Genomic DNA, 72,089 nt, shown 5'->3' with positions numbered 1-72,089 from the left:
ATACATAGCTGCGCATATGTGCCGAGTTGTACCACCCGGAGACGCGACAATATGAGCTGCCGAGCCACTTCAACAGTGACAACTGTGATCCAGATAACATATTACGGGCTGTTAATTTATGTCTGATTATCGCTTTTTTCAACTCCATCATACTCAGGAGTTTGCGCGTACGAGGAAACGTTTTTGAGAAAACTGTGTTCGCATAAATTAAGTGCTCTTTTACAGACCGTGTCGTTCTCTCGCGTAAAGTTGGACGCCATCGCTGACACAGGTAGTACAACTGAGAGAGGCAGTTGTTTCTTCTGGTGTAAACCAAATGCACCGGCTCTTGTTTCTCGCTTGACGCAGAGGCAAACAATGCATCTCTGGAATTGACTAATGTGTCGGCTTAGCTGCAAATATTGCCCCAACGATCTACGTAGCGAATGCGAACGGACACATATGGCAACGGTGGCGTACAGATTTTGGCACAACGCTGTGTCACCGCTTGCCGCTTATAGTGTATACGCGCCTTGGAAGTGGAGTGTAGTCATTTCTAATCGCGAACGACCGCACTGAGCTATAAAAGCTCTTTCATTCGTTCTAACTGCTTCCCTTTCAGCTCAAGTCCACTAAAAGTGTGTGCACGAGCACGACGGCTATAGGCTTAACATTCGTTGAACAGCATCAGCATTGACTCAAACTTCATGTGCACGGATGGCGTGGGAGGGTTGAATCTAGTGCATTTCAACTTTTAGGCATGTTTTGCCACACTTTGACGGCGATTAATTAGATACACAAGCGAAGGCGCTGTAGCCATTTCGCGTCGTCAGTTTGATAGCCGATCGCTTAGGCTTCGTTGGCCGGCGCAGTGATTTTCGCCGTGCTGTTGGCAAGAAAGCCCGTCGCCGAGCGGCAACTCGCGCTCGTCGGCTGCGTCGTGTTCGGCCTGATATGATAGTGTGCTTTCAGTGACGCATTGTACTGAACAGTTGGTCACTCGTTGACGTGAGCGTCTTGTCGGTTTCGTATCGACCCATTCTTACCGCGCCTTGAATGAGTACGTGAAGCCACGCGCGCGCTGCCACCACCAGCATGTGAGGGCCGACCTTGCAACAAGACTTCGTCCTCAACGTGATATGTTAAAGCGTTGCCCACGTGTAACACAAGGGATTTTGCTTAATGAATTGGTCAGCCATCAATGAAGGGCGGCAACAACGTAGCCTCACGGCGCAGTCCATACGACAACCTAGTCGCTTTCTGTTTAAAAGTTGACTTGCAGTCTTAAGCTACACATGTTTTCGGCACCGCGCTGACGCTGACGAGCTACCAGTGGAGTTTCAAGGCAATACCTGACACGAGCGTTTGTAGCGGCGTGCGTTCGAGCGCTTACTTTTTTTCTTTTCTTTTACAGGGGACTTCCCGGCACGCGGGTTTGCGCACGACCCTTCCAAGATGTTTCGCGACTAACCCGCTAGGCCTGGGCGCATGCGCCGTCGCACCATGAAAAGGGCAGATTTGCCTCAGGCGAGAAGGGAACAAAAGGATTCCGGAGTAGGTAAGGGGGAGAAAGCGTTCCCGCACACAAAACACGATGTTAACATTCGAAATGTCACCGAAGTCGTGGCGCAGTGGTTAGGGCGCCGGCCTCGGCTTCGGGAGGTGGCGGGTTCGAATCCCACCGCCGGCGGAGACCCACCGCATAAAGGGTACAAGTGTCTCCCCTGCCCGGAGCATGGCTCCAATTCGTGGGATGTGCACTTGGGGGGCGCTGCTAACTCCGCTGCGTCATTCTTCAAACCAGCTTAAAGTGGCTAGAAGCATGACGCTCTGTGGTTGCTGACATAACCCATTCGGTCGTAGACCTGAGTGGTATGTCTGGAAATTCACGCCTAAATTAACTCCACCAAAAAATACCGGCGTTGCCGTAACAGTAGCGGAGGTTGCGGCAAAAAATCGCCACCGGTGCGTCTTCTTTTTTTCTTTTTACCCCCAAAACATGTCCTTCTTTTAACCGTGAAGCTACGCTTGATGTTCACGATAAGGAGAACAAGGAACGATAATTTATATAGCTTAAAGGTCTATATATTGCGGACAAATATCGGTGTATATAAACATGGGGACTATGGGGGCCGTGAAGAAAACCTTTCGTTGAAATGTTTGTGTACTTCAGACGCTTAGAAAAAAAAAGTCGACTGCTAGCCGGTGTAGGAACATTGTAAGTTGATTAATGCCACCCTATGTATCAGTGAAAAAAAATTCTATACAAAATGACTATACAGTTATGCGGCCCATACCGCAATCCATTCACTGTTTTCTTTTTCGCCTGATGTCAGTTTTGACTGGCTAAGGCCAAAGTCAAACTCTGAAACGATAGCTCGGTGTACATTCGGTGATGAAATGTAGCCTTTATTTACCAATTTCGCCTAGTTTCAATGATCGTCAGCCTACCCATCACAATTTCAAACTGGAGGCGATTCAACTTTGACCATTGGGTATCTGCTGGTTGTGGTATCGACGAGAATAGCGCAAGAGACTCTTGGTATGTGCCAAAATTGTCAATTTTCTGCCTGTGTCAATATGGACACGAAGACGACTTGAGGAACTGGGAACGTGTTCGAACTACAACATACTCGTTCAGTATGCGATATAGGAATAGTCCAATTCATGACCAGTCGTCGATAAATAATGTGCCACGTTTACGCCAGGTATACGTACTCCTAACAAGCTGCTGGAGCCAACTTTAACGCGATAGCGTTAAGGGCCCGGTGTCCCCCAAAATATGGTGTCTGAAGCCGGCGTCGGACGTCGTTGTCGACAAAATGATTTTCAAACCAGCCTTACCAAGGTCCTCCATTTGGCGCAAGAAGGCGACTTAATTGAATGCCTCAATCTGAAATACGCCGAAAAATCGTAACGTATGACATACACACAAACCGACAGACATGATAGTGGCGGATTGCAATTTTACAATACGAGATAATATGACTATGTTACGCGAAAACTCAAAGAAACGCCTTTCCCAGCGCTTCACCATTGATGGACCGCCAACGGAGTCCGCCATTTGCAGGCGCCGTCTCGTGAGTATCTCGGGGGCGACGGAGTGGTGCGCCCAGTTCCTTGCAAAGCCTCCAGATGGCGCTCGCCTACGCCGCATCGGGCCGCACGCTGGAAGCACCATTTCTTCCAGAAAGCCCCCCTTCGTGGCTAGTGTTCGCAGCCGACGTTTCCCGGTAAACATCACAGGTACAAATGCTGCAGTTGCCGGGAAGTGTGAGAAGCAGTCAGGGATCTTTGAATGCTGTCACGTGCCACTCTTAAACGCGAAGCATAAGCGTGCTCCATTTTTTAACAGATGTATTTGATATATTGCTGAATAAAATGCAGAGGTAGAATAAACAACACAGGTCATAAGGGGAGAAGGAGGAAAGCGAGCTGCCTGATCAGATGATGCATGAACGCAGGATGACGTCATGCTTTAGTGGAGGAGGGCTGAAAGTGCACGAGAGCCAGTTATCGGGGACCGATCCACCAAGTACATCTTCAGGTCGAGCACGGGCGCATGATGGATAGCATTGCCGCAAAACGCAGCCAGCATTGTTTAGACACTGCTATTTCAATAAGTATTTCAACAGTGGTTCTATGAATAAACACAATATACTCTCACGTGTTTTAATGTAGAAGTGTTCTTGGCCCTTATATCGCGTCTACTTGTATCCGCTGATATACGCATGAATTTTCGAGGGCATGGGCACATGAGCAAAGGTAGGCTGCACTAGACAGCTAGGATTATGTTAAATGCTTTCTTGCAACCTTGTTGAGTGTTTGCCTTGTTTCTTGCGCTGATGAAATAATGTTGCGCAAGACTAGTGCATAAAGACGCCTTCAACAAAGCCGCATAAAAGAGACGTAGCGGTTAAGAGATATACATAAATAAGCATTTGTAGTGCTCGTCGTCTTATATTCGGTATGCGGATAGTGTGTCACGAAGTAAATTGAAGAAAGTTTCGTAATTACTAGCAAGTTACGTGCTTTTGCCTGTGCGTTGCTTTTATGTGATCGATTGTGCCCAGAAATGGTCAACTACGCAGTAATTTGCGGAGCAATTCTTACCGCCTTGTAGATCAACAGTCCAAACATGTATTAAGAGTATGTACATCACCGCGATATTAAAAAATGCACACATCGATCCACTTTAATATGATTGGGAAGCTTTCCAAGCATATTAGTGCCTATGCAAATAACGTAACGACAACAGTTGCAATGTTCCAATACAGATTTTCATCAAGCAAACAAAAGAATAGAAAAAAAAGAAAAGGTCGCAGGTGGCGTCCATTTATTTCTTCTACATTTGCGCTTATATTCGTTTTGGCGTGCTTCGATTTGTACTCCTGTGGTTGACGAGCATGTATTCACAGTTGTGAAAGGCCGTCGGTACGCCTGCGAAAGTGTTCCTTCAGAACTACCGGGCCAGAAGCGTTTAGAAATCGTTGTATATTAATCACCCATTGCAATTCATTTTCCTGTGCTGCCCTCTGCCGCAAACAGCTGGAAACATTTTCGAAGGGCGTCGGGGCTTTCGCCGGTTCATTTGTGTACCTGCGCCCACGGTGAGTGCGCTTCATGTGTGCGTTTCGCGGATCGATAATCATTAATAATGTTTTCTCCGGGCAGAATGTCGTTCGTGGAAGCCACGAAGCCGTCAATGACTACTGGGTGAGGGGGCCTGTGTGCGCTGTTGTGCAAACGGTGCGACCGATAAAGGCACGTGAAGTTCCGTTTGCCGACAAGGCTCCCCTGGAGTTTGAGGTCGCTCATTTTAGACTTGAATCTCGCATTTGGTATTTTAGTTAAACATTATTATCACATTTCGCATATTCAAAAGGTATTCGAGCACAGCCTTCTACGCCGGATTTATCGAAGCGGTAAACTTGTTTGCATAGACATCTGCAGGCGCAGATCGTTGAGCGTCAGATATTCTGTAAAAGGTGCATCGCTGATATGAAATAATCTCTGAACGTAGCAAAACATACATAGCTGCGCATATGTGCCGAGTTGTACCACCCGGAGACGCGACAATATGAGCTGCCGAGCCACTTCAACAGTGACAACTGTGATCCAGATAACATATTACGGGCTGTTAATTTATGTCTGATTATCGCTTTTTTCAACTCCATCATACTCAGGAGTTTGCGCGTACGAGGAAACGTTTTTGAGAAAACTGTGTTCGCATAAATTAAGTGCTCTTTTACAGACCGTGTCGTTCTCTCGCGTAAAGTTGGACGCCATCGCTGACACAGGTAGTACAACTGAGAGAGGCAGTTGTTTCTTCTGGTGTAAACCAAATGCACCGGCTCTTGTTTCTCGCTTGACGCAGAGGCAAACAATGCATCTCTGGAATTGACTAATGTGTCGGCTTAGCTGCAAATATTGCCCCAACGATCTACGTAGCGAATGCGAACGGACACATATGGCAACGGTGGCGTACAGATTTTGGCACAACGCTGTGTCACCGCTTGCCGCTTATAGTGTATACGCGCCTTGGAAGTGGAGTGTAGTCATTTCTAATCGCGAACGACCGCACTGAGCTATAAAAGCTCTTTCATTCGTTCTAACTGCTTCCCTTTCAGCTCAAGTCCACTAAAAGTGTGTGCACGAGCACGACGGCTATAGGCTTAACATTCGTTGAACAGCATCAGCATTGACTCAAACTTCATGTGCACGGATGGCGTGGGAGGGTTGAATCTAGTGCATTTCAACTTTTAGGCATGTTTTGCCACACTTTGACGGCGATTAATTAGATACACAAGCGAAGGCGCTGTAGCCATTTCGCGTCGTCAGTTTGATAGCCGATCGCTTAGGCTTCGTTGGCCGGCGCAGTGATTTTCGCCGTGCTGTTGGCAAGAAAGCCCGTCGCCGAGCGGCAACTCGCGCTCGTCGGCTGCGTCGTGTTCGGCCTGATATGATAGTGTGCTTTCAGTGACGCATTGTACTGAACAGTTGGTCACTCGTTGACGTGAGCGTCTTGTCGGTTTCGTATCGACCCATTCTTACCGCGCCTTGAATGAGTACGTGAAGCCACGCGCGCGCTGCCACCACCAGCATGTGAGGGCCGACCTTGCAACAAGACTTCGTCCTCAACGTGATATGTTAAAGCGTTGCCCACGTGTAACACAAGGGATTTTGCTTAATGAATTGGTCAGCCATCAATGAAGGGCGGCAACAACGTAGCCTCACGGCGCAGTCCATACGACAACCTAGTCGCTTTCTGTTTAAAAGTTGACTTGCAGTCTTAAGCTACACATGTTTTCGGCACCGCGCTGACGCTGACGAGCTACCAGTGGAGTTTCAAGGCAATACCTGACACGAGCGTTTGTAGCGGCGTGCGTTCGAGCGCTTACTTTTTTTCTTTTCTTTTACAGGGGACTTCCCGGCACGCGGGTTTGCGCACGACCCTTCCAAGATGTTTCGCGACTAACCCGCTAGGCCTGGGCGCATGCGCCGTCGCACCATGAAAAGGGCAGATTTGCCTCAGGCGAGAAGGGAACAAAAGGATTCCGGAGTAGGTAAGGGGGAGAAAGCGTTCCCGCACACAAAACACGATGTTAACATTCGAAATGTCACCGAAGTCGTGGCGCAGTGGTTAGGGCGCCGGCCTCGGCTTCGGGAGGTGGCGGGTTCGAATCCCACCGCCGGCGGAGACCCACCGCATAAAGGGTACAAGTGTCTCCCCTGCCCGGAGCATGGCTCCAATTCGTGGGATGTGCACTTGGGGGGCGCTGCTAACTCCGCTGCGTCATTCTTCAAACCAGCTTAAAGTGGCTAGAAGCATGACGCTCTGTGGTTGCTGACATAACCCATTCGGTCGTAGACCTGAGTGGTATGTCTGGAAATTCACGCCTAAATTAACTCCACCAAAAAATACCGGCGTTGCCGTAACAGTAGCGGAGGTTGCGGCAAAAAATCGCCACCGGTGCGTCTTCTTTTTTTCTTTTTACCCCCAAAACATGTCCTTCTTTTAACCGTGAAGCTACGCTTGATGTTCACGATAAGGAGAACAAGGAACGATATTTTATATAGCTTAAAGGTCTATATATTGCGGACAAATATCGGTGTATATAAACATGGGGACTATGGGGGCCGTGAAGAAAACCTTTCGTTGAAATGTTTGTGTACTTCAGACGCTTAGAAAAAAAAAGTCGACTGCTAGCCGGTGTAGGAACATTGTAAGTTGATTAATGCCACCCTATGTATCAGTGAAAAAAAATTCTATACAAAATGACTATACAGTTATGCGGCCCATACCGCAATCCATTCACTGTTTTCTTTTTCGCCTGATGTCAGTTTTGACTGGCTAAGGCCAAAGTCAAACTCTGAAACGATAGCTCGGTGTACATTCGGTGATGAAATGTAGTCTTTATTTACCAATTTCGCCTAGTTTCAATGATCGTCAGCCTACCCATCACAATTTCAAACTGGAGGCGATTCAACTTTGACCATTGGGTATCTGCTGGTTGTGGTATCGACGAGAATAGCGCAAGAGACTCTTGGTATGTGCCAAAATTGTCAATTTTCTGCCTGTGTCAATATGGACACGAAGACGACTTGAGGAACTGGGAACGTGTTCGAACTACAACATACTCGTTCAGTATGCGATATAGGAATAGTCCAATTCATGACCAGTCGTCGATAAATAATGTGCCACGTTTACGCCAGGTATACGTACTCCTAACAAGCTGCTGGAGCCAACTTTAACGCGATAGCGTTAAGGGCCCGGTGTCCCCCAAAATCTGGTGTCTGAAGCCGGCGTCGGACGTCGTTGTCGACAAAATGATTTTCAAACCAGCCTTACCAAGGTCCTCCATTTGGCGCAAGAAGGCGACTTAATTGAATGCCTCAATCTGAAATACGCCGAAAAATCGTAACGTATGACATACACACAAACCGACAGACATGATAGTGGCGGATTGTAATTTTACAATACGAGATAATATGACTATGTTACGCGAAAACTCAAAGAAACGCCTTTCCCAGCGCTTCACCATTGATGGACCGCCAACGGAGTCCGCCATTTGCAGGCGCCGTCTCGTGAGTATCTCGGGGGCGACGGAGTGGTGCGCCCAGTTCCTTGCAAAGCCTCCAGATGGCGCTCGCCTACGCCGCATCGGGCCGCACGCTGGAAGCACCATTTCTTCCAGAAAGCCCCCCTTCGTGGCTAGTGTTCGCAGCCGACGTTTCCCGGTAAACATCACAGGTACAAATGCTGCAGTTGCCGGGAAGTGTGAGAAGCAGTCAGGGATCTTTGAATGCTGTCACGTGCCACTCTTAAACGCGAAGCATAAGCGTGCTCCATTTTTTAACAGATGTATTTGATATATTGCTGAATAAAATGCAGAGGTAGAATAAACAACACAGGTCATAAGGGGAGAAGGAGGAAAGCGAGCTGCCTGATCAGATGATGCATGAACGCAGGATGACGTCATGCTTTAGTGGAGGAGGGCTGAAAGTGCACGAGAGCCAGTTATCGGGGACCGATCCACCAAGTACATCTTCAGGTCGAGCACGGGCGCATGATGGATAGCATTGCCGCAAAACGCAGCCAGCATTGTTTAGACACTGCTATTTCAATAAGTATTTCAACAGTGGTTCTATGAATAAACACAATATACTCTCACGTGTTTTAATGTAGAAGTGTTCTTGGCCCTTATATCGCGTCTACTTGTATCCGCTGATATACGCATGAATTTTCGAGGGCATGGGCACATGAGCAAAGGTAGGCTGCACTAGACAGCTAGGATTATGTTAAATGCTTTCTTGCAACCTTGTTGAGTGTTTGCCTTGTTTCTTGCGCTGATGAAATAATGTTGCGCAAGACTAGTGCATAAAGACGCCTTCAACAAAGCCGCATAAAAGAGACGTAGCGGTTAAGAGATATACATAAATAAGCATTTGTAGTGCTCGTCGTCTTATATTCGGTATGCGGATAGTGTGTCACGAAGTAAATTGAAGAAAGTTTCGTAATTACTAGCAAGTTACGTGCTTTTGCCTGTGCGTTGCTTTTATGTGATCGATTGTGCCCAGAAATGGTCAACTACGCAGTAATTTGCGGAGCAATTCTTACCGCCTTGTAGATCAACAGTCCAAACATGTATTAAGAGTATGTACATCACCGCGATATTAAAAAATGCACACATCGATCCACTTTAATATGATTGGGAAGCTTTCCAAGCATATTAGTGCCTATGCAAATAACGTAACGACAACAGTTGCAATGTTCCAATACAGATTTTCATCAAGCAAACAAAAGAATAGAAAAAAAAGAAAAGGTCGCAGGTGGCGTCCATTTATTTCTTCTACATTTGCGCTTATATTCGTTTTGGCGTGCTTCGATTTGTACTCCTGTGGTTGACGAGCATGTATTCACAGTTGTGAAAGGCCGTCGGTACGCCTGCGAAAGTGTTCCTTCAGAACTACCGGGCCAGAAGCGTTTAGAAATCGTTGTATATTAATCACCCATTGCAATTCATTTTCCTGTGCTGCCCTCTGCCGCAAACAGCTGGAAACATTTTCGAAGGGCGTCGGGGCTTTCGCCGGTTCATTTGTGTACCTGCGCCCACGGTGAGTGCGCTTCATGTGTGCGTTTCGCGGATCGATAATCATTAATAATGTTTTCTCCGGGCAGAATGTCGTTCGTGGAAGCCACGAAGCCGTCAATGACTACTGGGTGAGGGGGCCTGTGTGCGCTGTTGTGCAAACGGTGCGACCGATAAAGGCACGTGAAGTTCCGTTTGCCGACAAGGCTCCCCTGGAGTTTGAGGTCGCTCATTTTAGACTTGAATCTCGCATTTGGTATTTTAGTTAAACATTATTATCACATTTCGCATATTCAAAAGGTATTCGAGCACAGCCTTCTACGCCGGATTTATCGAAGCGGTAAACTTGTTTGCATAGACATCTGCAGGCGCAGATCGTTGAGCGTCAGATATTCTGTAAAAGGTGCATCGCTGATATGAAATAATCTCTGAACGTAGCAAAACATACATAGCTGCGCATATGTGCCGAGTTGTACCACCCGGAGACGCGACAATATGAGCTGCCGAGCCACTTCAACAGTGACAACTGTGATCCAGATAACATATTACGGGCTGTTAATTTATGTCTGATTATCGCTTTTTTCAACTCCATCATACTCAGGAGTTTGCGCGTACGAGGAAACGTTTTTGAGAAAACTGTGTTCGCATAAATTAAGTGCTCTTTTACAGACCGTGTCGTTCTCTCGCGTAAAGTTGGACGCCATCGCTGACACAGGTAGTACAACTGAGAGAGGCAGTTGTTTCTTCTGGTGTAAACCAAATGCACCGGCTCTTGTTTCTCGCTTGACGCAGAGGCAAACAATGCATCTCTGGAATTGACTAATGTGTCGGCTTAGCTGCAAATATTGCCCCAACGATCTACGTAGCGAATGCGAACGGACACATATGGCAACGGTGGCGTACAGATTTTGGCACAACGCTGTGTCACCGCTTGCCGCTTATAGTGTATACGCGCCTTGGAAGTGGAGTGTAGTCATTTCTAATCGCGAACGACCGCACTGAGCTATAAAAGCTCTTTCATTCGTTCTAACTGCTTCCCTTTCAGCTCAAGTCCACTAAAAGTGTGTGCACGAGCACGACGGCTATAGGCTTAACATTCGTTGAACAGCATCAGCATTGACTCAAACTTCATGTGCACGGATGGCGTGGGAGGGTTGAATCTAGTGCATTTCAACTTTTAGGCATGTTTTGCCACACTTTGACGGCGATTAATTAGATACACAAGCGAAGGCGCTGTAGCCATTTCGCGTCGTCAGTTTGATAGCCGATCGCTTAGGCTTCGTTGGCCGGCGCAGTGATTTTCGCCGTGCTGTTGGCAAGAAAGCCCGTCGCCGAGCGGCAACTCGCGCTCGTCGGCTGCGTCGTGTTCGGCCTGATATGATAGTGTGCTTTCAGTGACGCATTGTACTGAACAGTTGGTCACTCGTTGACGTGAGCGTCTTGTCGGTTTCGTATCGACCCATTCTTACCGCGCCTTGAATGAGTACGTGAAGCCACGCGCGCGCTGCCACCACCAGCATGTGAGGGCCGACCTTGCAACAAGACTTCGTCCTCAACGTGATATGTTAAAGCGTTGCCCACGTGTAACACAAGGGATTTTGCTTAATGAATTGGTCAGCCATCAATGAAGGGCGGCAACAACGTAGCCTCACGGCGCAGTCCATACGACAACCTAGTCGCTTTCTGTTTAAAAGTTGACTTGCAGTCTTAAGCTACACATGTTTTCGGCACCGCGCTGACGCTGACGAGCTACCAGTGGAGTTTCAAGGCAATACCTGACACGAGCGTTTGTAGCGGCGTGCGTTCGAGCGCTTACTTTTTTTCTTTTCTTTTACAGGGGACTTCCCGGCACGCGGGTTTGCGCACGACCCTTCCAAGATGTTTCGCGACTAACCCGCTAGGCCTGGGCGCATGCGCCGTCGCACCATGAAAAGGGCAGATTTGCCTCAGGCGAGAAGGGAACAAAAGGATTTCGGAGTAGGTAAGGGGGAGAAAGCGCTCCCGCACACAAAACACGATGTTAACATTCGAAATGTCACCGAAGTCGTGGCGCAGTGGTTAGGGCGCCGGCCTCGGCTTCGGGAGGTGGCGGGTTCGAATCCCACCGCCGGCGGAGACCCACCGCATAAAGGGTACAAGTGTCTCCCCTGCCCGGAGCATGGCTCCAATTCGTGGGATGTGCACTTGGGGGCGCTGCTAACTCCGCTGCGTCATTCTTCAAACCAGCTTAAAGTGGCTAGAAGCATGACGCTCTGTGGTTGCTGACATAACCCATTCGGTCGTAGACCTGAGTGGTATGTCTGGAAATTCACGCCTAAATTAACTCCACCAAAAAATACCGGCGTTGCCGTAACAGTAGCGGAGGTTGCGGCAAAAAATCGCCACCGGTGCGTCTTCTTTTTTTCTTTTTACCCCCAAAACATGTCCTTCTTTTAACCGTGAAGCTACGCTTGATGTTCACGATAAGGAGAACAAGGAACGATATTTTATATAGCTTAAAGGTCTATATATTGCGGACAAATATCGGTGTATATAAACATGGGGACTATGGGGGCCGTGAAGAAAACCTTTCGTTGAAATGTTTGTGTACTTCAGACGCTTAGAAAAAAAAAGTCGACTGCTAGCCGGTGTAGGAACATTGTAAGTTGATTAATGCCACCCTATGTATCAGTGAAAAAAAATTCTATACAAAATGACTATACAGTTATGCGGCCCATACCGCAATCCATTCACTGTTTTCTTTTTCGCCTGATGTCAGTTTTGACTGGCTAAGGCCAAAGTCAAACTCTGAAACGATAGCTCGGTGTACATTCGGTGATGAAATGTAGCCTTTATTTACCAATTTCGCCTAGTTTCAATGATCGTCAGCCTACCCATCACAATTTCAAACTGGAGGCGATTCAACTTTGACCATTGGGTATCTGCTGGTTGTGGTATCGACGAGAATAGCGCAAGAGACTCTTGGTATGTGCCAAAATTGTCAATTTTCTGCCTGTGTCAATATGGACACGAAGACGACTTGAGGAACTGGGAACGTGTTCGAACTACAACATACTCGTTCAGTATGCGATATAGGAATAGTCCAATTCATGACCAGTCGTCGATAAATAATGTGCCACGTTTACGCCAGGTATACGTACTCCTAACAAGCTGCTGGAGCCAACTTTAACGCGATAGCGTTAAGGGCCCGGTGTCCCCCAAAATCTGGTGTCTGAAGCCGGCGTCGGACGTCGTTGTCGACAAAATGATTTTCAAACCAGCCTTACCAAGGTCCTCCATTTGGCGCAAGAAGGCGACTTAATTGAATGCCTCAATCTGAAATACGCCGAAAAATCGTAACGTATGACATACACACAAACCGACAGACATGATAGTGGCGGATTGTAATTTTACAATACGAGATAATATGACTATGTTACGCGAAAACTCAAAGAAACGCCTTTCCCAGCGCTTCACCATTGATGGACCGCCAACGGAGTCCGCCATTTGCAGGCGCCGTCTCGTGAGTATCTCGGGGGCGACGGAGTGGTGCGCCCAGTTCCTTGCAAAGCCTCCAGATGGCGCTCGCCTACGCCGCATCGGGCCGCACGCTGGAAGCACCATTTCTTCCAGAAAGCCCCCCTTCGTGGCTAGTGTTCGCAGCCGACGTTTCCCGGTAAACATCACAGGTACAAATGCTGCAGTTGCCGGGAAGTGTGAGAAGCAGTCAGGGATCTTTGAATGCTGTCACGTGCCACTCTTAAACGCGAAGCATAAGCGTGCTCCATTTTTTAACAGATGTATTTGATATATTGCTGAATAAAATGCAGAGGTAGAATAAACAACACAGGTCATAAGGGGAGAAGGAGGAAAGCGAGCTGCCTGATCAGATGATGCATGAACGCAGGATGACGTCATGCTTTAGTGGAGGAGGGCTGAAAGTGCACGAGAGCCAGTTATCGGGGACCGATCCACCAAGTACATCTTCAGGTCGAGCACGGGCGCATGATGGATAGCATTGCCGCAAAACGCAGCCAGCATTGTTTAGACACTGCTATTTCAATAAGTATTTCAACAGTGGTTCTATGAATAAACACAATATACTCTCACGTGTTTTAATGTAGAAGTGTTCTTGGCCCTTATATCGCGTCTACTTGTATCCGCTGATATACGCATGAATTTTCGAGGGCATGGGCACATGAGCAAAGGTAGGCTGCACTAGACAGCTAGGATTATGTTAAATGCTTTCTTGCAACCTTGTTGAGTGTTTGCCTTGTTTCTTGCGCTGATGAAATAATGTTGCGCAAGACTAGTGCATAAAGACGCCTTCAACAAAGCCGCATAAAAGAGACGTAGCGGTTAAGAGATATACATAAATAAGCATTTGTAGTGCTCGTCGTCTTATATTCGGTATGCGGATAGTGTGTCACGAAGTAAATTGAAGAAAGTTTCGTAATTACTAGCAAGTTACGTGCTTTTGCCTGTGCGTTGCTTTTATGTGATCGATTGTGCCCAGAAATGGTCAACTACGCAGTAATTTGCGGAGCAATTCTTACCGCCTTGTAGATCAACAGTCCAAACATGTATTAAGAGTATGTACATCACCGCGATATTTATAAATGCACACATCGATCCACTTTAATATGATTGGGAAGCTTTCCAAGCATATTAGTGCCTATGCAAATAACGTAACGACAACAGTTGCAATGTTCCAATACAGATTTTCATCAAGCAAACAAAAGAATAGAAAAAAAAGAAAAGGTCGCAGGTGGCGTCCATTTATTTCTTCTACATTTGCGCTTATATTCGTTTTGGCGTGCTTCGATTTGTACTCCTGTGGTTGACGAGCATGTATTCACAGTTGTGAAAGGCCGTCGGTACGCCTGCGAAAGTGTTCCTTCAGAACTACCGGGCCAGAAGCGTTTAGAAATCGTTGTATATTAATCACCCATTGCAATTCATTTTCCTGTGCTGCCCTCTGCCGCAAACAGCTGGAAACATTTTCGAAGGGCGTCGGGGCTTTCGCCGGTTCATTTGTGTACCTGCGCCCACGGTGAGTGCGCTTCATGTGTGCGTTTCGCGGATCGATAATCATTAATAATGTTTTCTCCGGGCAGAATGTCGTTCGTGGAAGCCACGAAGCCGTCAATGACTACTGGGTGAGGGGGCCTGTGTGCGCTGTTGTGCAAACGGTGCGACCGATAAAGGCACGTGAAGTTCCGTTTGCCGACAAGGCTCCCCTGGAGTTTGAGGTCGCTCATTTTAGACTTGAATCTCGCATTTGGTATTTTAGTTAAACATTATTATCACATTTCGCATATTCAAAAGGTATTCGAGCGCAGCCTTCTACGCCGGATTTATCGAAGCGGTAAACTTGTTTGCATAGACATCTGCAGGCGCAGATCGTTGAGCGTCAGATATTCTGTAAAAGGTGCATCGCTGATATGAAATAATCTCTGAACGTAGCAAAACATACATAGCTGCGCATATGTGCCGAGTTGTACCACCCGGAGACGCGACAATATGAGCTGCCGAGCCACTTCAACAGTGACAACTGTGATCCAGATAACATATTACGGGCTGTTAATTTATGTCTGATTATCGCTTTTTTCAACTCCATCATACTCAGGAGTTTGCGCGTACGAGGAAACGTTTTTGAGAAAACTGTGTTCGCATAAATTAAGTGCTCTTTTACAGACCGTGTCGTTCTCTCGCGTAAAGTTGGACGCCATCGCTGACACAGGTAGTACAACTGAGAGAGGCAGTTGTTTCTTCTGGTGTAAACCAAATGCACCGGCTCTTGTTTCTCGCTTGACGCAGAGGCAAACAATGCATCTCTGGAATTGACTAATGTGTCGGCTTAGCTGCAAATATTGCCCCAACGATCTACGTAGCGAATGCGAACGGACACATATGGCAACGGTGGCGTACAGATTTTGGCACAACGCTGTGTCACCGCTTGCCGCTTATAGTGTATACGCGCCTTGGAAGTGGAGTGTAGTCATTTCTAATCGCGAACGACCGCACTGAGCTATAAAAGCTCTTTCATTCGTTCTAACTGCTTCCCTTTCAGCTCAAGTCCACTAAAAGTGTGTGCACGAGCACGACGGCTATAGGCTTAACATTCGTTGAACAGCATCAGCATTGACTCAAACTTCATGTGCACGGATGGCGTGGGAGGGTTGAATCTAGTGCATTTCAACTTTTAGGCATGTTTTGCCACACTTTGACGGCGATTAATTAGATACACAAGCGAAGGCGCTGTAGCCATTTCGCGTCGTCAGTTTGATAGCCGATCGCTTAGGCTTCGTTGGCCGGCGCAGTGATTTTCGCCGTGCTGTTGGCAAGAAAGCCCGTCGCCGAGCGGCAACTCGCGCTCGTCGGCTGCGTCGTGTTCGGCCTGATATGATAGTGTGCTTTCAGTGACGCATTGTACTGAACAGTTGGTCACTCGTTGACGTGAGCGTCTTGTCGGTTTCGTATCTACCCATTCTTACCGCGCCTTGAATGAGTACGTGAAGCCACGCGCGCGCTGCCACCACCAGCATGTGAGGGCCGACCTTGCAACAAGACTTCGTCCTCAACGTGATATGTTAAAGCGTTGCCCACGTGTAACACAAGGGATTTTGCTTAATGAATTGGCCAGCCATCAATGAAGGGCGGCAACAACGTAGCCTCACGGCGCAGTCCATACGACAACCTAGTCGCTTTCTGTTTAAAAGTTGACTTGCAGTCTTAAGCTACACATGTTTTCGGCACCGCGCTGACGCTGACGAGCTACCAGTGGAGTTTCAAGGCAATACCTGACACGAGCGTTTGTAGCGGCGTGCGTTCGAGCGCTTACTTTTTTTCTTTTCTTTTACAGGGGACTTCCCGGCACGCGGGTTTGCGCACGACCCTTCCAAGATGTTTCGCGACTAACCCGCTAGGCCTGGGCGCATGCGCCGTCGCACCATGAAAAGGGCAGATTTGCCTCAGGCGAGAAGGGAACAAAAGGATTCCGGAGTAGGTAAGGGGGAGAAAGCGTTCCCGCACACAAAACACGATGTTAACATTCGAAATGTCACCGAAGTCGTGGCGCAGTGGTTAGGGCGCCGGCCTCGGCTTCGGGAGGTGGCGGGTTCGAATCCCACCGCCGGCGGAGACCCACCGCATAAAGGGTACAAGTGTCTCCCCTGCCCGGAGCATGGCTCCAATTCGTGGGATGTGCACTTGGGGGGCGCTGCTAACTCCGCTGCGTCATTCTTCAAACCAGCTTAAAGTGGCTAGAAGCATGACGCTCTGTGGTTGCTGACATAACCCATTCGGTCGTAGACCTGAGTGGTATGTCTGGAAATTCACGCCTAAATTAACTCCACCAAAAAATACCGGCGTTGCCGTAACAGTAGCGGAGGTTGCGGCAAAAAATCGCCACCGGTGCGTCTTCTTTTTTTCTTTTTACCCCCAAAACATGTCCTTCTTTTAACCGTGAAGCTACGCTTGATGTTCACGATAAGGAGAACAAGGAACGATATTTTATATAGCTTAAAGGTCTATATATTGCGGACAAATATCGGTGTATATAAACATGGGGACTATGGGGGCCGTGAAGAAAACCTTTCGTTGAAATGTTTGTGTACTTCAGACGCTTAGAAAAAAAAAGTCGACTGCTAGCCGGTGTAGGAACATTGTAAGTTGATTAATGCCACCCTATGTATCAGTGAAAAAAAATTCTATACAAAATGACTATACAGTTATGCGGCCCATACCGCAATCCATTCACTGTTTTCTTTTTCGCCTGATGTCAGTTTTGACTGGCTAAGGCCAAAGTCAAACTCTGAAACGATAGCTCGGTGTACATTCGGTGATGAAATGTAGCCTTTATTTACCAATTTCGCCTAGTTTCAATGATCGTCAGCCTACCCATCACAATTTCAAACTGGAGGCGATTCAACTTTGACCATTGGGTATCTGCTGGTTGTGGTATCGACGAGAATAGCGCAAGAGACTCTTGGTATGTGCCAAAATTGTCAATTTTCTGCCTGTGTCAATATGGACACGAAGACGACTTGAGGAACTGGGAACGTGTTCGAACTACAACATACTCGTTCAGTATGCGATATAGGAATAGTCCAATTCATGACCAGTCGTCGATAAATAATGTGCCACGTTTACGCCAGGTATACGTACTCCTAACAAGCTGCTGGAGCCAAATTTAACGCGATAGCGTTACGGGCCCGGTGTCCCCCAAAATCTGGTGTCTGAAGCCGGCGTCGGACGTCGTTGTCGACAAAATGATTTTCAAACCAGCCTTACCAAGGTCCTCCATTTGGCGCAAGAAGGCGACTTAATTGAATGCCTCAATCTGAAATACGCCGAAAAATCGTAACGTATGACATACACACAAACCGACAGACATGATAGTGGCGGATTGTAATTTTACAATACGAGATAATATGACTATGTTACGCGAAAACTCAAAGAAACGCCTTTCCCAGCGCTTCACCATTGATGGACCGCCAACGGAGTCCGCCATTTGCAGGCGCCGTCTCGTGAGTATCTCGGGGGCGACGGAGTGGTGCGCCCAGTTCCTTGCAATGCCTCCAGATGGCGCTCGCCTACGCCGCATCGGGCCTCACGCTGGAAGCACCATTTCTTCCAGAAAGCCCCCCTTCGTGGCTAGCGTTCGCAGCCGACGTTTCCCGGTAAACATCACAGGTACAAATGCTGCAGTTGCCGGGAAGTGTGAGAAGCAGTCAGGGATCTTTGAATGCTGTCACGTGCCACTCTTAAACGCGAAGCATAAGCGTGCTCCATTTTTTAACAGATGTATTTGATATATTGCTGAATAAAATGCAGAGGTAGAATAAACAACACAGGTCATAAGGGGAGATGGAGGAAAGCGAGCTGCCTGATCAGATGATGCATGAACGCAGGATGACGTCATGCTTTAGTGGAGGAGGGCTGAAAGTGCACGAGAGCCAGTTATCGGGGACCGATCCACCAAGTACATCTTCAGGTCGAGCACGGGCGCATGATGGATAGCATTGCCGCAAAACGCAGCCAGCATTGTTTAGATACTGCTATTTCATTAAGTATTTCAACAGTGGTTCTATGAATAAACACAATATACTTTCACGTGTTTTAATGTAGAAGTGTTCTTGGCCCTTATATCGCGTCTACTTGTATCCGCTGATATACGCATGAATTTTCGATTGCATGGGCATATGAGCAAAGGTAGGCTGCACAAGACAGCTAGGATTATGTTAAATGCTTTCTTCCAACCTTGTTGAGTGTTTGCCTATTGCACTTGTTTCTTGCGCTGATGAAATAATGTTGCGCAAGACTAGTGCATAAAGACGCCTTCAGCAAAGCCGCATAAAAGAGACGTAGCGGTTAAGAGATATACATAAATAAGCATTAGTAGTGCTCGTCGTCTTATATTCGGTATGCGGATAGTGTGTCACGAAGTAAATTGAAGAAAGTTTCGTAATTACTAGCAAGTCACGTGCTTTTGCCTGTGCGTTGCTTTTATGTGATCGATTGTGCCCAGAAATGGTCAACTACGCAGTAATTTGAGGAGAAATTCTTACCGCCTTGTAGATGAACAGTCCAAACATGTATTAAGAGTATGTACATCACCGCGATATTAAAAAATGCACACATCGATCCACTTTAATATGATTGGGAAGCTTTCCAAGCATATTAGTGCCTATGCAAATAACGTAACGACAACAGTTGCAATGTTCCAATACACATTTTCATCAAGCAAACAAAATAATAGAAAAAAAAAAGGTCGCAGGTGGCGTCCATATATTTCTTCTACATTTGCGCTTATATTCGTTTTGGCGTGCTTCTATTTGTACTCCTGTGGTTGGCGAGCATGTATGCACAGTTGTGAAAGGCCGTCGGTACGCCTGCGAAAGTGTTCCTTCAGAACTACCGGGCCAGAAGCGTTTAGAAATCGTTGTATATTAATTACCCATTGCGTTTCATTTTCCTGTGCTGCCCTCTGCCGCAAACAGCTGGAAACATTTTCGAAGGGCGTCGGGGCTTTCGCCGGTTCATTTGTGTACCTGCGCCCACGGTGAGTGCGCTTCATGTGTGCGTTTCGCGGATCAATAATCGTTAATAATGTTTTCTCCGGGCAGAATGTCGTTCGTGGAAGCCACGAAGCCGTCAATGACTACTGGGTGAGGGGGCCTGTGTGCGCTGTTGTGCAAACGGTGCGACCGATAAAGGCACGTGAAGATCCCTTTGCCGACAAGGCTCCCTTGGAGTTTGAGGTCGCTCATTTTAGACTTGAATCTCGCATTTGGTATTTTTGTTAAACATTATTATCACATTTCGCATATTCAAAAGGTATTCGAGCGCAGCCTTCTACGCCGGATTTATCGAAGCGGCAAACATGTTTGCATAGACATCTGCAGGCGCAGATCGTTGAGCGTCAGATATTCTGTAAAAGGTGCATCGCTGATATGAAATAATCTCTGAACGTAGCAAAACATACATAGCTGCGCATATGTGCCGAGTTGTACCACCCGGAGACGCGACAATATGAGCTGCCGAGCCACTTCAACAATGACAACTGTGATCCAGATAACATATTACGGGCTGATAATTTATTTCTGATTATCGCTTTTTTGAACTCCATCATACTCAGGAGTTTGCGCGTACCAGGAAACGTTTTTGAGAAAACTGTGTTCGCATAAATTAAGTGCTCATTTACAGACCGTGTCGTTCTCTCGCGTAAAGTTGGACGCCATCGCTGACACAGGTAGTACAACTGAGAGAGGCAGTTGTTTCTTCTGGTGTAAACCAAATGCACCCGCTCTTGTTTCTCGCTTGACGCAGAGGCAAACAATGCATCTCTGGAATTGACTAATGTGTCGGCTTAGCTGCAAATATTGCCCCAACGATCTACGTAGCGAATGCGAACGGACACATATGGCAACGGTGGCGTACAGATTTTGGCACAACGCTGTGTCACCGCTTGCCGCTTATAGTGTATAGGCGCCTTGCGAAGTGGAGTGTAGTCATTTCTAATCGCGAACGACCGCACTGAGCTATAAAAGCTCTTTCATTCGTTCTAACTGCTTCCCTTTCAGCTCAAGTCCACCAAAAGTGTGTGCACGAGCACGACGGCATTAGGCTTAACATTCGTTGAACAGCATCAGCATTGACTCAAACTTCATGTGCACGGATGGCGTGGGAGGGTTGAATCTTGTGCATTTCAACTTTCAGGCATGTTTTTCCACACTTTGACGGCGATTAATTAGATACACAAGCGAAGGCGCTGTCGCCATTTCGCGTCGTCAGTTTGATAGCCGATCGCTCAGGCTTCGTTGGCCGGCGCAGTGATTTTCGCGGTGCTGTTGGCAAGAAAGCCCGTCGCCGTGCGGCAACTCGAGCTCGTCGGCTGCGTCGTGTTCGGCCTGATATGATAGTGTGCTTTCAGTGACGCATTGTACTGAACAGTTGGTCACTCGTTGACGTGAGCGTCTTGTCGGTTTCGTATCGACCCAGTCTTACCGCGCCTTGAATGAGTACGTGAAGCCACGCGCGCGCTGCCACCACCAGCATGTGAGGGCCGACCTTGCAACAAGACTTCGTCCTCAACGTGATATGTTAAAGCGTTGCCCAAGTGTAACACAAGGGCTTTTGCTTAATGAATTGGCCAGCCATCAATGAAGGGCGGCAACAACGTAGCGTCACGGCGCAGTCCATACGACAACCTAGTCGCTTTCTGTTTAAAAGTTGACTTGCAGTCTTAAGCTACACATGTTTTCGGCACCGCGCTGACGCTGACGAGCTACCAGTGGAGTTTCAAGGCAATACCTGACACGAGCGTTTGTAGCGGCGTGCGTTCGAGCGCTTACTTTTTTTCTTTTCTTTTACAGGGGACTTCCCGGCACGCGGGTTTGCGCACGACCCTTCCAAGATGTTTCGCGACTAACCCGCTACGCCTGGGCGCATGCGCCGTCGCACCATGAAAAGGGCAGATTTGCCTCAGGCGAGAAGGGAACAAAAGGATTCCGGAGTAGGTAAGGGGGAGAAAGCGTTCCCGCACACAAAACACGATGTTAACATTCGAAATGTCACCGAAGTCGTGGCGCAGTGGTTAGGGCGCCGGCCTCGGCTTCGGGAGGTGGCGGGTTCGAATCCCACCGCCGGCGGAGACCCACCGCATAAAGGTTACAAGTGTCTCCCCTGCCCGGAGCATGGCTCTAATTCGTGGCATGTGCACTTGGGGGGCGCTGCTAACTCCGCTGCGTCATTCTTCAAACCAGCTTAAAGTGGCTAGAAGCATGACGCTCTGTGGTTGCTGACATAACCCATTCGGTCGTAGACCTGAGTGGTATGTCTGGCAATTCACGCCTAAATTAATCCCCACCAAAAAATACCGGCGTTGCCGTAACAGTAGCGGAGGTTGCGGCAAAAAATCGCCACCGGTGCGTCTTCTTTTTTTCTTTTTACCCCCAAAACATGTCCTTCTTTTAACCGTGAAGCTACGCTTGATGTTCACGATAAGGAGAACAAGGAACGATATTTTATATAGCTTAAAGGTCTATATATTGCGGACAAATATCGGTGTATATAAACATGGGGACTATGGGGGCCGTGAAGAAAACCTTTCGTTGAAATGTTTGTGTACTTCAGACGCTTAGAAAAAAAAAGTCGACTGCTAGCCGGTGTAGGAACATTGTAAGTTGATTAATGCCACCCTATGTATCAGTGAAAAAAAATTCTATACAAAATGACTATACAGTTATGCGGCCCATACCGCAATCCATTCACTGTTTTCTTTTTCGCCTGATGTCAGTTTTGACTGGCTAAGACCAAAGTCAAACTCTGAAACGATAGCTCGGTGTACATTCGGTGATGAAATGTAGCCTTTATTTACCAATTTCGCCTAGTTTCAATGATCGTCAGCCTACCCATCACAATTTCAAACTGGAGGCGATTCAACTTTGACCATTGGGTATCTGCTGGTTGTGGTATCGACGAGAATAGCGCAAGAGACTCTTGGTATGTGCCAAAATTGTCAATTTTCTGCCTGTTGCAATATGGACACGTAGACGACTTGAGGAACTGGGAACGTGTTCGAACTACAACATACTCGTTCAGTATGCGATATAGGAATGGTCCAATTCATGACCAGTCGTCGATAAATAATGTGCCACGTTTACGCCAGGTATACGTACTCCTAACAAGCTGCTGGAGCCAACTTTAACGCGATAGCGTTAAGCGCCCGGTGTCCCCCAAAATATGGTGTCTGAAGCCGGCGTCGGACGTCGTTGTCGACAAAATGATTTTCAAACCAGCCATACTAAGGTCCTCCATTTGGCGCTAGAAGGCGACTTAATTGAATTCCTCAATCTGAAATACGCCGAAAAATCGTAACGTATGACATACACACAAACCGACAGACATGATAGTGGCGGATTGTAATTTTACAATACGAGATAATATGACTATGTTACGCGAAAACTCAAAGAAACGCCTTTCCCAGCGCTTCACCATTGATGGACCGCCAACGGAGTCCGCCATTTGCAGGCGCCGTCTCGTGAGTATCTCGGGGGCGACGGAGTGGTGCGCCCAGTTCCTTGCAATGCCTCCAGATGGCGCTCGCCTACGCCGCATCGGGCCGCACGCTGGAAGCACCATTTCTTCCAGAAAGCCCCCCTTCGTGGCTAGCGTTCGCAGCCGACGTTTCCCGGTAAACATCACAGGTACAAATGCTGCAGTTGCCGGGAAGTGTGAGAAGCAGTCAGGGATCTTTGAATGCTGTCACGTGCCACTCTTAAACGCGAAGCATAAGCGTGCTCCATTTTTTAACAGATGTATTTGATATATTGCTGAATAAAATGCAGAGGTAGAATAAACAACACAGGTCATAAGGGGAGAAGGAGGAAAGCGAGCTGCCTGATCAGATGATGCATGAACGCAGGATGACGTCATGCTTTAGTGGAGGAGGGCTGAAAGTGCACGAGAGCCAGTTATCGGGGGCCGATCCACCAAGTACATCTTCAGGTCGAGCGCGGGCGCATGATGGATAGCATTGCCGCAAAACGCAGCCAGCATTGTTTAGATACTGCTATTTCATTAAGTATTTCAACAGTGGTTCTATGAATAAACACAACATACTTTCACGTGTTTTAATGTAGAAGTGTTCTTGGCCCTTATATCGCGTCTACTTGTATCCGCTGATATACGCATGAATTTTCGAGGGCATGGGCATATGAGCAAAGGTAGGCTGCACAAGACAGCTAGGATTATGTTAAATGCTTTCTTCCAACCTTGTTGAGTGTTTGCCTATTGCACTTGTTTCTTGCGCTGATGAAATAATGTAGCGCAAGACTAGTGCATAAAGACGCCTTCAGCAAAGCCGCATAAAAGAGACGTAGCGGTTAAGAGATATACATAAATAAGCATTAGTAGTGCTCGTCGTCTTATATTCGGTATGCGGATAGTGTGTCACGAAGTAAATTGAAGAAAGTTTCGTAATTACTAGCAAGTCACGTGCTTTTGCCTGTGCGTTGCTTTTATGTGATCGATTGTGCCCAGAAATGGTCAACTACGCAGTAATTTGAGGAGAAATTCTTACCGCCTTGTAGATCAACAGTCCAAACATGTATTAAGAGTATGTACATCACCGCGATATTAAAAAATGCACACATCGATCCACTTTAATATGATTGGGAAGCTTTCCAAGCATATTAGTGCCTATGCAAATAACGTAACGACAACAGTTGCAATGTTCCAATACAGATTTTCATCAAGCAAACAAAAGAATAGGACAAAAAGAAAAGGTCGCAGGTGGCGTCTATTTATTTCTTCTACATTTGCGCTTATATTCGTTTTGGCGTGCTTCGATTTGTACTCCTGTGGTTGACGAGCATGTATTCACAGTTGTGAAAGGCCGTCGGTACGCCTGCGAAAGTGTTCCTTCAGAACTACCGGGCCAGAAGCGTTTAGAAATCGTTGTATATTAATTACCCATTGCGTTTCATTTTCCTGTGCTGCCCTCTGCCGCAAACAGCTGGAAACATTTTCGAAGGGCGTCGGGGCTTTCGCCGGTTCATTTGTGTACCTGAGCCCACGGTGAGTGCGCTTCATGTGTGCGTTTCGCGGATCGATAATCATTAATAATGTTTTCTCCGGGCAGAATGTCGTTCGTGGAAGCCACGAAGCCGTCAATGACTACTGGGTGAGGGGGCCTGTGTGCGCTGTTGTGCAAACGGTGCGACCGATAAAGGCACGTGAAGTTCCGTTTGCCGACAAGGCTCCCTTGGAGTTTGAGGTCGCTCATTTTAGACTTGAATCTCGCATTTGGTATTTTTGTTAAACATTATTATCACATTTCGCATATTCAAAAGGTATTCGAGCGCAGCCTTCTACGCTGGATTTATCGAAGCGGTAAACTTGTTTGCATAGACATCTGCAGGCGCAGATCGTTGAGCGTCAGATATTCTGTAAAAGGTGCATCGCTGATATGAAATAATCTCTGAACGTAGCAAAACATACATAGCTGCGCATATGTGCCGAGTTGTACCACCCGGAGACGCGACAATATGAGCTGCCGAGCCACTTCAACAATGACAACTGTGATCCAGATAACGTATTACGGGCTGATAATTTATTTCTGATTATCGCTTTTTTGAACTCCATCATACTCAGGAGTTTGCGCGTACCAGGAAACGTTTTTGAGAAAACTGTGTTCGCATAAATTAAGTGCTCATTTACAGACCGTGTCGTTCTCTCGCGTAAAGTTGGACGCCATCGCTGACACAGGTAGTACAACTGAGAGAGGCAGTTGTTTCTTCTGGTGTAAACCAAATGCACCGGCTCTTGTTTCTCGCTTGACGCAGAGGCAAACAATGGATCTCTGGAATTGACTAATGTGTCGGCTTAGCTGCAAATATTGCCCCAACGATCTACGTAGCGAATGCGAACGGACACATACGGCAACGGTGGCGTACAGATTTTGGCACAACGCTGTGTCACCGCTTGCCGCTTATAGTGTATACGCGCCTTGCGAAGTGGAGTGTAGTCATTTCTAATCGCGAACGACCGCACTGAGCTATAAAAGCTCTTTCATTCGTTCTAACTGCTTCCCTTTCAGCTCAAGTGCACCAAAAGTGTGTGCACGAGCACGACGGCATTAGGCTTAACATTCGTTGAACAGCATCAGCATTGACTCAAACTTCATGTGCACGGATGGCGTGGGAGGGTTGAATCTTGTGCATTTCAACTTTTAGGCATGTTTTTCCACACTTTGACGGCGATTAATTAGATACACAAGCGAAGGCGCTGTAGCCATTTCGCGTCGTCAGTTTGATAGCCGATCGCTTAGGCTTCGTTGGCCGGCGCAGTGATTTTCGCCGTGCTGTTAGCAAGAAAGCCCGTCGCCGAGCGGCAACTCGCGCTCGTCGGCTGCGTCGTGTTCGGCCTGATATGATAGTGTGCTTTCAGTGACGCATTGTACTGAACAGTGGGTCACTCGTTGACGTGAGCGTCTTGTCGGTTTCGTATCGACCCAGTCTTACCGCGCCTTGAATGAGTACGTGAAGCCACGCGCGCGCTGCCACCACCAGCATGTGAGCGCCGACCTTGCAACAAGACTTCGTCCTCAACGTGATATGTTAAAGCGTTGCCCAAGTGTAACACAAGGGCTTTTGCTTAATCAATTGGCCAGCCATCAATGAAGGGCGGCAACAACGTAGCCTCACGGCGCAGTTCATACGACAACCTAGTCGCTTTCTGTTTAAAAGTTGACTTGCAGTCTTAAGCTACACATGTTTTCGGCACCGCGCTCACGCTGACGAGCTACCAGTGGAGTTTCAAGGCAATACCTGACACGAGCGTTTGTAGCGGCGTGCGTTCGAGCGCTTAAATTTTTTCTTTTCTTTTACAGGGGACTTCCCGGCACGCGGGTTTGCGCACGACCCTTCCAAGATGTTTCGCGACTAACCCGCTAGGCCTGGGCGCATGCGCCGTCGCACCATGAAAAGGGCAGATTTGCCTCAGGCGAGAAGGGAACAAAAGGATTCCGGAGTAGGTAAGGGGGAGAAAGCGTTCCCGCACACAAAACACGATGTTAACATTCGAAATGTCACCGAAGTCGTGGCGCAGTGGTTAGGGCGCCGGCCTCGGCTTCGGGAGGTGGCGGGTTCGAATCCCACCGCCGGCGGAGACCCACCGCATAAAGGGTACAAGTGTCTCCCCTGCCCGGAGCATGGCTCCAATTCGTGGGATGTGCACTTGGGGGGCGCTGCTAACTCCGCTGCGTCATTCTTCAAACCAGCTTAAAGTGGCTAGAAGCATGACGCTCTGTGGTTGCTGACATAACCCATTCGGTCGTAGACCTGAGTGGTATGTCTGGCAATTCACGCCTAAATTAATCCCCACCAAAAGATACCGGTGTTGCCGTAACAGTAGCGGAGGTTGCGGCAAAAAATCGCCACCGGTTCCTCTTCTTTTTTTCTTTTTACCCTAAAAAAATGTCCTTCTTTTAACCGTGAAGCTACGCTTGATGTCCACGATAACGAGAACAAGGAACGATATTTTATATAGCTTGTAGGTCTATATATTGCGGACAAATATCGGTGTATATAAACATGGGGACTATGGGTGCCGTGAAGAAAACCTTTCGTTGAAATGTTTGTGTACTTCAGACGCTTAGAAAAAAAAAAGTCGACTGCTAGCCGGTGTAGGAACATTGTAAGTTGATTAATGCCACCCTATTATCAGTGAAAAAAAATTCTATACAAAATGACTATACAGTTTAGGCGGCCCATACCGCAATCCATTCACTGTTTTCTTTCGCGCCTGATGTCAGTTTTGACTGGCTAAGACCAAAGTCAAACTCTGAAACGATAGCTCGGAGTACATTCGGTGATGAAATGTGTCCTTTATTTACCAATTTCGCCTAGTTTCAATGATCGTCAGCCTACGGATCACAATTTCAAACTGGAGGCGATTCAACTTTGACCATTGGGTATCTGCTGGTTGTGGTATCGACGAGAATAGCGCAAGAGACTCTTGGTATGTGCCAAAATTGTCAATTTTCTGCCTGTTGCAATATGGACACGTAGACGACTTGAGGAACTGGGAACGTGTTCGAACTACAACATACTCGTTCAGTATGCGATATAGGAATGGTCCAATTCATGACCAGTCGTCGATAAATAATGTGCCACGTTTACGCCAGGTATACGTACTCCTAACAAGCTGCTGGAGCCAACTTTAACGCGATAGCGTTAAGGGCCCGGTGTCCCCCAAAATATGGTGTCTGAACCCGGCGTCGGACGTCGTTGTCGACAAAATGATTTTCAAACCAGCCATACCAAGGTCCTCCATTTGGCGCAAGAAGGCGACTTAATTGAATGCCTCAATCTGAAATACGCCGAAAAATCGTAACGTATGACATACACACAAACCGACAGACATGATAGTGACGGATTGTAATTTTACAATACGAGATAACATAACTATGTTACGCGAAAACTCAAAGAAACGCCTTTCCCAGCGCTTCACCATTGATGGACCGCCAACGGAGTCCGCCATTTGCAGGCGCCGTCTCGTGAGTATCTCGGGGGCGACGATGTGGTGCGCCCAGTTCCTTGCAATGCCTCCAGATGGCGCTCGCCTACGCCGCATCGGGGCGTAGGCTGGAAGCACCATTTCTTCCAGAAAGCCCCCCTTCGTGGCTAGCGTTCGCAGCCGACGTTTCCCGGTAAACATCACAGGTACAAATGCTGCAGTTGCCGGGAAGTGTGAGAAGCAGTCAGGGATCTTTGAATGCTGTCATGTGCCACTCTTAAACGCGAAGCATAAGCGTGCTCCATTTTTTAACAGATGTATTTGATATATTGCTGAATAAAATGCAGAGGTAGAATAAACAACACAGGTCATAAGGGGAGAAGGAGGAAAGCGAGCTGCCTGATCAGATGATGCATGAACGCAGGATGACGTCATGCTTTAGTGGAGGAGGGCTGAAAGTGCACGAGAGCCAGTTATCGGGGACCGATCCACCAAGTACATCTTCAGGTCGAGCACGGGCGCATGATGGATAGCATTGCCGCAAAACGCAGCCAGCATTGTTTAGATACTGCTATTTCAATAAGTATTTCAACAGTGGTTCTATGAATAAACACAATATACTTTCACGTGTTTTAATGTGGAAGTGTTCTTGGCCCTTATATCGCATCTACTTGTATCCGCTGATATACGCATGAATTTTCGAGGGCATGGGCATATGAGCAAAGGTAGGCTGCACAAGACAGCTAGGATTATGTTAAATGCTTTCTTCCAACCTTGTTGAGTGTTTGCCTATTGCACTTGTTTCCTGCGCTGATGAAATAATGTTGCGCAAGACTAGTGCATAAAGACGCCTTCAGCAAAGCCGCATAAAAGAGACGTAGCGGTTAAGAGATATACATAAATAAGCATTAGTAGTGCTCGTCGTCTTATATTCGGTATGCGGATAGTGTGTCACGAAGTAAATTGAAGAAAGTTTCGTAATTACTAGCAAGTCACGTGCTTTTGCCTGTGCGTTGCTTTTATGTGATCGATTGTGCCCAGAAATGGTCAACTACGCAGTAATTTGAGGAGAAATTCTTACCGCCTTGTAGATCAACAGTCCAAACATGTATTAAGAGTATGTACATCACCGCGATATTAAAAAATGCACACATCGATCCACTTTAATATGATTGGGAAGCTTTCCAAGCATATTAGTGCCTATGCAAATAACGTAACGACAACAGTTGCAATGTTCCAATACACATTTTCATCAAGCAAACAAAATAATAGAAAAAAGAAGGTCGCAGGTGGCGTCCATTTATTTCTTCTACATTTGCGCTTATATTCGTTTTGGCGTGCTTCGATTTGTACTCCTGTGGTTGACGAGCATGTATTCACAGTTGTGAAAGGCCGTCGGTACGCCTGCGAAAGTGTTCCTTCAGAACTACCGGGCCAGAAGCGTTTAGAAATCGTTGTATATTAATTACCCATTGCGTTTCATTTTCCTGTGCTGCCCTCTGCCGCAAACAGCTGGAAACATTTTCGAAGGGCGTCGGGGCTTTCGCCGGTTCATTTGTGTACCTGCGCCCACGGTGAGTGCGCTTCATGTGTGCGTTTCGCGGATCGATAATCATTAATAATGTTTTCTCCGGGCAGAATGTCGTTCGTGGAAGCCACGAAGCCGTCAATGACTACTGGGTGAGGGGGCCTGTGTGCGCTGTTGTGCAAACGGTGCGACCGATAAAGGCACGTGAAGTTCCGTTTGCCGACAAGGCTCCCTTGGAGTTTGAGGTCGCTCATTTTAGACTTGAATCTCGCATTTGGTATTTTTGTTAAACATTATTATCACATTTCGCATATTCAAAAGGTATTCGAGCGCAGCCTTCTACGCCGGATTTATCGAAGCGGTAAACTTGTTTGCATAGACATCTGCAGGCGCAGATCGTTGAGCGTCAGATATTCTGTAAAAAGTGCATCGCTGATATGAAATAATCTCTGAACGTAGCAAAACATACATAGCTGCGCATATGTGCCGAGTTGTACCACCCGGAGACGCGACAATATGAGCTGCCGAGCCACTTCAACAATGACAACTGTGATCCAGATAACATATTAGGGGCTATTAATTTATTTCTGATTATCGCTTTCTTGAACTCCATCATACTCAGGTGTTTGCGCGTACCAGGAAACGTTTTTGAGAAAACTGTGTTCGCATAAATTAAGTGCTCATTTACAGACCGTGTCGTTCTCTCGCGTAAAGTTGGACGCCATCGCTGACACAGGTAGTACAACTGAGAGAGGCAGTTGTTTCTTCTGGTGTAAACCAAATGCACCGGCTCTTGTTTCTCGCTTGACGCCGAGGCAAACAATGCATCTCTGGAATTGACTAATGTGTCGGCTTAGCTGCAAATATTGCCCCAACGATCTACGTAGCGAATGCGAACGGACACATACGGCAACGGTGGCGTACAGATATTGGCACAACGCTGTGTCACCGCTTGCCGCTTATAGTGTATACGCGCCTTGCGAAGTGGAGTGTAGTCATTTCTAATCGCGAACGACCGCACTGAGCTATAAAAGCTCTTTCATTCGTTCTAACTGCTTCCCTTTCAGCTCAAGTCCACCAAAAGTGTGTGCACGAGCACGACGGCATTAGGCTTAACATTCGTTGAACAGCATCAGCATTGACTCAAACTTCATGTGCACGGATGGCGTGGGAGGGTTGAATCTTGTGCATTTCAACTTTCAGGCATGTTTTTCCACACTTTGACGGCGATCAATTAGATACACAAGCGAAGGCGCTGTCGCCATTTCGCGTCGTCAGTTTGATAGCCGATCGCTTAGGCTCCGTTGGCCGGCGCAGTGATTTTCGCGGTGCTGTTGGCAAGAAAGCCCGTCGCCGTGCGGCAACTCGCGCTCGTCGGCTGCGTCGTGTTCGGCCTGATATGATAGTGTGCTTTCAGTGACGCATTGTACTGAACAGTTGGTCACTCGTTGACGTGAGCGTCTTGTCGGTTTCGTATCGACCCAGTCTTACCGCGCCTTGAATGAGTACGTGAAGCCACGCGCGCGCTGCCACCACCAGCATGTGAGGGCCGACCTTGCAACAAGACTTCGTCCTCAACGTGATATGTTAAAGCGTTGCCCAAGTGTAACACAAGGGCTTTTGCTTAATCAATTGGCCAGCCATCAATGAAGGGCGGCAACAACGTAGCCTCACGGCGCAGTCCATACGACAACCTAGTCGCTTTCTGTTTAAAAGTTGACTTGCAGTCTTAAGCTACACATGTTTTCGGCACCGCGCTGACGCTGACGAGCTACCAGTGGAGTTTCAAGGCAATACCTGACACGAGCGTTTGTAGCGGCGTGCGTTCGAGCGCTTACTTTTTTTTCTTTTCTTTTACAGGGGACTTCCCGGCACGCGGGTTTGCGCACGACCCTTCCAAGATGTTTCGCGACTAACCCGCTAGGCCTGGGCGCATGCGTCGTCGCACCATGAAAAGGGCAGATTTGCCTCAGGCGAGAAGGGAACAAAAGGATTCCGGAGTAGGTAAGGGGGAGAAAGCGTTTCCGCACACAAAACACGATGTTAACATTCGAAATGTCACCGAAGTCGTGGCGCAGTGGTTAGGGCGCCGGCCTCGGCTTCGGGAGGTGGCGGGTTCGAATCCCACCGCCGGCGGAGACCCACCGCATAAAGGGTACAAGTGTCTCCCTTGCCCGGAGCATGGCTCCAATTTGTGGGATGTGCACTTGGGGGGCGCTGCTAACTCCGCTGCGTCATTCTTCAAACCAGCTTAAAGTGGCTAGAAGCATGACGCTCTGTGGTTGCTGACATAACCCATTCGGTCGTAGACCTGAGTGGTATGTCTGGCAATTCACGCCTAAATTAATCCCCACCCAAAAATACCGGCGTTGCCGTAACAGTAGCGGAGGTTGCGGCAAAAAATCGCCACCGGTGCCTCTTCTTTCTTTCTTTTTACCCCCAAAACATGTCCTTCTTTTAACCGTGAAGCTACGCTTGATGCCCACGATAAGGAGAACAAGGAACGATATTTTGTATAGCTTAAAGGTCTATATATTGCGGACAAATATCGGTGTATATAAACATGGGGACTATGGGTGCCGTGAAGAAAACCATTCGTTGAAATGTTTGTGTACTTGAGACGCTTAGAAAAAAAAAAAGTCGACTGCTAGCCGGTGTAGGAACATTGTAAGTTGATTAATGCCACCCTATGTATCAGTGAAAAAAAATTCTATACAAAATGACTATACAGTTATGCGGCCCACACCGCAATCCATTCACTGTTTTCTTTTTCGCCTGATGTCAGTTTTTACTGGCTAAGACCAAAGTCAAACTCTGAAACGATAGCTCGGTGTACATTCGGTGATGAAATGTAGCCTTTATTTGCCAATTTCGCCTAGTTTCAATGATCGTCAGCCTACCGATCACAATTTCAAACTGGAGGCGATTCAACTTTGACCATTGGGTATCTGCTGGTTGTGGTATCGACGAGAATAGCGCAAGAGACTCTTGGTATGTGCCAAAATTGTCAATTTTCTGCCTGTTGCAATATGGACACGTAGACCACTTGAGGAACTGGGAACGTGTTCGAACTACAACATACTCGTTCAGTATGCGATATAGGAATGGTCCAATTCATGACCAGTCGTCGATAAATAATGTGCCACGTTTACGCCAGGTATACGTACTCCTAACAAGCTGCTGGAGCCAACTTTAACGCGATAGCTAGCGTTAAGGGCCCGGTGTCCCCCAAAATATGGTGTCTGAAGCCGGCGTCGGACGTCGTTGTCGACAAAATGATTTTCAAACCAGCCATACCAAGGTCCTCCATTTGGCGCAAGAAGGCGACTTAATTGAATGCCTCAATCTGAAATACGCCGAAAAATCGTAACGTATGACATACACACAAACCGACAGACATGATAGTGGCGGATTGTAATTTTACAATACGAGATAATATAACTATGTTACGCGAAAACTCAAAGAAACGCCTTTCCCAGCGCTTCACCATTGATGGACCGCCAACGGAGTCCGCCATTTGCAGGCGCCGTCTCGTGAGTATCTCGGGGGCGACGGAGTGGTGCGCCCAGTTCCTTGCAATGCCTCCAGATGGCGCTCGCCTACGCCGCATCGGGCCGCACGCTGGAAGCACCATTTCTTCCAGAAAGCCCCCCTTCGTGGCTAGCGTTCGCAGCCGACGTTTCCCGGTAAACATCACAGGTACAAATGCTGCAGTTGCCGGGAAGTGTGAGAAGCAGTCAGGGATCTTTGAATGCTGTCACGTGCCACTCTTAAACGCGAAGCATAAGCGTGCTCCATTTTTTAACAGATGTATTTGATATATTGCTGAATAAAATGCAGAGGTAGACTAAACAACACAGGTCATAAGGGGAGAAGGAGGAAAGGGAGCTGCCTGATCAGATGATGCATGAACGCAGGATGACGTCATGCTTTAGTGGAGGAGGGCTGAAAGTGCACGAGAGCCAGTTATCGGGGACCGATCCACCAAGTACATCTTCAGGTCGAGCACGGGCGCATGATGGATAGCATTGCCGCAAAACGCAGCCAGCATTGTTTAGATACTGCTATTTCAATAAGTATTTCAACAGTGGTTCTATGAATAAACAAAATATACTTTCACGTGTTTTAATGTAGAAGTGTTCTTGGCCCTTATATCGCATCTACTTGTATCCGCTGATATACGCATGAATTTTCGAGGGCATGGGCATATGAGCAAAGGTAGGCTGCACAAGACAGCTAGGATTATGTTAAATGCTTTCTTCCAACCTTGTTGAGTGTTTGCCTATTGCACTTGTTTCTTGCGCTGATGAAATAATGTAGCGCAAGACTAGTGCATAAAGACGCCTTCAGCAAAGCCGCATAAAAGAGACGTAGCGGTTAAGAGATATACATAAATAAGCATTAGTAGTGCTCGTCGTCTTATATTCGGTATGCGGATAGTGTGTCACGAAGTAAATTGAAGAAAGTTTCGTAATTACTAGCAAGTCACGTGCTTTTGCCTGTGCGTTGCTTTTATGTGATCGATTGTGCCCAGAAATGGTCAACTACGCAGTAATTTGAGGAGAAATTCTTACCGCCTTGTAGATCAACAGTCCAAACATGTATTAAGAGTATGTACATCACCGCGATATTAAAAAATGCACACATCGATCCACTTTAATATGATTGGGAAGCTTTCCAAGCATATTAGTGCCTATGCAAATAACGTAACGACAACAGTTGCAATGTTCCAATACACATTTTCATCAAGCAAACAAAATAATAGAAAAAAAAAGGTCGCAGGTGGCGTCCATTTATTTCTTCTACATTTGCGCTTATATTCGTTTTGGCGTGCTTCGATTTGTACTCCTGTGGTTGACGAGCATGTATTCACAGTTGTGAAAGGCCGTCGGTACGCCTGCGAAAGTGTTCCTTCAGAACTACCGGGCCAGAAGCGTTTAGAAATCGTTGTATATTAATTACCCATTGCGTTTCATTTTCCTGTGCTGCCCTCTGCCGCAAACAGCTGGAAACATTTTCGAAGGGCGTCGGGGCTTTCGCCGGTTCATTTGTGTACCTGCGCCCACGGTGAGTGCGCTTCATGTGTGCGTTTCGCGGATCGATAATCATTAATAATGTTTTCTCCGGGCAGAATGTCGTTCGTGGAAGCCACGAAGCCGTCAATGACTACTGGGTGAGGGGGCCTGTGTGCGCTGTTGTGCAAACGGTGCGACCGATAAAGGCACGTGAAGTTCCGTTTGCCGACAAGGCTCCCTTGGAGTTTGAGGTCGCTCATTTTAGACTTGAATCTCGCATTTGGTATTTTTGTTAAACATTATTATCACATTTCGCATATTCAAAAGGTATTCGAGCGCAGCCTTCTACGCCGGATTTATCGAAGCGGTAAACTTGTTTGCATAGACATCTGCAGGCGCAGATCGTTGAGCGTCAGATATTCTGTAAAAAGTGCATCGCTGATATGAAATAATCTCTGAACGTAGCAAAACATACATAGCTGCGCATATGTGCCGAGTTGTACCACCCGGAGACGCGACAATATGAGCTGCCGAGCCACTTCAACAATGACAACTGTGATCCAGATAACATATTAGGGGCTATTAATTTATTTCTGATTATCGCTTTCTTGAACTCCATCATACTCAGGTGTTTGCGCGTACCAGGAAACGTTTTTGAGAAAACTGTGTTCGCATAAATTAAGTGCTCATTTACAGACCGTGTCCTTCTCTCGCGTAAAGTTGGACGCCATCGCTGACACAGGTAGTACAACTGAGAGAGGCAGTTGTTTCTTCTGATGTAAACCAAATGCACCGGCTCTTGTTTCTCGCTTGACGCAGAGGCAAACAATGCATCTCTGGAATTGACTAATGTGTCGGCTTAGCTGCAAATATTGCCCCAACGATCTACGTAGCGAATGCGAACGGACACATACGGCAACGGTGGCGTACAGATATTGGCACAACGCTGTGTCACCGCTTGCCGCTTATAGTGTATACGCGCCTTGCGAAGTGGAGTGTAGTCATTTCTAATCGCGAACGACCGCACTGAGCTATAAAAGCTCTTTCATTCGTTCTAACTGCTTCCCTTTCAGCTCAAGTCCACCAAAAGTGTGTGCACGAGCACGACGGCATTAGGCTTAACATTCGTTGAACAGCATCAGCATTGACTCAAACTTCATGTGCACGGATGGCGTGGGAGGGTTGAATCTTGTGCATTTCAACTTTCAGGCATGTTTTTCCACACTTTGACGGCGATCAATTAGATACACAAGCGAAGGCGCTGTCGCCATTTCGCGTCGTCAGTTTGATAGCCGATCGCTTAGGCTCCGTTGGCCGGCGCAGTGATTTTCGCGGTGCTGTTGGCAAGAAAGCCCGTCGCCGTGCGGCAACTCGCGCTCGTCGGCTGCGTCGTGTTCGGCCTGATATGATAGTGTGCTTTCAGTGACGCATTGTACTGAACAGTTGGTCACTCGTTGACGTGAGCGTCTTGTCGGTTTCGTATCGACCCAGTCTTACCGCGCCTTGAATGAGTACGTGAAGCCACGCGCGCGCTGCCACCACCAGCATGTGAGGGCCGACCTTGCAACAAGACTTCGTCCTCAACGTGATATGTTAAAGCGTTGCCCAAGTGTAACACAAGGGCTTTTGCTTAATCAATTGGCCAGCCATCAATGAAGGGCGGCAACAACGTAGCCTCACGGCGCAGTCCATACGACAACCTAGTCGCTTTCTGTTTAAAAGTTGACTTGCAGTCTTAAGCTACACATGTTTTCGGCACCGCGCTGACGCTGACGAGCTACCAGTGGAGTTTCAAGGCAATACCTGACACGAGCGTTTGTAGCGGCGTGCGTTCGAGCGCTTACTTTTTTTTCTTTTCTTTTACAGGGGACTTCCCGGCACGCGGGTTTGCGCACGACCCTTCCAAGATGTTTCGCGACTAACCCGCTAGGCCTGGGCGCATGCGTCGTCGCACCATGAAAAGGGCAGATTTGCCTCAGGCGAGAAGGGAACAAAAGGATTCCGGAGTAGGTAAGGGGGAGAAAGCGTTTCCGCACACAAAACACGATGTTAACATTCGAAATGTCACCGAAGTCGTGGCGCAGTGGTTAGGGCGCCGGCCTCGGCTTCGGGAGGTGGCGGGTTCGAATCCCACCGCCGGCGGAGACCCACCGCATAAAGGGTACAAGTGTCTCCCTTGCCCGGAGCATGGCTCCAATTTGTGGGATGTGCACTTGGGGGGCGCTGCTAACTCCGCTGCGTCATTCTTCAAACCAGCTTAAAGTGGCTAGAAGCATGACGCTCTGTGGTTGCTGACATAACCCATTCGGTCGTAGACCTGAGTGGTATGTCTGGCAATTCACGCCTAAATTAATCCCCACCAAAAAATACCGGCGTTGCCGTAACAGTAGCGGAGGTTGCGGCAAAAAATCGCCACCGGTGCCTTTTCTTTCTTTCTTTTTACCCCCAAAACATGTCCTTCTTTTAACCGTGAAGCTACGCTTGATGCCCACGATAAGGAGAACAAGGAACGATATTTTGTATAGCTTAAAGGTCTATATATTGCGGACAAATATCGGTGTATATAAACATGGGGACTATGGGTGCCGTGAAGAAAACCATTCGTTGAAATGTTTGTGTACTTGAGACGCTTAGAAAAAAAAAAAGTCGACTGCTAGCCGGTGTAGGAACATTGTAAGTTGATTAATGCCACCCTATGTATCAGTGAAAAAAAATTCTATACAAAATGACTATACAGTTATGCGGCCCACACCGCAATCCATTCACTGTTTTCTTTTTCGCCTGATGTCAGTTTTTACTGGCTAAGACCAAAGTCAAACTCTGAAACGATAGCTCGGTGTACATTCGGTGATGAAATGTAGCCTTTATTTGCCAATTTCGCCTAGTTTCAATGATCGTCAGCCTACCGATCACAATTTCAAACTGGAGGCGATTCAACTTTGACCATTGGGTATCTGCTGGTTGTGGTATCGACGAGAATAGCGCAAGAGACTCTTGGTATGTGCCAAAATTGTCAATTTTCTGCCTGTTGCAATATGGACACGTAGACGACTTGAGGAACTGGGAACGTGTTCGAACTACAACATACTCGTTCAGTATGCGATATAGGAATGGTCCAATTCATGACCAGTCGTCGATAAATAATGTGCCACGTTTACGCCAGGTATACGTACTCCTAACAAGCTGCTGGAGCCAACTTTAAAGCGATAGCGTTAAGGGCCCGGTGTCCCCCAAAATATGGTGTCTGAAGCCGGCGTCGGACGTCGTTGTCGACAAAATGATTTTCAAACCAGCCTTACCAAGGTCCTCCATTTGGCGCAAGAAGGCGACTTAATTGAATGCCTCAATCTGAAATACGCCGAAAAATCGTAACGTATGACATACACACAAACCGACAGACATGATAGTGGCGGATTGTAATTTTACAATACGAGATAATATAACTATGTTACGCGAAAACTCAAAGAAACGCCTTTCCCAGCGCTTCACCATTGATGGACCGCCAACGGAGTCCGCCATTTGCAGGCGCCGTCTCGTGAGTATCTCGGGGGCGACGGAGTGGTGCGCCCAGTTCCTTGCAATGCCTCCAGATGGCGCTCGCCTACGCCGCATCGGGCCGCACGCTGGAAGCACCATTTCTTCCAGAAAGCCCCCCTTCGTGGCTAGCGTTCGCAGCCGACGTTTCCCGGTAAACATCACAGGTACAAATGCTGCAGTTGCCGGGAAGTGTGAGAAGCAGTCAGGGATCTTTGAATGCTGTCACGTGCCACTCTTAAACGCGAAGCATAAGCGTGCTCCATTTTTTAACAGATGTATTTGATATATTGCCGAATAAAATGCAGAGGTAGAATAAACAACACAGGTCATAAGGGGAGAAGGAGGAAAGCGAGCTGCCTGATCAGATGATGCATGAACGCAGGATGACGTCATGCTTTAGTGGAGGAGGGCTGAAAGTGCACGAGAGCCAGTTATCGGGGACCGATCCACCAAGTACATCTTCAGGTCGAGCACGGGCGCATGATGGATAGCATTGCCGCAAAACGCAGCCAGCATTGTTTAGATACTGCTATTTCAATAAGTATTTCAACAGTGGTTCTATGAATAAACACAATATACTTTCACGTGTTTTAATGTAGAAGTGTTCTTGGCCCTTATATCGCATCTACTTGTATCCGCTGATATACGCATGAATTTTCGAGGGCATGGGCATATGAGCAAAGGTAGGCTGCACAAGACAGCTAGGATTATGTTAAATGCTTTCTTCCAACCTTGTTGAGTGTTTGCCTATTGCACTTGTTTCTTGCGCTGATGAAATAATGTTGCGCAAGACTAGTGCATAAAGACGCCTTCAGCAAAGCCGCATAAAAGAGACGTAGCGGTTAAGAGATATACATAAATAAGCATTAGTAGTGCTCGTCGTCTTATATTCGGTATGCGGATAGTGTGTCACGAAGTAAATTGAAGAAAGTTTCGTAATTACTAGCAAGTCACGTGCTTTTGCCTGTGCGTTGCTTTTATGTGATCGATTGTGCCCAGAAATGGTCAACTACGCAGTAATTTGAGGAGAAATTCTTACCGCCTTGTAGATCAACAGTCCAAACATGTATTAAGAGTATGTACATCACCGCGATATTAAAAAATGCACACATCGATCCACTTTAATATGATTGGGAAGCTTTCCAAGCATATTAGTGCCTATGCAAATAACGTAACGACAACAGTTGCAATGTTCCAATACACATATTCATCAAGCAAACAAAATAATAGAAAAAAAAAGGTCGCAGGTGGCGTCTATTTATTTCTTCTACATTTGCGCTTATATTCGTTTTGGCGTGCTTCTATTTGTACTCCTGTGGTTGGCGAGCATGTATTCACAGTTGTGAAAGGCCGTCGGTACGCCTGCGAAAGTGTTCCTTCAGAACTACCGGGCCAGAAGCGTTTAGAAATCGTTGTATATTAATTACCCATTGCGTTTCATTTTCCTGTGCTGCCCTCTGCCGCAAACAGCTGGAAACATTTTCGAAGGGCGTCGGGGCTTTCGCCGGTTCATTTGTGTACCTGCGCCCACGGTGAGTGCGCTTCATGTGTGCGTTTCGCGGATCGATAATCGTTAATAATGTTTTCTCCGGGCAGAATGTCGTTCGTGGAAGCCACGAAGCCGTCAATGACTACTGGGTGAGGGGGCCTGTGTGCGCTGTTGTGCAAACGGTGCGACCGATAAAGGCACGTGAAGATCCCTTTGCCGACAAGGCTCCCTTGGAGTTTGAGGTCGCTCATTTTAGGCTTGAATCTCGCATTTGGTATTTTTGTTAAACATTATTATCACATTTCGCATATTCAAAAGGTATTCGAGCGCAGCCTTCTACGCCGGATTTATCGAAGCGGTAAACTTGTTTGCATAGACATCTGCAGGCGCAGATCGTTGAGCGTCAGATATTCTGTAAAAGGTGCATCGCTGATATGAAATAATCTCTGAACGTAGCAAAACATACATAGCTGCGCATATGTGCCGAGTTGTACCACCCGGAGACGCGACAATATGAGCTGCCGAGCCACTTCAACAATGACAACTGTGATCCAGATAACATATTACGGGCTGTTCATTTATTTCTGATTATCGCTTTTTTGAACTCCATCATACTGAGGAGTTTGCGCGTTCCAGGAAACGTTTTTGAGAAAACTGTGTTCGCATAAATTAAGTGCTCATTTACACACCGTGTCGTTCTCTCGCGTAAAGTTGGACGCCATCGCTGACACAGGTAGTACAACTGAGAGAGGCAGTTGTTTCTTCTGGTGTAAACCAAATGCACCGGCTCTTGTTTCTCGCTTGACGCAGAGGCAAACAATGCATCTCTGGAATTGACTAATGTGTCGGCTTAGCTGCAAATATTGCTCCAACGATCTACGTAGCGAATGCGAACGGACACATACGGCAACGGTGGCGTACAGATATTGGCTCAACGCTGTGTCACCGCTTGCCGCTTATAGTGTATACGCGCCTTGCGAAGTGGAGTGTAGTCATTTCTAATCGCGAACGACCGCACTGAGCTATAAAAGCTCTTTCATTCGTTCTAACTGCTTCCCTTTCAGCTCAAGTCCACCAAAAGTGTGTGCACGAGCACGACGGCATTAGGCTTAACATTCGTTGAACAGCATCAGCATTGACTCAAACTTCATGTGCACGGATGGCGTGGGAGGGTTGAATCTTGTGCATTTCAACTTTTAGGCTTGTTTTTCCACACTTTGACGGCGATTAATTAGATACACAAGCGAAGGCGCTGTCGCCATTTCGCGTCGTCAGTTTGATAGCCGATCGCTTAGGCTTCGTTGGCCGGCGCAGTGATTTTCGCCGTGCTGTTGGCAAGAAAGCCCGTCGCCGTGCGGCAACTCGCGCTCGTCGGCTGCGTCGTGTTCGGCCTGATATGATAGTGTGCTTTCAGTGACGCATTGTACTGAACAGTTGGTCACTCGTTGACGTGAGCGTCTTGTCGGTTTCGTATCGACCCAGTCTTACCGCGCCTTGAATGAGTACGTGAAGCCACGCGCGCGCTCCCACCACCAGCATGTGAGGGCCGACCTTGCAACAAGACTTCGTCCTCAACGTGATATGTTAAAGCGTTGCCCAAGTGTAACACAAGGGCTTTTGCTTAATGAATTGGCCAGCCATCAATGAAGGGCGGCAACAACGTAGCCTCACGGCGCAGTCCATACGACAACCTAGTCGCTTTCTGTTTAAAAGTTGACTTGCAGTCTTAAGCTACACATGTTTTCGGCACCGTGCTGACGCTGGCGAGCTACCAGTGGAGTTTCAAGGCAATACCTGACACGAGCGTTTGTAGCGGCGCGCGTTCGAGCGCTTACTTTTTTTCTTTTCTTTTACAGGGGACTTCCCGGCACGCGGGCTTGCGCACGACCCTTCCAAGATGTTTCGCGAGTAACCCGCTAGGCCTGGGCGCATGCGCCGTCGCACCATGAAAAGGGCAGATTTGCCTCAGGCGAGAAGGGAACAAAAGGATTCCGGAGTAGGTAAGGGGGAGAAAGCGTTCCCGCACACAAAACACCATGTTAACATTCGAAATGTCACCGAAGTCGTGGCGCAGTGGTTGGGGCGCCGGCCTCGGCTTCGGGAGGTGGCGGGTTCGAATCCCACCGCCGGCGGAGACCCACCGCATAATGGGTACGAGTGTCTCCCCTGCCCGGAGCATGGCTCCAATTCGTGGGATGTGCACTTGGGGGGCGCTGCTAACTCCGCTGCGTCATTCTTCAAACCAGCTTAAAGTGGCTAGAAGCATGACGCTCTGTGGTTGCTGACATAACCCATTCGGTCGTAGACCTGAGTGGCATCTCTGGCAATTCACGCCTAAATTAATCCCCACCAAAAAATACCGGCGTTGCCGTAACAGTAGCGCAGGTTGCGGCAAAAAATCGCCACCGGTGCCCCTTCTTTTTCTCTTTTTACCCCCAAAACATGTCCTTCTTTTAACCGTGAAGCTACGCTTGATGTCCACGATAAGGAGAACAAGGAACGATATTTTATATAGCTTAAAGGTCTATATATTGCGGACAAATATCGGTGTATATAAACATGGGGACTATGGGTGCCGTGAAGAAAACCTTTCGTTGAAATGTTTGTGTACTTTAGACGCTTAGAAAAAAAAAAGTCGACTGCTAGCCGGTGTAGGAACATTGTAAGTTGGTTAATGCCACCCTACGTATCAGTGAAAAAAAATTCTATACAAAATGACTATACAGTTTAGGCGGCCCATACCGCAATCCATTCACTGTTTTCTTTCGCGCCTGATGTCAGTTTTGACTGGCTAAGACCAAAGTCAAACTCTGAAACGATAGCTCGGTGTACATTCGGTGATGAAATGTAGCCTTTATTTACCAATTTCGCCTAGTTTCAATGATCGTCAGCCTACCGATCACAATTTCAAACTGGAGGCGATTCAACTTTAACCATTGGGTATCTGCTGGTTGTGGTATCGACGAGAATAGCGCAAGAGACTCTTGGTATGTGCCAAAATTGTCAAATTTCTGCCTGTTGCAATATGGACACGTAGACGACTTGAGGAACTGGGAACGTGTTCGAACTACAACATACTCGTTCAGTATGCGATATAGGAATGGTCCAATTCACGACCAGTCGTCGATAAATAATGTGCCACGTTTACGCCAGGTATACGTACTCCTAACAAGCTGCTGGAGCCAACTTTAACGCGATAGCGTTAAGGGCCCGGTGTCCCCCAAAATATGGTGTCTGAAGCCGGCGTCGGACGTCGTTGTTGACAAAATGATTTTCAAACCAGCCATACCAAGGTCCTCCATTTGGCGCAAGAAGGCGACTTAATTGAATGCCTCAATCTGAAATACGCCGAAAAATCGTAACGTATGACATACACACAAACCGACAGACATGATAGTGGCGGATTGTAATTTTACAATACGAGATAACATAACTATGTTACGCGAAAACTCAAAGAAACGCCTTTCCCAGCGCTTCACCATTGATGGACCGCCAACGGAGTCCGCCATTTGCAGGCGCCGTCTCGTGAGTATCTCGGGGGCGACGGAGTGGTGCGCCCAGTTCCTTGCAATGCCTCCAGATGGCGCTCGCCTACGCCGCATCGGGCCGCACGCTGGAAGCACCATTTCTTCCAGAAAGCCCCCCTTCGTGGCTAGCGTTCGCAGCCGACGTTTCCCGGTAAACATCACAGGTACAAATGCTGCAGTTGCCGGGAAGTGTGAGAAGCAGTCAGGGATCTTTGAATGCTGTCACGTGCCACTCTTAAACGCGAAGCATAAGCGTGCTCCATTTTTTAACAGATGTATTTGATATATTGCTGAATAAAATGCAGAGGTAGAAAAACAACACAGGTCATACGGGGAGAAGGAGGAAAGCGAGCTGCCTGATCAGATGATGCATGAACGCAGGTTGACGTCTTGCTTTAGTGGACGAGGGCTCAAAGTGCACGAGAGCCAGTTATCGGGGGCCGATCCACCAAATACATCTTCAGGTCGAGCACGGGCGCATGATGGATAGCATTGCCGCAAAACGCAGCCAGCATTGTTTAGATACTGCTATTTCAATAAGTATTTCAACAGTCGTTCTATGAATAAACACAATATACTCTCACGTGTTTTAATGTAGAAGTGTTCTTGGCCCTTATATCGCGTCTACTTGTATCCGCTGATATACGCATGAATTTTCGAGGGCATGGGCACATGAGCAAAGGTAGGCTGCACAAGACAGCTAGGATTATGTTAAATGCTTTCTTCCAACCTTGTTGAGGGTTTGCCTATTGCACTTGTTTCTTGCGCTGATGAAATAATGTTGCGCAAGATTAGAGCACAAAGACGCCTTCAGCAAAGCCGCATAAGAGAGACGTAGCGGTTAAGAGATATACATAAATAAGCATTAGTAGTGCTCGTCGTCTTATATTCGGTATGCGGATAGTGTGTCACGAAGTAAATTGAAGAAAGTTTCGTAATTACTAGCAAGTTACGTGCTTTTGCCTGTGCGTTGCTTTTATGTGATCGATTGTGCCCAGAAATGGTCAACTACGCAGTAATTTGAGGAGCAATTCTTACCGCCTTGTAGATCAACAGTCCAAACATGTATTAAGAGTATGTACATCACCGCGATATTAAAAAATGCACACATCGATCCACTTTAATATGATTGGGAAGCTTTCCAAGCATATTAGTGCCTATGCAAATAACGTAACGACAACAGTTGCAATGTTCCAATACAGATTTTCATCAAGCAAACAAAAGAATAGAAAAAAAAGAAAAGGTCGCAGGTGGCGTCCATTTATTTCTTCTACATTTGCGCTTATATTCGTTTTGGCGTGCTTCGATTTGTACTCCTGTGGTTGACGAGCATGTATTCACAGTTGTGAAAGGCCGTCGGTACGCCTGCGAAAGTGTTCCTTCAGAACTACCGGGCCAGAAGCGTTTAGAAATCGTTGTATATTAATTACCCATTGCGTTTCATTTTCCTGTGCTGCCCTCTGCCGCAAACAGCTGGAAACATTTTCGAAGGGCGTCGGGGCTTTCGCCGGTTCATTTGTGTACCTGCGCCCACGGTGAGTGCGCTTCATGTGTGCGTTTCGCGGATCGATAATCGTTAATAATGTTTTCTCCGGGCAGAATGTCGTTCGTGGAAGCCACGAAGCCGTCAATGACTACTGGGTGAGGGGGCCTGTGTGCGCTGTTGTGCAAACGGTGCGACCGATAAAGGCACGTGAAGATCCCTTTGCCGACAAGGCTCCCTTGGAGTTTGAGGTCGCTCATTTTAGACTTGAATCTCGCATTTGGTATTTTTGTTAAACATTATTATCACATTTCGCATATTCAAAAGGTATTCGAGCGCAGCCTTCTACGCCGGATTTATCGAAGCGGTAAACTTGTTTGCATAGACATCTGCAGGCGCAGATCGTTGAGCGTCAGATATTCTGTAAAAGGTGCATCGCTGATATGAAATAATCTCTGAACGTAGCAAAACATACATAGCTGCGCATATGTGCCGAGTTGTACCACCTGGAGACGCGACAATATGAGCTGCCGAGCCACTTCAACAATGACAACTGTGATCCAGATAACATATTACGGGCTGTTAATTTATTTCTGATTATCGTTTTTTTGAACTCCATCATACTCAGGAGTTTGCGCGTACCAGGAAACGTTTTTGAGAAAACTGTGTTCGCATAAATTAAGTGCTCATTTACAGACCGTGTCGTTCTCTCGCGTAAAGTTGGACGCCATCGCTGACACAGGTAGTACAACTGAGAGAGGCAGTTGTTTCTTCTGGTGTAAACCAAATGCACCGGCTCTTGTTTCTCGCTTGACGCAGAGGCAAACAATGCATCTCTGGAATTGACTAATGTGTCGGCTTAGCTGCAAATATTGCCCCAACGATCTACGTAGCGAATGCGAACGGACACATACGGCAACGGTGGCGCACAGATTTTGGCACAACGCTGTGTCACCGCTTGCCGCTTATAGTGTATACGCGCCTTGCGAAGTGGAGTGTAGTCATTTCTAATCGCGAACGACCGCACTGAGCTATAAAAGCTCTTTCATTCGTTCTAACTGCTTCCCTTTCAGCTCAAGTCCACCAAAAGTGTGTACACGAGCACGACGGCATTAGGCTTAACATTCGTTGAACAGCATCAGCATTGACTCAAACTTCATGTGCACGGATGGCGTGGGAGGGTTGAATCTTGTGCATTTCAACTTTCAGGCAAGTTTTTCCACACTTTGACGGCGATTAATTAGACACACAAGCGAAGGCGCTGTCACCATTTCGCGTCGTCAGTTTGATAGCCGATCGCTTAGGCTTCGTTGGCCGACGCAGTGATTTTCGCGGTGCTGTTGGCAAGAAAGCCCGTCGCCGTGCGGCAACTCGCGCTCGTCGGCTGCGTCGTGTTCGGCCTGATATGATAGTTTGCTTTCAGTGACGCATTGTACTGAACAGTTGGTCACTCGTTGACGTGAGCGTCTTGCCGGTTTCGTATCGACCCAGTCTTACCGCGCCTTGAATGAGTACGTGAAGCCACGCGCGCGCTGCCACCACCAGCATGTGAGGGCCGACCTTGCAACAAGACTTCGTCCTCAACGTGATATGTTAAAGCGTTGCCCAAGTGTAACACAAGGGCTTTTGCTTAATGAATTGGCCAGCCATCAATGAAGGGCGGCAACAACGTAGCCTCACGGCGCAGTCCATACGACAACCTAGTCGCTTTCTGTTTAAAAGTTGACTTGCAGTCTTAAGCTACACATGTTTTCGGCACCGCGCTGACGCTGACGAGCTACCAGTGGAGTTTCAAGGCAATACCTGACACGAGCGTTTGTAGCGGCGTGCGTTCGAGCGCTTACTTTTTTTCTTTTCTTTTACAGGGGACTTCCCGGCATGCGGGTTTGCGCACGACCCTTCCAAGACGTTTCGCGACTAACCCGCTAGGCCTGGGCGCATGCGCGGTCGCACCATGAAAAGGGCAGATTTGCCTCAGGCGAGAAGGGAACAAAAGGATTCCGGAGTAGGTAAGCGGGAGAAAGCGTTCCCGCACACAAAACACGATGTTAACATTCGAAATGTCACCGAAGTCGTGGCGCAGTGGTTAGGGCACCGGCCTCGGCTTCGGGAGGTGGCGGGTTCGAATCCCACCGCCGGCGGAGACCCACCGCATAAAGGGTACAAGTGTCTCCCCTGCCCGGAGCATGGCTCCAATTCGTGGGATGTGCACTTGGGGGGCGCTGCTAACTCCGCTGCGTCATTCTTCAAAGCAGCTTAAAGTGGCTAGAAGCATGACGCTCTGTGGTTGCTGACATAACCCATTCGGTCGTAGACCTGAGTGGTATGTCTGGCAATTCACGCCTAAATTAATCCCCACCAAAAAATACCGGCGTTGCCCTAACAGTAGCGGAGGTTGCGGCAAGAAATCGCCACCGGTGGCTCTTCTCTTCTTTTTTTACCCCCCAAAACATGTCCTTCTTTTAACCGTGCAGCTACGCTATATGTACACGATAACGGGAAGAAGGAGTGGTATTCTATATAGCTTACAAGTCTATGTATTGCGCCCAAATGTCGGTATATATAAACATGGGGAGTATTTGGGTGCCGTGAAGAAAACCTTTCGTTGAAATCTTTGTGTACTTTAGACGCTTAGAAAAAAAAAGTCCACTGCCAGACGGTGTAGGAACATTGTAATTTGATTAATACCACCCTATGTATCAGTGAAAAGCGTTCTTCCAAGATCAGTATCAGTGAAAACCGTTCTTCCAAGATTCCAGTATGCTCGAGGTCATGAGGCATTGCGTACACAGGTTGCCAGTTTCTCTAGAACAATCTGCCCACCATCCTTCAACAAATCTGCTGTTACTTCAGCCTCCCCAGCTGGCTTCCTCCTTTGCATAGCTCCCAAGGCTTTCTTTACTTCTTCTGGCGTTACCTGTGGGATTTCGAATTCCTCTAGACTGTTCTTTCTTCCATTATTGTCGTGGGTGCCACTGGTACTGTATAAATCTCTATGGAACTCCTCAGCCACTTGAACTACCTCATCCATATTAGTAATGATGTCGCCGGCTTTGTCTCTTAACACATACATCTGTTTATTGCTAATTCCTAGTTTCTTGTTCACTGCTTTTAGGCTTCCTCCGTTCCTGAGAGCATGTGCAATTCTATCCATATTATACTGCCTTATGTCAGCTGTCTTACGCTTGTTGATTAACTTCGAAAGCTCTACCAGTTCTATTCTAGCTGTAGGGTTAGAGGCTTTCATACATTGGCGTTTCTTGGTCAGATCTTTCGTCTCCTGCGATAGCTTGCTGGTATCCTGTCTAACGGAGTTACCATCGACTTCTATTGCACACTGCTTAATGATGCCCACAAGATTGACGTTCATTGCTTCAACACTAAGGTCCTCTTCCTGAGTTAAAGCCGAATACGTGTTCTGTAGCTTTACCTGGAATTCCTCTATTTTCCCTGTTACCGCTAACTCATTGATCGGCTTCTTATGTAACAGTTTCTTCCGTTCCCTCCTCAGGTCTAGGCTAATTCGAGTTCTTACCATCCTATGGCCACTGCAGGGCACCTTGCTGAGCACGTCCACATCTTGTATGATGCCAGGGTTAGCGCAGAGTATGAAGTCTATTCCATTTCAAGTCTCGCCGTTCGGGCTCCTCCACGTCCACTTTCGGCTATCCCGCTAGCGGAAGAAGGCATTCATTATCCGCATATTATTCTGTTCCGCAAACTCTACTGATAACTCTCCCTTCTATTCCTAGTGCCTTTGCCATATTCCCCCATTGCCTTGTCTCCAGCGTGCTTCTTGCCTACCTTGGCGTTGAAGTCGCCCATCAGTATAGAGTATTTTGTTTTCACTCTACCCATCGCCGATTCCACGTCTTCATAGAAGCTTTCGACTTCCTGGTCATCATGTCTGGATGTAGGGGCATAGACCTGTACAACCTTCAGTTTGTGTCTCTTATTAAGTTTAACAACTAGACCTGCCACCCTCTCCTTAATGCTATAGAATTCCTCTATGTTACCACCTATATTCTTATTAATCAGGAATCCGACTCCTAGTTCTAGTCTCTTCGCTAAGCCCCGGTAGCACAGGACGTGCCCGCTTTTTAGCACTGTATATGCTTCTTTTGGCCTCCTAACTTCACTGAGCCCTATTATATCCCATTTACTGCCCTCTAATTCCTCCTATAGCCCTGCTAGACTCGCCTCACTAGATAACGGTCTAGCGTTAAACGTTGCCAGGTTCATATTTTAATGGCGGCCTGTCCGGAGCCAGGGATTCCGCGTATAATTAAGGAATGCATACAGTGTCCCTGACAATTGCCTCTCCCCACACTTATGCTTCACCGCTTAACAATTCTGTATTGAGGCAAAGCTAACTGTCGAAGACTAGCAGTACGCAACGCGCTGTGGTTTGCGAGCTTCGAAGCCAATCGCGAGGATTAAAAAGGCGGAGTCGGTGCCACTGCTGACAGCGGCGAATTCTTTCAATGAAAAACACGGCACCACACGGCATGAAGCTAGCGAACTTAGAAGCAGCTTAGCCCGAACGTTGCGCGGTGGTGGGTACGGCTGTTAGCGGATCTGCGTGCGAGAGCACCGGTTCGAGGTGGCGAGAAGATCGAAATGGCGGCGATGGTGGCTTTGATTAATGCCATTTCAGACCTGCAGTCAGAGCAACATACATTGACTCTATGGAGCACGTGGTGGTACCGCGACGCCGTGCGAATTATCGGGTATGTCCGAAAAATCGGGCGTCTGCAAAATCAGTGATTAACTACTCTGGCAATACTTTGCGCCGATGACACGCGTCAACAACGGTTCGTTGCGATTCGTCTGTTATGAAGCCAGCATTAACACGACTTTCGTCCCCTTTCAATATAATTACAGCTAATTTATCCTGATAGAAACACAAATTCCCTGATTTTTCCCTGAGTATTTCCAGACTATTCGAATTCCTTGAGAATTCGTGGTTTTCCCGGTTGGTAGACACCCTGTATTATGTATATTTTGTATGCTTGATATTTGTGTGTGACTGTAACTGCGTATAGTGCTAGGATGCCAGAGGCACGAATACAACTGCAAATTACTCGTTCTTTTGGATTTTTCTTTTCGTTTACCATGGAGAAATCGTTGTGTGGTTGTAGTAGCTTTATTTGTTGCACGTTTATGCCTGGCAAAATGTGGTTTTCCTCTGACTGTTCTGTACTGTATTGCTTTCCTGTTGTGTTATATTTGTCAGTGTTCCTCATTATGCTTCTAACCTGCAAGGAACGGCGACACTTTGAAATTGTTGTTACATTTAATGCAGTGCAATAAGTATTTCATCATTATTGAGGTCTCACTTCATCGCGGCTGGACAAGTTGAACACGCATCAGACCCGCTAGTATTACCATGCATGTAACGGTACTGTTAAGTGCAATGTAATGTTTTAAAGAATTAAAGTCTTGCCCTTAAATGCATGTAGTCAACTAGCTAGAAACAACATATTAAAATAGACCCTCTAACATGTATAAAAGCATCGGATACCGTGCTGTCGCCGGTCGTCACGAGCAACGCATTCCAGCATTCACACCGGCCGCTCTTATCGGTATCGAGAAAAGCGAAACCGGAAATTAGTGGTGACTCTTCCGTCTAGCCGCTTGGTGTGTTAGTCAATTGGGCAGCTGGGTTATATGGAAGTGTGCTCTCTTTAGAAGTATTTCACCTTGTCTTTGACAAGGCTCTGATAAAAAGCGAATTCGAAGAGGGGAAAAACCTTTCAATGCCAGGCGTTCACCCCTGGTCAGTCAGCCGTCAGACCTCACCCAACGGGTTTATGACGTTCTTGATAAGCACGGGCAGAATATTAGATGCATGGAGTGGTGGGGCGAGCCAGTGCCTCCGTGACTGTGGTTGCATGTTAGTGGGAATGGTGGCGAGGGTTGACTGCAGCTTGAATGAGAGGACAATGCCATAGGCAATGCTCTATGGAAGGATCTTCCATGCAGGTCGGGCATTTTGGTAGCCCAAGTAGGCATTTAATACGGTGACGAAAAAGAGGAGTCACTATTGAATTTAGTTAGTAGTAGTTAGTATACAGGCGACGGTCCCAAAATTCAATCTATTCCGAGAAGTCGTCGGAGATGAGCGCGGTCTTCTCGCGAGAGGTTGGCCGGGACAGTAGCAAAGGCGACTGCACCGGCGCGAAGTTCTGTTAGAAGGGATGTGCGTTCCTTGTGCAAAGTCTTTCTGTGTTCCCTTGGCGTAAATTCGGATGGCCATAAGCACGCAGGACCCGGAAAACTACTTACAAGTGTGAAGTCATGAGCACGCGGATTCCTCCCATGTCTTGGTGCCCAAGTATCCACTGCAAAGAAACACGCTTTGAACCACTGTTGGAGAAGGATTGAGGCGTGCCATCATAAACCCCCCAGCGGACCAGACCTTCTCTGTCATGGGCGGACTGATGTCGGGGCTGAGCTCCATCTCTGCCGTAGACAGCGGTTCGAATACCGTACTGGCGCTGACGGTCCGAGAGTCAGCCAACAGATTCCGACAAGCGAACAAGCTGTAGTGCAAGGACATAATTCATGAGTGTCGTCTACGTGAACGTGGATTTTTGAGAACTCTTCAGGCTTTTGAATTTGTGTTGAAGACAGTGAAGAAGGAAGAAACAGAAGTAGGCAAGCCCGGGCCAATTTGCGTGCTTGGCAGCGTCAAGAAAACATTTCTGCATGGCTCTGCTATCGCAAACGCCAGAGACCAGTGGAGCTGACGTAAGGCTGGCCAGTAAAGTTGTGCGAAAGCGCAGAGTTAGCAATACGTGGCTCTGCTATCGCAAACACCAGAGACCAGCGGAGCTGGGGGAAGATAAGGCTTTAGAAAACTCGATGCCGTATTCATTTGTGGGTACCACGGTTGGGACGGCGTGACATTTGAGAAGCGATTTGTTGAGAAGCCTATGCGTCGGCGTTGTGTGTCCGACGCTACATCGACACGACGCGGCGGCAACCGCCGCGCCTTAGCTCTGATCCAGACTACCTCCGACGCATGTATCTGGTAGCTTCTTGAAATCCGCCCAAGCGAGTGCGCGGGTTGTTATCAGAGCAATGATGATGATAGTGATCTAGAGGAAGGTAAGACGCTTGATTCTGCAACCCGCTAAGTATGGGCAGCAGGGCTAGTTGGTTGTGATTAGCATTATGAAACATCGATCGTTCCAGCGCACACTTGAACACGGACGAGAAGACAACACGAACGTCGGACTTCATCCGTCCGGCGTTCGTCATCAGTCCGGCGTTCGTGTCGTCTTTCTCTTCTCGTCCGTGTTCAATTGTGCGCTGGAACGATGTTTCATCTGCAACCCGTGCGGGAGTACGGCGAAGCGTCGCAAGCAATGACGTCCCACCACCTGTGTCGCTGCCACGCCGCTCCTCCTTCCCCGCTAGTCTCCACCCACCATCGCCGCTGTGCTGCGCGATGCAATTTTTATACTCTTGCAAACGTCAAGAGAAAACCCGGCGCAGTTCTAACAGCTCCCCTGAAAAATGAAGAAGAGAAAGAGAGAGGGAGAGAAGAAACATTACTATAAAGTGAAAGGATGTATGTGGTGGGGCCCTCAGTCCAGGGCCCCAATGGCTGTCGCTATCAGGGCCAGCCAGACCTGAGGCTCGGAGCGACGGAGGATCGCCTCCCACTGCGCATATGTTGGTTGGGGGGATTGTAGAAGAGGGATACCCTTAGGTGGTTTTTGGCACTCAATCGTGACGTGGAACGTCGTCGGTAGTGCACGGCACCCTGGGCAGGTGGTGCGATATAAGGTTGGGGAGAGTTTGTTGAGAAGGAGGAGGTTCGGACATGAGTTGGTTTGAAGCCGTCTCAGGGATACGGCTTCATTCCGGGAGAAGGATTTGGGAGGAGGGTGATATTGGAAGCGCCCTAGTCTGTAAAAGTCTAGAGTGTCCCGGTATGTGTTGGGCAAATTCTGGGAGGCTTGACATGGGTTGCTCGCCTCACTGCCAGGTGCCCAGCAGGTTAGCTGTCGGGCATCCGCATGAGCGCGGTCACTGCCCGACAGTGATGCATGAGCAGGTGTCCAAATCAGCCTGATGCGTGGTATTGAGGGATCTGGAATGGCGGGGAGCTTACGCGTGCTGGTGAGAGCGCGATTGGCTTCCTGAGGTATATAACCCCTGAGGTAGGCTCGACATGCGTCTTGTGAGTCTGTAATGATGTGGTCGTGTTTTGGTGACCTTTTCACGTGACCGACGATGTGGTTGAAGGAGAGTGCTATGGCCAACGTCTCCCCTGTGAGCGTAGCCTCGGTTTGGACGCTACACGAGGTGACGATATTGCCCTGATCGTCGGCCACCACCGACACTTGTCTTTCTTTGTTTCTGGTCGCAAGGGCATAGTGGGCAGCGTCGGTATAATAGACGGTGCCCTCCAGCTGGGCGTTGAGCAGTTCCCGAAGGTATCTAACTAGTGCGTCCCGGCGACCATTATGATGCTCTGGATGCACATTGCGCGGTGTGGGCGCTATGGTGAGTAAGCTTCGTATGTTTGATGGGACTGGGACATGCTCTCGCGTCGAGGGTGAATGCTGTGGGTAGCCCAGCCGTGGGAGCAAATGCCTGCCTTTAAGGTCAGTCTCAATCGCTCGAGTTGTGCCATTCTGTGTGCTTCGATGTGTTCCTCGATGGTATACTGTACCCCGAGAGCAAGTAGTCGTTCCGTGGAAGCATATACAGGAATTCCGAGTGCTTGTTTAACGGCTCTTCTAATAATTGTGTTTATACAGTTGGTCTGAGAGAGCGTCAGGTTGTGGTATGGGAGGTGATAGGTTAGCCGGCTGATAATGCATGCCTTGACCAACCGCAGCATATCGGCTTCCTTGAGTCCTGAGCGGCGGTTACTAACACGTATCACCATACCGATGATTTGCTCGCCCTGTCTACCAAGGAGATATACCGTGAAGTGAGCTTTGGCATTGGATTGTAGGTGATAACCAAGGATTCGGACCCTTTGTGCAGTGGTAATTGGTATTCCTTGTATTTTCACATCAGTCACTGGAATTGGCGTTTCATGGCTGCTTCGGGGTCGGATTAGTATTAGTTCTGATTTATTTGGCGCACATTCGAGGTCTCCAGTCGCGAGGTACGCCTGCACTATATCCACCGCTGTCTGTAGGCGGTCCTGAATGTCTCCATCCGAGCCGGTGCACGTCCAGAGAGTCAAATCATCAGCATATATCGCGTGGTATAGCCCCTCAACCTTCTCCAGTAACTGGGGTAGTCTCGCCATAGCTATGTTGAATAGCGACGGCAGGAGAGCACCGACCCCTGAGGTGTCCCCGCTCCGGTAAGTTTAATGTCTGTTGACCGATATGGGCCCATTCCCACTGTGGCTACACGGTCCTTGAGAAAGGCTCGCACGTAATTGTACATACGGGAGCCACAGTGGGAGTGGGCCAGGTGCTCAAGGATGAGACCATGGGAAACATTATCGAAAGCTCATTTGAATCAAGCGCCAAAAGAGCTTTCGTCTGGGCCCTGATGGGGGGGTCATCGAGATCCTCTTTTATCTGAAGAAGATCGTGAGCGGACAAATGGGGGCGAAATCCAAACTGTGTGGAAGAAAAAATTTTGCATCTCCAAAAAGGTTGAAGCCGTTTTAGGATTACATACTCAAGCAGCTTTCTGATGCACGATGTGAGGGAAATCGGCCGCAAATTTTGGATCGACAGGGGTTTTCCGGGCTTGAGCATGAAGTGATCTCGGCACGTCGCCATTCTAGAGGAAGAGTGCCGGCGTGCCAGTGCTGATTGTACATAGCACAGAGCGTTTCCAGGTCCTCATCCGGGAGATTTTGCAGTAGAGTTTAACGTATCCCGTCCTCTCCGGGTGCGGTGTTCCTATGAATGTCTGCGAGTGCGGCTTTGATTTCATGGACAGTTATGTCAGTGCCTAGCGGGTCAATTTCTTCTCTATACGGATAGTCCGGATATATTGGCTTAGAGCCACGGGAGAGATAGCTTTGTTCAAGGTCATTCAGGAGCTGGTCTCCGTCTCCTCCGTACTGGTGGAGAAAAATTTGAAGCTGCTGGTTTTTATGAGATTTCGTGTTTCTCGGATTTATTAGCGACCGAAGGATTGCCCACGTTCTCGCAGTGCCCAGCGTACCACTTGCTTATCACAAAACGTTTGCCAGTTAGCACTGATTAGCTCGTCTGCGTATTCCTGGGCTGTTCTCGTAATTTGGGATATTCTGTAGCGCAATTGTCGATTGAGCTTTCGCCGCTTCCATCACTTTGTGAGACCTCGGCGCGCGTCCCACAAATGTAGGAGATGCGGGTCAACCTCGGGGGTCTCTGTCGTCGTGGTTATGCGGCTAGTCGTTCTGTTTAGATGATTGCGTAAATCACTGAGCCAACTGGCATAATTTTTGGGGCTTTCATCTCCTGTGGCTCGATCCTTACGGATTTCGCGAAGTTTGGTCCAATTTGTAATGCAAATTTTCTTTTCAGGGCGTTTGTAACTTGTGTGATTGATGCGGATGATGACAATGTGGTGATCGCTACCCAGCGTCTCGCCAGAGTTCAGCCACTCGTCCTGGACCCCCCTCGTGAAAGTGAGATCCGGGCAAGTGTCTCTCTCGTCGCTACTTCCCTGGCGACTACGCTGGGTATGATCGGTTATGAGGGTGAATGGGTGATTATGTATGAGGTCCCAAAGCCGGGTGCCCTTTGGTGTGTTACTGCGATAGCCCCAGGCCACGTGTGCGGCATTGAAGTCACCGCACACTACGGACACCGGGCCCAACTTGATGAGTTCCAAGAGTAGATACTGAAAATTGTCCCACCGAGCCCGAGGTGCACTGTATACATTTAGATGTACAGGCTATTTTGTCTCGTGTCCGCGGGGACAACCTCAATGATTTGATGAGGGATATCTGACGTGAAAGTAGTATGGGTATATGTGAGTTTCTTTGACACAAGCGAGCACACTTTCGCCTCGTCCGAGCCCCTAATGGCCTCGTAGCCACTGATAGTTACAAGGGTGGCGCCCGGCTCTTGAAAAAGTATGATGTCCGGCGGTTCTGACGATGTGGCAACGTACTGTTGGAGCGAGCCCCGCTTAGATCGGTACCCCACGCAATTCCATTGCCACATCGTCCGTCCCGCCGTTCTGCTTTGCGTTTGCATTGCAGGAGCCATCATTCTGTAGCTGGGCTGGGCTAACGTACGGGTGAGCGCGCTCGCTTGTCGCTAGTGACGGCGATGAGGTTGGTGTAGCGCGCGCGACTAGTGAGGAAGAGGAGGATGATGATTTAGGGGGAAGGGGTTGTGCCGTGAGCTCTCTCACGCTCTGCTGGAGTTCGTTAGTAATTTCATGTAGCATTGGTTTCAGCACGGTGGTTTGGAAGTCTACAAAGGCGCCTCGGATCATTTCCTTAACCTCCGTGAGAATGCTTTCTCGCATCTCGTGTATAGCTCGGTGCAGTTCTCGTCGAAGCTCCTGCTGGAGGTCGCGGCAAAATGAAGTTGTGGACTGTGGAGGGATCTTCGACCGAGGCGCCTGGGATTGGGATTGGGTTTGTGGTAGGGACTGAGGTTCGGATGAGTGTGAGGGAGATTTGCACAGTCAAGGTGGCGGGCCCTCCGCCCAACTTACCCCTTTAGGTCCGGCTGGCCCTTCGGGCGCTGCTAATGGTAGCTGTTGCGGTAGTGGTGGCGGCTTCTTCTTGGCCGGTGGTGGTGCCACTGGTGGTGCTAACGACGGTGGTGATGAGGATGATGATGAAGATGATGGCAGTACCCGCTCGCGGTTTTTAGAACACTCGCAGGGGCCTCGGCTCCGAGATCGTGACCGAGATCAGGAACGGGACCGAGATCGGCTTCGTCGCTCTCTAGATTGGGCCAGAGGACGATGCTGTTGCCGTTTTTGCTTCTCGAGTTCCTGGCGCACTCGTTGCTTGTTGGGTGGCTTTCGTGCCCGGCCCGGACAGCTGGGATCGGTTGTCGGATGATCCCCTTTGCACGTGATGATGATGATGATGTTTGAGGTTTAATGGCGCAAGGGCCAGGTATGGCCAAAGAGCGCCATGCTAGTGGTAATGAATATGTCGTGGTCTGATGGGCTCTGTGAATTTAATGTGACTTGGCTGTAGAGGGGCCTAAAAGAGTGTGTAAATTGCATAAAAATTACCCGTAATAAAATTATGGCAATGATTAAAGACATGTACTATGATCACTAAAATACATTAAAAAGAATGATGCATTATATAAAATATGCGAGAGACTAGAATTGTCTAAGAGCACTACTGCCTCGCCAGAGCCCTTCAAACGCAAGGGCCGAGAGGCATGTGCTATACAAAAAAGCTATCACAGCGGCATCCTCTGGAGAGAGGAGACGCTATGAACGTATAGGGCTAATTACATGTAACACAACATCTTTCAGGAAGTCTAGGACTGCGTTAGTGTCAAAGAGTGGTTCTGGGCCGAGTAACATTACAGGATGAAGGGGAATGCGCTGCCGGTATGCTAATGGAAAATGTTTCTTTCTCTCAGATTCGGCTTTCCGACACTCCAGGAGGACATGGAGGACGGTCAGCCTCTCCCCGCATCTCCCACAGGTTGGGGGCTCATTTCCAGTAAGTAAAAAGTTATGCGTGCCAAAAGTGTGTCCTATTCTTAGACGACAGAATAGGACATCTGTTTGGCGTGATTTTGTTACAGGAGGCCAGAAACCTAGTTTTGGCTTTATTACATGCAGCTTATTATTTGTTTCCAGGTCCCACAAGCGCTGCCAGTAGTTTCGCAGTTTCCTTCTTAAGAAAGGCTTCAGGTCTGCGACAGGGACTGTAGCGGCAGAATTAACAGTGTGTGATGCAATTGATGTGGCCATTTGGTCCACTAACACGTTACCCTGAATGCCCCTATGTCCAGGCACCCAGCATATTATCACATGCTGGTTAGATACATATGCTTTACTTAGGGCGGAATAGAGTTCAATGATTATAGGATTTTTGTGCTTACAGAACGATATCAAAGACTTCACAACACTTAGGGAGTCCGTATATATAATTGATTTTTTGAGTTTTGATTTCCTTATATGCTTCACGGTCGACAGTATTGAGTAGGCCTCAGCCGTGAAGATACTAGTTTCCGGATGCAGTAAATCGGATTCCGAGAAGGATGGACCGACGGCTGCATAGGACACCCCATCGCGTGACTTCGATGCATCTGTGTAGAACTCAGTGCAGGAGTATTTGTACTGGAGTTCCCGGAAATGCATTTGGATTTCAATCTCTGGAGCATGCTTTGTGACTTCCACGAAAGATATATCACATTGTATGAGCTGCCACTCCCACGGAGGCAGCAGCTTGGCTGGATGCATTAGGGGAAGCTCGAGGAGTGGAACGTGCATTTCTTCACTAAGCTCCCTCACACGCAGCGAGAAAGGCTGTCTTACGGAGGGACGATTGCGAAAGAGTGTAGCATATGTCATGTCATTAATGGTATTAAAACAGGGATGATGTGGATTCGAGTGGACATTCAGAAAATATGTTTGGCTGATGTATGTTCTCTGCAGATGAAGTGACCACTCATTTGATTCTACATATAAACTTTGTATGGGACTCGTTCTGAAAGCGCCAATGGCCAGTCGGATTCCTTGATGGTGGACCGGATCTAGGATCTTTAGCGCGCTCGGGGCTGCAGAATGATAGATCACGGCACCATAGTCTAGTCGTGATCGAATGAGGCTGTTATAGATATTCATTAAACACTTTCTGTCACTACCCCATGTAGTCTGGGATAGAAGTTTGATTATGTTCATTGTTTTCAGACATTTTTCTTTAATATATTTAATGTGGGGGACGAAAGTGAGTCTGTAGTCAAGTATGACACCTAGGAATTTTTGCTCTTTGCTGATAGGTATTCGTTGTCCACACAGTTCTAAGGAAGGATCCGGAACCAGGCCTCTCTTTCTTGTAAAAAGAACGCAAGAGCTTTTGTTAGGATTGATCTTAAATCCATTCTTGTCTGCCCACACTGAGACTTTGTTCAGGCCATGCTGTACCTGTCTCTCGCAGACTGCGAGGTTACACGATTTGAAAGCTATTTGAATGTCGTCCACGTAGACAGAGTAAAAGATGGCGGGTGGTAATGAAACACAAAGCGTGTTCATCTTCACGATAAAGAGCGTGCAGCTCAGCACGCCTCCTTGGGGTACACCCGTTTCTTGCGTAAAAGGGCGTGAGAATGCATTGCCGACTTTTACCCGGAAGGTACGATTTGACAGATAGCTTTCTATTATATTATGCATATTACCGTGGATGCCCATTTCTGACAAGTCTCTTAAGATTCCGTAACGCCACGTCGTATCGTACGCCTTCTCCATATCGAGGAATATGGATAAGAAGAATTGTTTGTGTACAAATGCGTCCCGGATATTTGCTTCTACACGTACAAGATGGTCAGTTGTGGAGCGCCCTTCTCGGAAGCCGCACTGATAGGGATCAAGGATTTTGCTCAGTTCAAGGAAATGAATGAGTCGCCGATTAATCATTTTTTCAAACACCTTACAAATGCAACTTGTGAGGGCTATCGGGCGGTAACTTGCCACTGAGGAAGGGTCCTTGCCTTGTTTCAAGACAGGGACCACAATGGCTTCCTTCCATGCAGTTGGAAGGTACCCTGCATCCCAAATGGTGTTGAAAAGTGTGAGTAGTGTATCCTGCGTGTCATTGTGTAAGTTTTTGAGCATTTCATACATGATTCTATCAGATCCTGGTGCGGAGCTGTTGCATGCGCTCAAGGCAGCTCTCAATTCGGCAATACAAAAAGGACGGTTGTACGGCTCATTCTCTCGACCTTTTCTTGTTAATGGCTTACGTTCTTCTGTTTGTTTGTATTTGAGAAAGGATTGTGTATAATTTGTTTGACTTGACACGCTCTCAAAATATTCCCCAAGTGAGTCTGCCTGGTCTTGCAGTGTATCGCCCTGTGTGTTTACCAAAGGGAGCGAATGTGTTTCCCGCCCTCTAATCCTATTAAATCTGTTCCAGGCTTTGGCCTCATCCCTAAACGAGTTAATACTGGATAAAAAGTTGTGCCAGCTTTCTCTTCTGGCCTGTCGGCGGGTTCGCCTGCCTTGGGATTTTACTTGCTTAAAGTTGACTAGATTCTCTGCAGTGGGAGAAGCGCGTAGCAACCCCCACGCTTTGTTTTGTTTCTTACGAGCGATCCTGCAGTCTTCGTTCCACCACGGGACCCGCCGTTTACATGCCAAGCCATTTACTTGTGATATGCATTTAGATGCAATATCTATAATGAAGGCTGTGAGAAACTGCACAGCAGCATCAATTCCTAAACAAGACATGTCATTCCATGAGATATTAGTTAAGTTTCGGAACTTCTCCCAGTCGGCTGTATCGATCTTCCACCTAGGAGCCTGTGGTAGACATTCTTTTTCTTTATGTGTTTTTAGCAGTATGGGGAAGTGGTCGCTTCCATAAGGATTCTTTGTGACCTCCCATTCGAGTTCAGACAGCATACAAGGGGAAACTAGGCTGAGGTCAATTGAAGAAAATGTTCTGTTTGCGAGAGAATAATCTGTGGGTGTCTTCTTATTCAGCAGACACGCACCGGACGAAAAAAGAAATTGTTCAACGAGGCGACCTCGCGCATCTATACGAGTCTCCCCACAGGCTGCTGTGCGCATTGAGATCGCCAAGAACAACATAGGGTTCTGGCAATTGATCTATCAATGACTGAAATTCATGTTTGTTTAGTTGGTAATGCGGGGGTATGTAAAGCGAGCAAATGGTGATGAGTTTGTTTAGTAGGACAGCTCGAACCGCCACTGCTTCAAGGGGCGTTTGTAGCTGTAAAGGTTGGCACGCTATATTTCTATGAGTGACTATGGCAACACCGCCCGATGATGCGACGGCATCATCGCGATCTTTGCGAAAAGTTAGATACTGTCGAAGAAAGCTTGTGTGTTTGTTTTTTAGATGTGTTTCCTGTAAACACAGCACTTTTGGATTGTGTTTTTGTATAAGTTCCTGCACATCATCAAGGTTTCTGAGAAGACCTCTGACGTTCCATTGAATTATTTGTGTATCCATATTGGGAGGTAATATGTGCTGTGTGTACAGAAACAGAAGTAGTGATTATGGAAATTACAGTGATTAAATTACAGAGCCCTTTCTAGGCCCTGTAACGGGAGTTTTGCTCTTTCTGGAGCGTTCGAGGGAGCCTCGCCGCTCCTTAGGCGCTTGGCGCGCCGTGGAGATAGGTGTTGTGTCCATTGCCTCTTGTGAGGCGCCGGACACGTGCTCTTGCGAGCGAGAAGTTATCAGGGAGAGTCCCGCCTTGGAGGGCAAGACCGCTGCGCCCACCAGCCCGGAGGTCGTTGGGGCTCCCTGGGGGATTTGGCTGCGCCGGCCGTTGCCAGCGCTGGAAGGGACCTGGGAGGTTGAGGCAGCCTCGGCTGCGCCCACCTTCGGGATCGATGGTCCCTTCTCCACGGTTGACGGAGCAGCGCTAGGTGCAACCGCCGCAGGGGCAGACGGCGTAACTGCCGACTCACTGCTTGTGGGTCGGACAGCCGCCGGAGGTCGTAGTGACGCTGCCCCCTGACGCGCCACTTCGGCAAAGCTTTTGTTGGGCAGGTATGAAACCCGCCTGCGTGCCTCTTTGAAAGTGATATTTTCCTTGACTTTAATTGTAACAAATTCCTTTTCTTTCTTCCAGGATGGGCACGACCGCGAGTACGCGGCGTGCTCCCCATCACAGTTTACACAGCGGAGAGCGTTCTCACAAGTTTCAGTGGTGTGTTCTTTGGCACTGCATTTAGCACAAGTTTGGCGGCCACGGCAGCTCTGCGAGCTGTGGCCGAAGCGCTGGCATTTGAAACATCGGAGTGGATTAGGCACGTAAGGCCTGACACGGAGCTTTAGGTACCCGGCCTCGATTGATTCGGGCAGGACACTTGAATTGAAGGTTAGAATTAGGTGTTTGGTTGGAATTTCTTTACCATCGCGCCTCATCTTTATTCTTTTCACATTAACAACATTTTGCTCATTCAAGCCCTCTAGGAGCTCTGCCTCTGTCAGCTGAAGCAGGTCATCATCTGAGACAACGCCGCGTGTAGTGTTCATAGTGCGGTGTGGAGTCACTGTCACTTGGAACTCACCAAAAGACACTAGATTAGGTAGCTTTTCGTATTGTTTCAGGTCACGGAGCTCCAAAAGGAGATCTCCACTTGCCATCCTTGATGCCTTGTAACCTGGACCAAGAGCCTCAGTTAAGGACTTAGAAACTAGAAATGGGGAGATTGTGCGTACTTGTTTATCTGTCTTTTCTGAATGAATGACGTGAAATCGTGGGAAGTTGGGTCTTTGTCGTCCAAAAAACTGAAATACATCTTCGGTGCGCCCTCTTTTCTGAGGGCGATCAGGAAGCTGAGGGAAAGAGGTTGCCATAAAGGGATTGAATTTTCGGCAATAACGCCAACCACCCACCGTGGAGCCCTACAAGGGGACGCTACAGGGACTGTAAAAAGCAGGTCCTGTAAGCGCCAGCTGTACGTTATCACTATAACCAAATATGAGATAACCTAGGTTGGCTATTCACACAAGGTTAACCCTTGCTGCCTGGAAAAATTGGAAGTGAGCGGAAGCTAGGAGAAGACAGGAAAGATGGAAAGTGAGGGAAAGACGAAGGCTAGAGGGAGAGAGAGACAGGAAAAGGCAACTACCGATTTCCCCCGGGTGGGTCAGTCCGGGGGTGCCGTCTATGTGAAGCAGAGGCCAAAGGGGTGTGTTGCCTCCGCTGGGGGGCCTTAAAGGTCCAAACACCCGGCACCGGCTCAACCCCCAGGATCCCCCTTTCCCCAGACACGGCTAAGCCGCGCACGGCTACACGCGGGAGGGTCCAACCCTCGTGTGCTCGGGTCCGTGGTGGCGCAACACACCAAACGCCTGCTTGCGCAGACGCCCCTGCGGGGCCTTTGCACGTCTGACACCGGGGCTGGTGGCACTGGTGAGGTTCGGTGGTGGATGGGTTTTCAGTCCCACATGTTGTGGGGCGCTTGATTCTTGGCGTGGGGCAGATGTCCGCACGGTGGCCCACTGTGAGGCATACGCTGCGCACCTGGGTCCTCGGGGTGTGTATGTAGCATCGGTACCCGGCCCCATAATACCTAACGTAGCGCGGTACCTTGAGCCAAGCAAATTTTATGATGGCCGTGGTTGTTCGCCCCATCATGCGAGCATGGAGGATTTCCACCCCAGGTGCCAACAGGTGGTCTAAAGGTTCGGTTGATGTAGTCCCTGTGTCGGGACCCGTGATGACTCCTTTGCAGGAATTATCGGGGGAGGCGATGTCTGTTGAGATGGGGTAGCGATGCGGGCAAAGTGCAAGCGATGTCATCTTGTTAAGGCTGCTCGCTATTCTTTCACTTGGCGTGCTGATGAGGGCGATGTTTTGGGCACGTTGAACACGTAGGTGAAGGTCGTCGACCTCTTGTTCCTTGAGGCGCGCCTCGATGCCGACGGCGCGAGTCAGAGTGTGGCGAGGCCACTCACCGAATGTGAGACCTTTCTCGTGCCCAGGATGACTTTAATATCGTCAATGGGCAGAGGTAAGGTCCTTTAGGCAGTGGTGGCGGCCTCTGGGGTCGTCGTGGTACAGTTTGGTTCGAATGCTGCGTCTCTTGGCGGCGGGCAGCTGGGTCAGACTTAGCGTCGGCGCGGCGTCTCCGCCGGCCGCGAACAGTGAGCCATGATCCATCTGCCGGGTCTTCTGGATATCCTTCTATTGCTGGATCGTCACTGTTGGTAGCTTCCACATACATGATCGTGGTCAACGCATTTTCGCGGTGTTGTACAAGGTCGGCTGCCCCTGGACGCCGATCCTGACCAGGCTGAGCCATAGCTCGAGCACTACAGCTCAGAGACGCCGCGAGCGTCCCTGCTGCATCGGTGGTGATCTTGTCTCCGTGGAAGGTCGCACGAAGCGTCCGTTGTCGTGCTCGGAATAGGGCGAGGAAGAGCGCGTGAGAGGCGGTAGCGTCTGCTGCTGACGCAGGAGCTCCAAACCTCACGTCCGCACACGATGGTAGCTCCTAGTGGACTCCAAGAGAAAGAGATGCGGGTCCCGAAATGGCAGAGACGGCTTGATGACAACGCGCCTGCCTGTTGGCGCAGACGCGGAGTGGCGTCTGGTGCGACGCCATTTGCAGCAGGCCTGGCTGTTGCCTGCTCGTAGCCGCCTGTTGGAGCAGCCATCGCCTCCTCTATTTTGTCAATGCCAGCGCAATCGCTTGCTCTCTAATGGGAGCCGTTGGTTCGCTTTAGTCCAGTGAGTTGCCGTGATGCGACGCTACCTGGATGGTACGACTGCTTGCATCAGGCGTGCGTCTGAGCGAACGCCCAGAGGCATGTTGGTGGGTTCGGCCCGTGTTACAACGGCGTAAGAAAGATTGTACGCCTGTATTTTCTTTCCTTTCGATGATATAGTGGCAGAACAAGCAGCCATTGGTAGGGCACGGTGACTCCATCTTCCTCATGACAGCAATCACATAGCGTTGTTAAGTGCGTGTATATAGGAGAAATAATAAAAGGGATCAAATCGCGTGCGCGGATCGTACTCGCAGCGCACGCACTCCACAATTCGCAGAAATGCCACGCGTCGTCAGTACAAAGTTCGCCCAGGTTGACAGCAGCGATCGCAACCATAGCGTGACGTACACGAACAAAGGGAACGACTTCAAGAGCAGGGTGTCCTTCGGAAAGCGCGAAAACAAGTCCGAAGATCGGGCTGATTGGCCGCCGCAGCCACACAGATCGTATATTGGATACGCGGTGACGATGCTTCAAGCCGTTGCAACAGTCGTCTGTCTAACCCGTGTGAATGCGTGATGTTTAGTAACTCAAGTGAGCCAGGTATGGCCAAAGACAGTGTTAATGAGTTCGCAGTGGATATAGATCGGTTCCCTGAAGTTGCTGTGACGTGGTTGTAAAGGGGCCTAAAATAGCTGCTGTATATTGCGTAAAATCCAGGTGTAATAAGATTATGGCAATGATGCATGACGTGTAAATGAGCATTAAATTGCATTGCGAATTAATGACGCAATAATGATGAATATAATGATGCAACAGCAGCGACGACTTTGGAGACAAGCCTAAACCGTTTGTACTTGCTGCAGATTGTCACCGTCCCTGCTCACTCTCAGCGCCGTGTCCCCATCGCCCCATCTGCGACGTGCCGAACGGAGGACGACTTTACAAGCTCCAGAAACAAGGCGGCGTTGCAGTCAGCGAGATAAAACGATCTGCGGTGTTGGTGCCCTCTACATCACGTTGGCCAGGACTACTTAAAGGCGTCGACTCTGGGAACCAATTTCACTTGGCAGCAGTAGCGACGATTTTGGAGGCAAGCCTACACCGTTTGTTTGTACTTGCTGGAGGTTGGTGCCAAACTTTTGTTTCTCAGGAGTGGAACTGGTGTGCTGACGTAGCCCTACAGCACTTAGTCGACTTCTTCAATGAACAGGTCTGGCGACCGGATGGAAGACTACCGCGAGAATGGAAGCAGGCAGACATCGTGCTTATACCAAAACCGGGCAAGCCGCGCGAGCTCAACCATCTCAGGCCCATATCGCTCACGTCTTGCATGGGCAAGCTCTTTGAACGAGTAATTCTAACCCGACTCGAAGCCCACATCGAACGAAACTCACTCTTCCCTGAATCCATGTTCGGTTTCCGCAGGCGAATCTGTGCACAGGACGTCTTTCTTCTATTAAGAGATGAGGTGCTCGATCCTCCTCCGGGCAGCATGGACAGAATCCTGCTAGCACTCGACGTCCATAAGGCATTTGATAACATCTCACACACTGCAATACTAGACGGACTACGAGATGTCGGGTGTGGAGAAAGAGTATTTCATTACGTTCAAGACTTCCTGAGCAGCCGCTCCGCGAAAATAGGACTAGGTTCAGCACGTTCTGTTCTGTATCGCTTACCAGATAAGGGCACTCCTCAAGGATCCATATTGTCACCACTTCTTTTTAACGTCGGCTTACGTAGAATGGCCCTGGACTTACAGAAGAACCGGGACCTTGGCTGCGCCATATATGCAGACGACATTACACTCTGGGCCTGCAAAGGGTCCTACGGAAACCGACAAGACACGCTTCAACAGGCCATCAGCACCATTGAAAACTATATGAGGCGAGCAGGCATGAGGTGCGCTCCAGCGAAATCGGAGTATATTCATATTAGACCTAGACATACCCAAGCGACGAGGGCTCCGGATCTGCAGCTCACCTTAGAGGGAGAGCCCATCAAGAGGGCATCCCACCTGCGCGTACTGGGAATGTGCATTCAAGAAACGGGCAGCGTTAGCATAGCGCTCTCCAATCTCAGACGCTCTGTTCGGAGCGTAACTGGGCTTATTAGCAGAGTTGCACGCAGCCGAGAAGGCATGAGCGAAGCAGACACCATGCAACTAGTAAACGCCTTCGTCATTAGTCGTCTAACGTACGCCCTGCCTTTCCAAACCACGCGGCGTCACGACATCGAACATGCGGATAAGCTCATAAGAATTGCCTGTAAAGCAGCACTCGGCCTGCCTGAAAGCACAAGCACGATCCGACTGACCGAATTAGGAATGATGAACACTTTCGAGGAATATGCAGCGGCCACTCTAATGGCGCAGCGTGAACGGCTAAACACGACACCTCAGGGGCGCTCGGTTTTACAAAGACTTAACTATCCACTGACACCACAATATTGTGGCGATGAAACAATCCTACTGCCATCTGAAATCCGAGAGCGGATCCACGTGGCGCCGATCCCCCGTCACATGCACCCAGTCCATCATGCGGCACGGAGACGCGCGCGGGCAGCCACCTTACTAAGGCGGCGAAGCGACCCGGATACTTACTTTACAGACGCGAGTTCGTATCACAAGAATCCAGGCACCCTCAATACATTTGCAGCAGTCGTGACTAGCCAAGGACGAACAACCGTAGCAGCATCTATACACACGAAATCGGTTGCAACGGCCGAAGCTGTGGCCATAGCCCTTGCTATACGCGCCGCGGAAGCTAAGGGCCAATCGGCCTACGTGCTGACAGACTCGCAGGACGCCTGCCGCCTCTTCCTTGGGGGGGCTTTACCGGGCTGCGTCTTCCGCATCCTAGGAACGAACCTCACCATGGATCATTGCGTGACCTGGTGCCCGGCGCACACAGGGATAGCGGGGAACGAACGGGCGGACCGCTTGGCTCGAGGCATGACAGGCCGAGCCGCGGGCCACACCGCCCGGGAGAACACCTCGACACCCGGTGCGCCAAGAGAAATCCTCGAGTTACAACGGCTCAGTAGGCGAACCAAAGCCCTTCCTCACCCAGACCTAGACAGGAGGCAAGCACGGGACTGGCGCCGCCTGCAAACAAACACTTTCCCACATTTATACAGGCTACACAAAATGTACCCAGACAAATACAGCAACACATGCCCGTGGTGCGAAGGAACACCGACATTGGAACACATAACATTCCAGTGCGCGTCACGTCCGGCGGCTGCCACCTCGCCGCTGCTAGACAACACTCCACATAACTGGTCGTGGGAGGCGCGACTCGCGGAAGTGGAATTGGGAAGCCAACTGGCGACCCTTGACCAGGCCCGGCGAGCCGCTGTAACCAGTGGGGCCCTGGAGGAAGGGCTCCACCCACTATAACCAAACAGTCTCTTTTAAAATAAACGTTTACTCTCTCTCTCTCTCTCTTAAAGTCGCTGCTGCTGCCAAGCTGTCATTGCTATTTTGCAGTGTTTTTCCTTTCACTTTTATCAAATTGTGGTATCGTGTATGCGCGCTTCTTATTTCCTGTTTATTTTTGGTTTTTGTACTAAGGCACAATGGCGAAGGATGTCGGACGTGTCAGAGAAGAAATTAAAAATGACTGCCAAGCTTGAAGAAGATCTCCGGGAATTTAAACGTTTAAATTTAAATTTGAATTCGTGAGCTTAAAACTCAAAAAGAAGGAAAAGTCATCACCCAAAGCCTCGAATTTGCCCATGAAACAATCATAGACCTCAAACGTAAATTAGAAAGCGAAGAAGCAAAAAACGCGCAGCTCAGAAAGGAAAATGTGGCTCAAAATGCAAAGTGCATAGCTTTGGAGGGTACGGTAGAGGAGCCAAATAATCATTTAGCAAATGCAGAGCAGCTTTCAAGGAAATACAACCTTGAAATAAAGGGCGTCGAAAAACACGCAAACCAAAGCGTTCCGGACATCCTGTCTAAAATAGGTAGCGTCATCAACGAACCGATAACTGCAAGTGATATCGAAATCTGCCACCGCGTGCCGACTCGGAACGGTGAAAATATGAACATCGTAGTTCAGGTCGCGTACGAAGCGAGATGCAGCCCTAAAAAGCGCAAAGAAGACAAGGTTCACTAATACCGAAACTGGACTTCTCGGCCGAACTCCAATTTATGTGAATGAGTATCTCTGCCCAGCACGAAAAAGGCTTCTCGGAATGGCCATTAAAAAGCAATATGAGCAAAAGTGGAAGTCTATGTGGACTTCCAACGGCAAGATCCTCGCAAAACAAAATGACTCAGAAGTTGTGTACTTCAACAAGGAGCCAGATCTTGCGAGGATATGCAATACCCCTAGGTCGGAATACCAGCACTCAGTATTATAACTCGGCAATATGGATTACGAGTTTTCCCTTCCAGAATCAATTCAACAGAAGCAGCACTCTCACAAATCTGTTCTTCATTTGAATGCCCGTGCAGCATCGAACAAAGAAGAATCCATTGTAAATTTCCTTGATAAATTTTCTTTTAAATTTAAGATTATAATGCTCACAGAAACTTGGTACAATGACGGTTGCATTGTACTCGGCATTGATGGCTATAGGAGTTTCTGCATGAATCGCCCAAATCGTAGAGGCGGCGGAGTTTCGATCTATGTCCGCGCTGATTTTCCGTGTGAACCTGTTACTGATTTTTTTCAAAACAACTGAAGCTTATGAATGTCCAACTTTAAGAAGCAACCTCGAAATATCATTCGTCATTTACCATCCACCAAATGGGGATATTATGACTTTATTGAATTTCTTGTAACTGCTTTTATAATATGTCCGCGCAAACAATTTTCACCTAGCATGTACTGGCGACTTCAATATAAACGTCTTCGAGCAGAACACAACCGTAGTAGATTTCACGACCAAACTTCTTTCCACTGGTCTCGCAAACCATTTTGCGGCAGCAACACGTATCACCTTGACTACATCAACGGTATTAGACTTAATCATTACAAATTATGAAACAAACGTCACTTAAGCTGGTACTATCGCATCGGATATTAGCGACCATTGCCCTGTATTCATGTTTTACCAGCTACCAGAAGATATCAAATACGCAGCTTAATCAAGTTTTACCGTTAAATACATATCAGATAGCGCTCTCGAGTCCTTCCAGTGTGATATAGCTACACACGACTGGTCGTCGGTCCTCACGAAAAAAAAAACCGCAGACGACGCCTACTGCATAAGACATGTCTTTTAGCAAGCACTAACTAGGCCAACAAGGAGTTGTGTTGCAGCCTACTCCAAGCTTATCAATATTCTTGTGAACTTGTAGCCTAAACATTTTCTTTTTATATCGTTTAGGGCATCTAAAAAGTCAAGAAAGCCGTGAGTCACACGATTACATGCCTCAACGACAAAAAGCAAAAATAACATTATCGCTCTTTCCTGCGTACGCGAACGTTGGATGCGCACAAGACTTTTAAGAAGGCGCGTAACAAATTGAACGCAGAACTTCGTCGATCCAAAAAAGCATATTTATTTATTTATTTATTTATTTATTATACCCTCAGGGCCAAAGGCATTACAGAGGGGAGTGGGTAATATAGGTTACAAAGACAATAAACACAATACAGTGAATTTTGTTAGGACATAATTTCAACATTCTCCAAAACAAACAAAGGTTGTTAGTGCATCAAGAAACCGTTGGTTATCCTCGATGGCTGCAATATCGGGAGGGAGGCGGTTCCATTCGACAGATGTCTGGGGAAGGTATGACTGAAAACAAGCTTTAGTTTTGAATTTTTGGATGCCAACCTTGTGCCGATGATCAGTGCGATGGGAGATGTATTCCGGTGGTGCAATAAGATCGCCATGTAGCGTGACGTGATGATATACCTTGTGGAATAGAGTGAGGCGACTGATTTTCCGACGAGATCTTAAAGATGGGAGAGAAAGGTTAGTTTTAATGGCTGTGATACTTGCAGTACGGTTGTAATTTGAAAAAATGCAGCGAACGGAGTTATTTTGTATAAGTTCAAGAGAATATATAAGATTTTCATGCCCAGGGTCCCATATAAATGACGCGTATTCAAGTTTAGGTCTTATTAGTGATTTATAAAGTAGGAGTTTTAAGGACGAAGGAGCAGCAAGGAAGTTACGACGGAAATACCCTAACATGCGATTAGCGTTATTGGTAACGTATTCAGTATGGGCATTCTATGTTAAGTTTCGTGATATATGTACGCCTAGATATTTATATGAGCAAATTTTTTTCTGGAATAGCTTCAAAAAATCCTGAAAGCGCATGGAAAATAGTAAAAGATGTATTGGGTCGGGTTGCACCAAATCTACCACTAAACCAAATCACATGTAACAACACAGTGCTGAGTGGCCAAGCAATGACAGAATATTTCAACCACAACTTCATTAATATTGCCGCAGCACAGAGTGCTTGCATATGTAAAGTGAGCTTAGCTACCCGTTCTGTCGAAACTGTATTCCTTGGACCAACAAATGAGCCAGAAGTACGCGCAACAATTATGGGCTTGAAGAACAGCAAAGCATTAGATGCAGATAAAATTCAAATAAAACCTGTAAAGTATGTACTGCGTTTTCTCCTACCCGTACTGGTTCACATTGTGAACAGGGGAACGTTCCCTAGCGAAATGCAAAAGAGCAAGATAGCTGTTCTGTACAAAGGCGGAGATGGAAACAAAGTTGTTGCTAACTACAGACCAATAAGTGTTATCTGCATTTCTTCAAAAGGACGAAAAAATTATATCGGAACAAATTTTCTTGAAAGACAAAAAACTTACCAGATGCTTTATCTGGATTTAGAAAAGGCAGATCAACCGAGACCGCATTATTAACCGTACAGTAACATATACTACGCAATATAGAAAAAAACCACATACTCTAGGTCTTTTCATTGATTTCACAAAAGCTTTCGATTGTGTAAGTCATATCTTTTTATTACAAAAGCTTTCACAATACGCTCTTGAACTTCTTGAACAGTAACGCTCTTGAACTTCTTAAAACCTATTTGACGAACAGAAGTCCGACAGTATCAATAGGTGAAAACTGGCCTGATCTCGCAAAGAAGACCAGTGTACCGCAAATCAGCGTTTTAGGCCCATTCTTATTTAACATTCGTAAAAGACATTTCTGACATAGACACTTCACTTATTTCGTCATTTACGGTCACGAAAGCACTGCTTTCTGGTCCAGATGCAGACGTTTTGGCAGGAAAATGCAACATTTTTCTTGAGAAGTTTTACTGGTCCCAAACAAAATAGACTTCAAGTAAATCCAACTAAAACCAAAATCATTATGTTCCGCGCAAGAAACAAACCATTGACAATCAATCGCGCCGTTTATTATGCAAGACAGGAAATCGAATACAAACACAAAATACTGGGCGTCATTTTCGAGGCCTGTTTATCTTGGTATACACAGATGAACGCAATCTGCAAAAAAAAAAAAAACTTATCTCGTGCATCTGGACTATTTTTCTGACATCGGTCAAAATTCAAATATATTACACACTCTTCCAGGCATATCAACTACTGCAGTCTACTATGGTTAACAACTAATAGACAAATAAAATGAAAATCCACGTGTTACAAAAAATATAGTTCGATATATTGCAAACATGCCGTACTTATCACGCACTGGCGATGCATTTAAGACCTATAAGATTATGGCATCATCGTATGTACAACTTTCTTATATTGCGCTCGTTCTATTTTTCGGCTAGCTCCATTCACTATTTCCTAACACACATCATTAAAACGCACACTAAGCAACATATGCACGCGAAACACGGACTTGTGGGATACACCGCGTTTCCGCACGAACTACAATTCACAAACCCTTGAACACAATTTACCTAGCATCTTAAACAGGTACAAGCATACGATAGGCTTTACTTTGAAACAGCTTAAAGAATATTTCCGAAACATGCAGCCTTAAAATAATGTTAATAATCAAGTTGCAATGCAGACTACACAAGTGGATGCATTTTCAATCACTACTAAACTTTGGAACCTATAAGAGTGCTGGAAATGGATATTCATTCATTCATTCATTTATACTGTCAGCCCTCATCGGGCTATTACAGGAG

Source organism: Dermacentor variabilis, chromosome 2, assembly GCF_050947875.1.
Source record: "Dermacentor variabilis isolate Ectoservices chromosome 2, ASM5094787v1, whole genome shotgun sequence".
NCBI lineage: Eukaryota > Metazoa > Arthropoda > Arachnida > Ixodida > Ixodidae > Dermacentor > Dermacentor variabilis.
This window is presented reverse-complemented; position numbering follows the sequence as displayed.